Source organism: Aplidium turbinatum, chromosome 1 (genome assembly GCF_918807975.1).
Source record: "Aplidium turbinatum chromosome 1, kaAplTurb1.1, whole genome shotgun sequence".
NCBI classification, from domain to species: Eukaryota; Metazoa; Chordata; class Ascidiacea; order Aplousobranchia; family Polyclinidae; genus Aplidium; species Aplidium turbinatum.
Genome location: NC_137472.1, coordinates 58,844,723 through 58,916,811, shown reverse-complemented (window position 1 = coordinate 58,916,811; position 72,089 = coordinate 58,844,723). Strand labels below are relative to the sequence as shown.

The 72,089-nt window shown below is 37.7% G+C and overlaps 3 protein-coding genes across 4 annotated transcripts; 1 reads left to right on the top strand and 2 right to left on the bottom strand.

Moving 5' to 3' along the window:
• Positions 1-29,095: 29,095 nt before the first annotated feature.
• LOC145784056 (uncharacterized) lies at positions 29,096-44,773 on the top strand. Its single transcript, XM_082595814.1, has 3 exons — positions 29,096-29,987; positions 34,349-34,639; positions 39,649-44,773. Exons 1-3 carry the CDS (start codon positions 29,220-29,222, stop codon positions 40,198-40,200), a joined length of 1,611 nt encoding a protein of 536 aa, XP_082451940.1. The 5' UTR covers positions 29,096-29,219; the 3' UTR covers positions 40,201-44,773.
• Positions 44,774-45,014: 241 nt separating this feature from the next.
• LOC145778030 (3-galactosyl-N-acetylglucosaminide 4-alpha-L-fucosyltransferase FUT3-like) lies at positions 45,015-52,920 on the bottom strand. Of its 2 annotated transcripts, none has more exons than XM_082589423.1 (7): positions 52,447-52,920; positions 49,331-49,447; positions 48,307-48,438; positions 47,884-48,060; positions 46,734-46,922; positions 46,275-46,436; positions 45,015-45,775 (listed from the first exon to the last, which is right to left on the bottom strand). In XM_082589423.1, the coding sequence occupies exons 1-7, from the start codon at positions 52,758-52,760 to the stop codon at positions 45,304-45,306; spliced, it is 1,563 nt and encodes a 520-aa protein (XP_082445549.1). In that variant the 5' UTR covers positions 52,761-52,920; the 3' UTR covers positions 45,015-45,303. The 2 variants fall into 2 exon arrangements, with proteins under 2 accessions (XP_082445549.1, XP_082445558.1); XM_082589432.1 differs by having other exon boundaries at positions 52,430-52,557.
• A 2,250-nt stretch (positions 52,921-55,170) lies between these two features.
• On the bottom strand, positions 55,171-63,247 carry LOC145774105 (uncharacterized). The gene is made up of 6 exons (XM_082585259.1): positions 62,997-63,247; positions 62,168-62,420; positions 59,578-59,756; positions 58,966-59,079; positions 56,732-56,976; positions 55,171-55,969 (listed from the first exon to the last, which is right to left on the bottom strand). The coding sequence occupies exons 1-6, from the start codon at positions 63,205-63,207 to the stop codon at positions 55,880-55,882; spliced, it is 1,092 nt and encodes a 363-aa protein (XP_082441385.1). The 5' UTR covers positions 63,208-63,247; the 3' UTR covers positions 55,171-55,879.
• Between the last annotated feature and the right edge of the window lie 8,842 nt (positions 63,248-72,089).

The window sequence follows — 72,089 nt, the reverse complement described above, 5'->3', positions numbered from 1 at the left end:
AACCTTGACATTTCCCAATCATCCACCAGTAGAGGTAACCCTTATGCAAGGAAGTTTAACAGAAATGTGTATGATGATCATGACTGGCTGTGTGGCTGCAACAGTGAAAATGCTTTCTTTTGCTTTCCCTGTTTACTGTTTGGTGGAGATCAAGAACATTCCTGGACCAAAGTAGGTGTGAAAGACCTGAAACATCTCAGTAGAAAGACAGAGAAGCATAGTAGATCAACTTTCCACATGAACAATACTTTGAGTCTTTCAGTGCTTGGCAGAGTTAATATTGCTACACTTATAGATTCTGGATATCAACTCTCCATTACTAAACATAATGAAGAAGTAACGAAGAACAGAACAGTATTGTCAAAGATTATAGATTGTATAAAATTTTGTGGCAGATTTGAATTGCCATTAAGGGGACATGATGAAAGTCAAGGCTCAAAAAATCCTGGTGTGTTCATGGGGTTAATTGATTTTGCTTCCAATCTTGACTCACGCTTCCAAAATCATTTTAATTCTGCAAAGGTATTCAAAGGTACATCCAAAACTATTCAAAATGAGCTTTTGGAAACGATTCTTGAGCTTTGCAAAAGCAAAATTAAAGAAGAAATATCACAGTCTGAATTTGTAGCAATCATGTGTGATGAAACTACTGACATCTCAGAGAAGACACAGATGGTGATTGTACTACGGTATGAAAGTCATGGGAAGCCTGTTGAAAGATTTTGGGGTTTTTTTAATCCTGCTAACCAGACAGCAGAAGCTCTGTCTTCAATCCTATTTCAGGAACTTAAAGTTTTGCTTGGGAGCAATACATCCAAACTTGTAGCACAAACTTATGATGGTGCTGCTGCTATGAGTGGTGCAAGAAATGGTGTGCAATCAAGAATCAAGCAAGTATATAGCAATGCACACTTTGTCCATTGTTATGCACACCAGCTAAACTTGGTTATACAAAAAGCCACTTCGCAGAATACCAGTGTCAGAGTCTTTTTTAACAGTCTTTCGGGAATCCCAAGTTTTTTCTCCAAATCTCCTCAAAGAATGGCTGCTTTGGACCAAGTTGCTCAAAGGCGTATTCCTCGCCCATCAGCAACACGATGGAATTTTAAAAGCAGGACGGTGAATGCTGTATCGGAGGTAAAAGACGCACTTATAGAATGCTGCTCAACTTTGGAACAAAGCAACTCTTCGGTGACTGGCTTTGCTGCTGCTGGTATAAAACGAATGCTCATAGATCCAAAATTTGTGTTTTGGTTAGATTTCTTTTCGAAAATCATGCCTCATGTTGACATACTGTTTGCTCAGCTGCAGTCTGTGGAGCTTGAGTCATTCAAAGTGCAGTGCTCTCTGGATAATTTTCTGTCAGCAATACAAAGAATAAGGGAAGGCATTGCTGCAGACAATGAGTCACCTTCACCCACACGGAGAATGCCTGAATCCCAAATCATTGATGCTAAAGAAGTATGTGATGTTGTCTTAATGCAGTGTCAAGAAAGGTTCAAGTTCACCAATCATCTTGAAGCAAGCACTTTATTTAATTTGAAAAATGCTTCACAATATGCAAGACAGTTTCCAGAAAAAGCTTTAGAAAAATGTTGTGAAGCATACCCTATGTTAATCAAAGACAAGCTCAAACCGGAGCTGTCTGTTCTCTATTCTAGAAATGACATGCATTCAGTGAGTGGACTTGTGCAGCTGCTTTCGTTGCTAAACCTGGAAGGAATGCAATCAACTTTTTCTGAAGTAATAAAGCTAGCTAAAATTCTACTTACCACTCCAATGTCAACAGCAGAACCAGAACGTTGCTTTTCATCACTGAAAAGGATTAAAACCTTTTCCCGCAGCACCATGTGTACTGAAAGACTTTCTGCATTAGCCATGGTGTCAATAGAAAATCGCTTAATAACTGAAACCAAAGATTTCAACGAGAGGGTAATTGACCATTTTGCCATGGCAAAAAGTCGCCGAATGGAATTCATCTATAAATAAAGGTCCGCTGTCCTTTATATGTGATGCTCAGTAATGTGTAGCAAAGAGTAAATGTGGCACCTATGGCTTGAGCGAGATCAATGGTTATAATTACAATATGTGTGTGTGTATTTGTTTGTTTTTGTAATGTTAGGTTCAGTCGTGTTCTCATTGCTTTAAGAATTGGCGCTCCAATTGTTTCTGGAATGAGGAGGCGACTGATTCTTAACTAATTCATCTACTTGTTTTAAAGTGTCAGGTTTGGTGGCCGTGCTTAACTATATTTATCGATGCATATACCGCAATATTAGATCCTTTCATGCACGTCTTAAACCATTAAGGTTTTGCCACCTTTTCCTTTTGTTGGTTTTGTTACTGTATTTCTTTTTTACAATATCATTTCTTTTGCATTCTGTCAAAGAAAAATAATTTGAATTGAACTGAATTATACTTGCCATCCAGTGGGCATTTATACTTGTGATAGAATTGAGATTTTGTCTTTGTCCTTCTGTATTGTGATACATGCAGGGTTGCTAGCTGGCTTCAGCTGGTAAAAGATAATTTTTGTAGGAAAGAATAAAAAATGTTAACTTCCAAGCATTTTTAGTTCTGGAGCAGTGGGTGCATACATGCAGGGTGCTCCAAAAAAGATGTAGCTACGGTTATACTACATGTATACTGCAATATACTGTGTGTGTGCGAAGATTATGTACTTTGTAATGAGATCGTTTTTAACTGCAAAAAGTCGTTTGCTATGTATTTTCTAACTAATCACTTAAAGTTAAATTTAAATCCAATTTCACGGCTCAACGGAAGTCAAATCAAATCTGTAGATAGCGTCAGATACTTGGGTGTATTTCTTGACACGGCAATGTGTGATGACAAGGATATAAACCGACAAGTACGATCATTATACTGTTTTACCAATAAATTAAAATTTTACAAGAGCTCCAGTGAAGTTAAAAATGTTCTCTTCCGTTCATATTGTACCCCAATGTATGCATGTCACCATGGGAAAATTATCACTAACGTGAATTAATCGCTTGCGTGTTGCATTCAATAATGCATTTAGAATTATTCACCATTTGCCCAAACATTATAGCGTAGGCTACGTGAACATCAAGTCTTGTGTAACATTGTATGTCATATAACATTTGATGCATTACAACGGAAAAGGGCCTTTTTTTTGTTGGGTAATGTGAATCATCGTCAAACTCTATTGTTGATTCCCTGATAAGGTATGACTGCTATCGTAACTCAAACTACCTCCTTCATTATAATACCACTATGTAGGCTATGCCGTTACCTAGCCTTGATGGCTGCTATGGCACAGCAGTGATATCAACATTCATCGATTGATAAAGTTTAAATTTCTTTTTATAGTTGGGTGTTTGAACAGATTAAGTATGATATTTCATTTTGAATATTGATTTTTGTTTCGCATGTTTAATTTGTGTGATATGGATCGCATGATCTGAAATGGACGATTGATTAATAAATTTATTGCTTACTTCAGCGTCATTCCTGTGAATGTACTTCTGTTTGTCTTTTGTTTCTGTGTATTTTTTTGTGTGGATCGTATGTGGACAATCGTGTCCGATGCCGGCGATCGACAATAAATATTTGCAGACAACAAACTGAGCGAACTATTGAGAAAACGACGAAGTGCATAGAACATAGTTTGATTTGTATTTAGCACTGATTTTGAATATAAAAATTTGAAATATTAGTATTTTTCAAGCTCTACAGCAGCATTTTTGACTGTTATTCCACTCCCAAATTTCTTTTGAAAATGCTCTCAAAATGCACCAAATTAAATGTAATTGTAAAAAATTTTCTGGGGGAGGCCCCCCAGACCCCCCGCCGTGGGTGTCGCCCTCGGCGACACGCCCGCAAGGTTCGCCTGATATCGCCCTCCAACAATTCTTGGATATGCTGCCTTGCAGCCCCCCCAATTCAGGAGGCCACCAGCCGCCACTGGGCATGACTATGAAAGCTAGTAGGCTAAAGTACAGTACATGGCGAGGGCCGAGGAGACATCAAAAAACAGCAACAATTATTTCGGCATTATGATGCTTATGCTGTGTACCGTGACGAGCACCGTTCTGACGAGTTAGTCTAGCCGCTCTAGCGAATGTATGCATTGACGTCACTGGGAAAGCAAAACTCACCTGGTCTCACCAAAACACATCTGATTGGCTAAGCAGATGGTGCCGTTTTGCAAAACGAGTGATGATTGGATAAAACGAAGGCGTTTTTTGACATTTTTGAATCTGGGTAAGCAACTTTGATAGTTGCTTACCTAGAGCCTCAGTGATTGTTTCTGACAGAAGCGTTTGCGTTAATTGGCATTTATAGGCAAGACATGCGGTTTGGTGAGGATTTAGACTACTCACAAGCGTTACGAGTAATTCTAGTCACGAATACAGTAATTTTCAAGTTAAAATAGACATGATAAAAATAATAAGAAGTTAAACCTAGAATTCAGTCATTATAGCCTACTTTGCATAGTTTTCGCTCAGGTAAGCACTGCTTTCCTTGCTTTCCCTCACCGATCGTCACTGTTGCAGACATACAATAAACATAATCATTTTGTGCCAGATTGTGAGAAGACTTCCTAGATTCTTTTCAAACATTTGCAGGATTGCAAATTATTTTCTATAATTTTATATTGCCGAAAAATGGCTTCTTGTTTGAAAAAACGTGTCTACAATTCTATAAATAATTCTTAGGCCTACTGCATTGAAGTAATGAAAGGTTTTTTTTTTCTGATGACGTTTTACAACATCCGAAAAGTAAAAAATAATAATGATGAATAATTTCACATAACCATGGTTTGTAAACGCATCACAAAAATTGTTGCATAGACTTTACTGTTAGACGTAAAACGTTTGTAAAAGAAAATTGCGCTGTTATGGAGTTATACACTGCTTTTGTTGTCTACCTTTGTGGTCGCCGGCCAACTTAGAGCAGCATGCAAACTACGCGTTTATGGCATTTGCATCGTGTTATGATTCCCGCAAATTTCCCACAAAGTCTTTGGTTTTATCCTGATATTTTTGTGCTTTTTCTGTCCTAAACTTAAAGTCACTGTGTTCTACAATCCACACCGCTTTTTAGACTCAGTGTTCATTGAAAATCTTTTGTGTGGTGCATCATTTCAAGTAGTATCTTCCCCTGAACTGTTACACAAACCGCCCAGAACCAGGTTGATTATGAATATTATAGCCGTTGAGTGGCCGTTATTGTATGTGTGGATTTATTAGATGTCTGACTAAATTCATGCCAAAGTCGAGCAAATTCTGCTTTCGGGATCCCTGCGGTTATTTACAGTATTTTTTGTTCATAAGTTTAGGCAGCATTTTTCCAAAATAAATGAAGACATCGGTATTGTTCGTCACTTAGATTTAGTTTTCTCAGCATTGTTTATTCATTCTTTGATCCATTAGTTTATCCCACTTTTGATATAATCGGATCGTTTATAAATGGCGGGTCTTCACAATAGCCGGCCTCTTATACATTGGCTCAACGTATTCAGATGTTGAATCAATGATCAAGAAAGCTGATTTGTTGGTTGTCTTATGTGCAGGGGCGTTGACAGGGGGGTCTAGGTGGTACTTTTGGACCAGGGCCCGGAATATTTAAGGGGCCCAGATTTTAAAAATTCCCCGCGACTTCAAACATAATCAAGATCTTAATATAATCAGATCTGAAGGAATTGCCATCAGAGGTTAAAACTGCTATTTCAGCCGTCAGATGGTAAAGTACCGGGCCCCCTTCTGGGTACTAGGCCCACCATCTCAGGGGGCCTACTAGTAATAGACTTTTGCGTGTCAGTGACAACATGTTTTTTAGCTGCTAAAGTTTACTGTGTGTACTTCCATTGAGAAGATAATTTAGGTCCGGTACCAATGAGATGCTGGGCCTGGGCCCTTATATATCTCAAAATATCTCTAAAATCACCACATTATCTTGGTCGTTATTTTGTGATAGAATTTCAGGGGGCCCACAGGTAATTGACTTTTGCGTTTCAGTAACAATCTGTTTTTTAGTTGTTAAAGTTTAGTACTGCGTGTAGCCTACTTGTTCATTGACAAGATAATTGAGGCCCGGTACCAAAGAGATGCTGGGCCCTTATACCAAAACATCTCTAAAAACCACATTATCTTGAAAAGTTAAAATGTGACAACATTAGTAAAATTACCTGTATTTGAAATAAAACAAGTTGGTTGCAATTGAATACTTGAAATCAAGACAGGCCCAATTCCTACAAAGGTGTGTTTAAGATAAATGTGTTTTAATTATTTTGGTTGTTTATTTTTTCGTATTTTGTGGTAAAACTTTGGAATTGGCAACTGTTGAACTGAAACCGCTTTATACACTGGTAGTGGTAGGGTCACCATACTTTGTGTGCTACTGTTATAGGTTAAACCACGAAGTAGACAGCTCATTTTAAAATGTTTGTCATAAATGGGCAAATTATATAAGACATTTGCATAACTTAATTGCAATGCCTTGTCTAAATTTTGCAAAAGCATAGATTGAAACCTTTCTTTAGCATAAGGTGAAAGCGTTCATGTTTTGTACGTAGGTTAGCTTCTCGTTACCATAAACTTTAAGAGTCAGGTACGATTGATTTTGAAGTCTGCCAATAAGTAAACAAGACACATGAAATACTTTTTGTAATACTGGACTAGCTTAAAGTATGGTTGGTCTATTGATAGCCCATTTAACAATAAAATATTTTTTCTACATCTACCGCTATAACTTGCAAGGTAAAAGTATTTTTTGAAGTGTCAGAAGCTGCATTAAGGCTGTTGCACTTTTAGCTTAACGTTTTGGTTTTACAGGGTGTTTTGTTTTCTTAAGCTTTACTTCAAAGTGAATGTTACTGGTTTACAACCGGTAATCTAGTTCTAGAATGGTGTAACCTTGCTATGTACCAAGATTTCATTCAGCATTTCATAAAGAAGATGTCTTGTTTAAACTAGCGACATTCTTGCTTTGAACATTTCAGATAAACAAAACTCTCAAAGAGGAATTCTTTGAAATGGCTGAACATGGAGGTTTGTCAGAACCTAGCAAACTTTGCTTTGCTGTTATTGCAATTGGAATACATTCGTTTACTTGATTAGCAATGGTGCAGACGTGCTGCAAAAGTTTTGCAGATGTTCCAAACAAAGGAATGTTTTTCTCCAAGCTCTTTGCATAGTTTTTTTTTCAAAAGTTATGTTGAGCCAGATGTTAAACCTTGAATGTACCAGAAACCATGAAGCATTTAATGCCATCTTTACCCATGTCTTTAATTGCTGTGGTAAGAACCAGATAAAGTGACCAGCAGGCCACAAGCTTAAGAACGACCACCAAAAGTAAGACAAACAATTCAAAAACTGACCTCAAAGTCAAAGGTCAGCAAGTAATAAGCGAACATTGAGTAGTGTAATAGGTATATAATCAATTTACCTGCCTTTAACTGTAGGCCATAAAAATGTTTGTCTTATTTGTAGCCTATTCCATTTGTGCAGTCATATTTTGTTTATTGCTAAAAAATTGTGAACAGTAAACAAAATAGCATTTCTCAAAGATTAATTAGCATTTCATTTTTAGCATTTACAATCCCGCAATTATAAATATCCCTGACTTTACAGAGGTAGCTATCAGCAAGGGTAACCAGCATATTACATTTAGATACCAGTATAATAAGTATTTTATGACAGTTGCCAGTATTTTGTTTGTGATTTCAAATCGTTGCTGCTTTATGTTTCATTTCTTTCATTCCAAGCAAAGATGAAGCTATAAATTGATAGACCTGTGTTTACTATTAGTTATATTTCTGCTGTGTTCTGTACACTGCTGGGTTGATGATTGTTTATGAAGTTATAAAAGTTTAACTAGGTAGTAGTTAGCCGGTATTGTGCAGTAAGCATTATAACATTTCATTAAGCACCAGTAACCTATGAAGGCTTTCTGAGTACTGCAAAGTTGTCAGTGAGTGATGAAGCTGTTAGACCTTACCTAGAAACCTATTAACTAGTGTTACACTGTAAATATTGCTCCGTTTTGTTAAAGTTCATAGTAATTTTCTTATGTATGCTGTGATTCCTGTGAAGTAGTTGCAACATGTGATGAAGTTATTAAACTTCATCTACATAAGTCAGCACTCATGCACCATTTCAATAACAACTGTTTTTAGCATGACCAATGGTGTTTGCATATGAAAAAATAATTACATGTAGAAAAGTTAATTCAACAGTTAGATTACAGCAACTGCTGCTCATAATAATTGTGCTTCTTAAATTCAGCAACCACGATGTTCCAAAAATAAGGCAATTAATAAAAAAAATGTTTTAGTGAAATATAGCATGATTAACAACAGGTTTCTAATAATAGTGTATCTTGTGTAAGTAGTTAATAAACCATGTACGCCATTCTGTGCTGTTGTGGATTAACACTGTTCTGTTGTGAATTGAAAGTATATCACTAGATTGGTAAACTATTGTTTTTATCGTACTTAAGTTCCTGATTATACACATTTGAGTACACTTGAGTTTTCATGTTAGCATTTTGATTGGGTACTTGTTAGCTTTTTGAAAGTATTGTATAGGTGAGTGGTTTAATCAATCAATCACTGGTTTATTTTTTTTCACAAAATATCACATCAAATGCACTGGTACATTACATAAAAGTGAGATAGGAAAGAAGCGAAAGACCTTATGAGGTCATCAAGTCAGCCTCCACCTCGGCGATCCTATAAGGCAAAACATAATTACCACTTGGTGAAAGTGTTAAAATGTTGTTTGTTAAAGCATTTGTGAATTCACTTTTTTTTTGCACTTCTAAACTGTTTTGCTATGTTATGGCTATACATTTAAAAATAATAGGTTAATGAAGTTTCAAATGCCATCTGTAATTTTTGGAAAAAATTGCTTCCAAATGTAGGTAACCAATTTAAATTTCTCATAATTTTGTCAATTCTTGTCCGATGTAAAAAATTGTATGAACTCAATGTGATAAGCATGTCAAATTTTGATACCAGCTTCTACTGTGTGATATAAGATCTGGGTTGAATGACCCATACGCTTCATGACCGTTGCCAGTATGTTTAGAAATCGTTAACACTTTTGGCTTTCATTGCAAGCAAAGGTGTAGCTATGACTTGATAGACCTGTGTTTGCTCTTATTTACATTTGTATTGTTTTCTCAACTGGTGAGAAAGTCTAGTGAAGTGAACCACCTTTCCATATCAGTGCAGTTAACATATAATACACACTATATTATCATAAGTCTGCTTGCCAATAAGGGGCTCAAAATTATTTTGGCCCCGGGGGCCCACAAAGGGCTTAACACAGCACTGCACTTCAGCTTTCTGGTGGTCAAATAGCCACTTCAGCCACCAAACAATAAGAATTTAGTTTCGTCTAGTATAGTCATTTCCCTAACCATGAATACTACCCGAAACACGAATTTCAACATAAACAGGTTAATATATGTTTAAACTCAAACTGAAATGGCACAGGTGAGAAGATTGCTATCCCTGTTTCTGCACTAAAAATTGCATTGCACTATAAACTGCACAAAACCACTTTTCAGATTGCAGCAATCAGCAAATGTTTGATCGAGGCCCAAACACCTTTCCCAAATCAAATTGAAAAGTTTCTGACTGTCTGCACTACCTTTGCTGTAAATTCTCTTCTGGTGAGCCTAGAATACTCTAGCGCCATGTGACAAATAAAAGTTCAAAAAAGCAACCGCTAGATAGAGATAGTAAGTTTTGCGGTTCAAGAAATTTTAAGATTGCGCAAGATTTGTTAAATGACCATGCTTAAACGACATCAATAAAATTTTGTACACAACCTTTATTTTCATAACATAGTCGATGAAGGCCGAAGGGGGCCCGAAAATAAATTGGTACCGGGCCCGAGAAATCCTGTCAACGGCCCTGCTTATGTGACGCCGAGCATTATGCCTCATCTACATTACAAAATATTTTTGAGTATACAGAATCTCACAATTACTGTTTGCAAAAACGCCATTTCTTCAGCTTCTTCTAAAAGCATTTGCAGTGATACATTTCCTCAATTGCAAGTTTTGTCAATGAGAGCATTTCCATAGAACATTTATTTCGAAACTAGGTTTTTCGTGTCATTACCTAAGGGAAGATTTCTTATTGTAACGTTTTTTATTGTCAATGGATATTTGCTGGTTGAAACAACTGTTTTGAATAGTTTGTGGCCTACATAGCATACTATTTTGATCGTGGATTGCTATTCTTCGTAGAGCTGATAACGCAAAAAACGTGAGCTATTATTGTTTCTAATTAACAACTTTGTGATCATTGGCGTTTCTTTTGTAGCATAAGAAATAACGCGCTTTGTGTTATTGAGGTCAAACCAAACAATGGAAAACAAAAGGATGTTTCTCTCTGCTCGCGCATATCGATGCACGAAGCAATTATGAGCTTATGGCTTGTTATCGCAATGTAATCCATTTCACGCTTTGCTGGAAGTGAGCTAGAAATAGCAAAAATTCACCAAAATCTTGAATTTACAAGAAAACTACACAACTTTCAGCATCAAATTTAATATCATCAGATCCGCTTGGCAATTTTAGGAAAAGTCAAGAATAACCAAGTACATGGCGTTACTGTGCTTCAAGTAATCAAAGGAAATATGAGGGGGAGGGGCCAAATCTGGCCTCCCTTTGAGGAGCAAAGTGTTAAAGCACAGTTTGGTTGTAGAAAGGTAAAATTTGGGGGAAAGGCGGGCACGACTACAGCAATTCATACAAATATAAGCACCTAAAAACGTGCGATATTTACTACTTTTTAACAAATAATATTTATTCTGTGATAACCATATCTTTGATATAAATTTTGCTTTGCCAGATGTTGGCAGGTGATGCACTGCCTCACCTGCCTCCCCTGACTGCACGTCCCTGCAACCTAGTGGCTAACTAGTGGTCACAGCGGAAAATCATAATACGGTATCTCCGTGGAAAGTTGTACGGTAACAAAAAAATTCCGAATCCTTTCGTCTGTATATGCGATAACAACCAGCGAAACACACTTCTGAAAGTCTCTTCGCGAATTGTATTTCAAGAACGACACAGCAACAAGGGCTGTTAAAAATTAGTGCAACACGCTTGCACTACGCAGTAGAAAACTTGTCACCACAATACAGATTTCTGAGCAAAAGACGGAAATTTTGTCTAGTTGGTAAGCACAAGCAAAACAGTTTTAATATTTGACCAACCTTTCCAGCGACAATTCTAAAATGATGAAACTAATGCCAATTTTATGCCTAACTAACTAACCAACTAACTAACTAAACTAACTAACTAACTGCCAATTTTATGATGAAACTAATTGAGATATTTCAAAGGCACATAACTTGCGTCTGTGATGTAACAATCGATATGCATTGTTAAGCAATTTCACAAGTGTTAAAGGATGATGCAATGTTTTACAAGTGTTACAAAAGAATGATGAAATCTCTGCTCAGTTTTTAGCAATATTTCATGACGGAAGACACCAGGTTAAAGTGCCCCTGACAGGTTGGATCCAAGTATAGTAACTTTTTAAACCATTTCCTAGCGCAGAATTACACTTAGCGAACTTTTTAATCTTAACCTCGTAGCTCGACTGGTTAGGGCGTAATTTAATCAAACGACTGCTCCGCAACGCCACCACAGGCGAAACTCCATATTTCACTGCTCTGGGACGACTTTGGTGGTATTACGTCATTGTAAGTCGGCGTTCTTAGCGACGGATGAAACATACGTTTCCTAGATGTAATTGCTGGATCACAGTTTAGTCGGAGTTGGTACAAGCGGTTGCTTTTTTCAAAGATCTGTTGTTTTTTACAGTTTAATAAAACTGTACTGGATACGTTCCTACAAAACCTAAAATATACTTGAAGTGAAAAATGAAGAAATTGTACGAATCATCATTCATATTTAATTCATCATCACTATTCAAAAATAAATAAAAGTTCTCTCTCTCATGATGTGCCCTCAGTACGTACATAGCAGAGTCTATACATGTAAAAGCCTAGTTTACCTGTATAAGGGTACGTTTTTGTAAACGTTGTTGTTTAGAAGTGCTGAAATCATCATCAGCAACTGGTTGCATCTTTGCTTTTGTAGATGGTAGCCTATGGCAGATTTCTTCAAAATGTAAAGTTTGCTCAAGCCCATTTTTACTTGAGTTGAGTGGTATTAACAAAATCATCTTCAGTGAAGTGAAGAGAACATATATGACTAGTTTTGTATGGCCCATCCTACTTTCGAACACTTGAAGAAAACTTCGACCATTTTTTTCTCAGCACCTTGTTTTGTGGGAAAGCGTGAAAAGCACACGGTCTTTGTCACTGACACTGTCACATATTTATTTATTGTTTAATTGCGTCAGACAAAGCTGTCCACATCGAAAACAAAACAACGAAATACTGTAATACAAAAACTGAAAATGCACAAAGATCACAGAGAGCCACCTTGGATGCCGTCGGTTTAAAAGCTCACTAAATAGGCTATCTACTGTTACAAATTTACATACAATGAGCGTTGGAAGAATTGAAAGCATTCAGAACGATAAAAACAATCAGATGACATCATGTCTGATATAAAGCGATTTGAGGAGTGTATGCAATCGGTTAATAAACCAAAACATGTTTTTCCCTCAATAAAGCATCAAACGTAGTTACATTATTCATTACTTGATATTCACGGGCACTGACCTAACGAGGCAAATTGTGCAATATTCTGAAAGAGTCATTGTAAGCAACACGTAATTGTTTTATACTAGAAGATCTAAACTTGTTCCACAACTGGGATAAGTAAAACGACATACAATAAGAACGAAATAAACTGTTTTTTACAGCGGGTGAGCATTTAGAAAAATTGAGATTTTGCATTATTTGCAGCACAATACTGAGAACGTACTTGCCTTGAAATATAATAATACATCACTGCTTATATGCAGTGATGTAGGCGCACAACAAAAAATATTGACGCCGTAAACGCAAACGTTCGAAAAAACATACGCCGTATGTGTCAACGCAACTTGTAAAAACAGTTGACGGCGTCAATGTCAACGCATACACTAGCGTAAACTAATTTTGTTTGCTACCTGCCAAACATTCAGACGGTATATAGGCTACCAATGGAAACAAACAAGTTTTATTTTGAATTTCCACGAAGAAACACAAGCATCTGAAAGTGTTCACCTGACATTTTGTTATGTTTTAGTTCCAATATGTCTTTGCCCATTGAAAACATTCTTTCAACTGCAGCGCTGGAAGGTATTGGCGTGTTGTAGAGAAATAAATACATTAAAAAGTATGCGTTGACGGCTGATGCTATGCGCTAAAAAAACGCGAAAACTTTACGGCGTAGCCTCAAGCGCAAACTATCCAAAAAAATGTGGCCGCAAGCGTTAGCGCAAACAAAAAGTATACGTCGCAAGTATGCGGCGTAGAATTTGCGGCGTATACGTACCTACATCTCTGCTTATATGGTCTTTCTCTACCATTCTGATTGCGCCATAATTTAACCAACAGTTGTAGGCCTGCAATGCATTGTTCTGACCATTACATTTAGGCTACTCTGCTTGTTTGTTAGCCTAATTTCCAGACAACAATAAACGGAAACTTTCTTTTTCAATCTCGAAGACCTGACCTGCATCCGTAGTTCAACATCTTTCCAATCGATCAATAAATGCAAGTCTATGATTTAGCTCTCAAAGAAGCTTAGTCTGTGAATAAAAATTCCTCCAATCAATCTGTATCAGGGAGTCGAACCGAACCCGAACCGGATTTTTGTAAACCGGTTTTGGTGCGATTTTGTCTGAACCTTAACCGGAACTGAACCGAAAATTTGAGTTAGCTTAGTTAAACCCTAACCGAACCCGAACCGGTTGTAAAAAGCGGGTCACTCCAGCATTACGTCATTGTTCGCATTGTGGTAAGTGAAGTTGTACGTAGCATGTTGTTATCGTGGAGGCCACATTGTACGGATGAATTATAGTCTATAACGAAAACATGTGTTATTATTCTAAACCTTGGTAGGCTACCAGTGTTGGATTTCAATAGTAGGCCTAGGCCTAAGTTTATCGGACCCGAATCGGAACTTATAAAACCGGTGTTGAGATTATTTTTGTCGAAACCGAACCGTACCCGAACCACAAATCATTGTTGTTGAACCGGAGCTAAACCGGAACTCTTAAGTTTCTTCGAACCCAAACCGGAACTGAACCAAATTTTGAAACAATCTTTGAACCAGAACCGGACCCGAAACGGAAAAATCAAACGGTTCGACTCCCTGATCTGTATAGCTCCTGCAAGCTTTACCGTCACCTCCAAGATAACAATCTCGAAGGTGACGGCTTCACTTGCATCGTTTTTGCGTTCTGTGACGTCATCATTATTAATTCTGGAATCTGTGTAATTTTCCAGGCCCTTCATAGTTCATTTTTGCGTTTCTCAACATTTCTTTTGCCGTATTTTGGCCGCATTCTTGTTTTACGTTTTTAGTTTTTTTTTTTTTGACTTGCCTATATTTTGAGTAAATTTTGATACTTTGTGCTTGTTTCATCACTTGTGTTGCTTGGACTACTTTTCAGTAGCAATCGGCCTTGGGCTGGTAATTTTAAAAGCTTGGGCGCTTTTACGCCCAATTGGGCTACTTTTTTTAAATATAATACAACTTTTTATGTAAAAATTGTATCATTTTAATATTTTTGCCTAATTCTTAGTTATTTCATTGAGAAGCGTTTTGAAGGCCTCGGTCAGGGAGGGTTACCAAATTGGTATAAACATGCCAATTTTCAAAAATGTGCATGTTTAGCGCTTAGGCTTTAATATCTGTCAATCCTGGCAACTTAAGTGATCCAGGTTTTCATGAAAATCATAGACATCTTATTATAACTAGACCGCGCATCGTCACTTCTCTCGTTTACGATTTTTGAAGAAAGCAGGTTCAGACGTCAGCCATTATTAGTGTACCTATTCCGCGCGTTTGCCAATGCTTTTGTAGGGACCCGTAATGAATTTTCATTGTTTTGAATTCAATTCAATTTATTTTTCCTTGTCAGAATGCAAAAGAAATGATATTGTGAAAAAGAAATACAGGAACAAAACCAACAAAAAGAAAAGGTGGCAAAACTATAATGGTTTAAGACGTGCATGAAAGGATCTAATATTGCGGTATATGAATCGATAAATATACAGTAGTTAAGCACGGCCACCAAACCAACAAGTAGAAGTAGATGAATTAATTAGTTAAGAATCAGTCGCCTCCTCGTTCCTGAAACAACTGGAGCGCCAATTCTTAAAGCAATGAGAACACGACTGAACACAACTTAACTTTCTACAAAATGTAATTCTCCTATAATATTTGCGTTTCTTAAAAAACTCAGTTGTTGTGAACAAATAATTGACAAAACAAATAGTTTTCTATGCAACAACACAACCGCAGCTTTTACCAGGATTCTGTTCAATAGAGATTGATGGCTTTCGATTTTCTCTGTTGTAGCAAAACGTTGCATTATGACGTAAATTCGTGTGATTTCATCAACAATAACTTTCAAAGAAATAGCTTCAGTTTCAAGTTGCTGTAAAATAACAACTAATAAATATCTCCGCAATTCACCTAGTATGACGAAATCTTTATATGATTTCACCTTTGCTGTTCTACAATCGCAAACATATTGTTGGAATTTGTTAATTTTAAATTACGTAATTGCTTTCTTTTTCTTTTATTTTGAAAGTGCTTTATATACCTCCGTACAAACAAGTTTTACATATAATATAGTAAGTAGGCCTATAGTATAGTATGACAATTACGATAATTCTTACGTTTCAAATTCAAAAATCTATTCATTCTAAAAAAACGCTAGTTCAAAAATTAGTGTTTCAAATTCTGGGGTTAATAAAATTTCATAAAAAACCTTAAACCCCTGGACTTTGGATATGGCGTGCTGTGCATATGGATGTAGCAAACGAAGAAAATACAATTCAGATGATAAAAGGAGTAGCAGTGAAGGCAGCGAGGATGAAGAATCAATTGCGAAGAGAACATTTCCGCGTTCATTTTACAGGTATGGAAATATTGTGATACTTTTAGCGAGCTATGAGAAAATAGAAAATACTAGTATTGTGACGATAACACTGGTTGGTTGGTTGGTTTTGAATCTTTATCCTCGGACTGACACTGACTAATTTCTTTTTCGGAGATTTTTGTAATTTTTTTGTTATATTTTGGACAAAAATTGTGGCGCTTTTCTTATAAAAAATCAAAACAAATGTGAAATCGGGCTTTCAATATATAGCCTAGCTACTACATTAGTCTATAACGTATCATGCTATTTTACGTTGCTTAGATTTCCAACCAGGGAGTCGAACCGAACCCGAACCGGATTTTTGTAAACCGGTTTTGGTGCGATTTTGTCTGAACCTTAACCGGAACTGAACCTAAAATTTGAGTTAGCTTAAACCCTAACCGAACCCGAACCGGTTGAAAAAAGCGGTTCACTTCAGCATTACGTCATTGTTCGCATTGTGGTAAGTGAAGTTGTACGTAGCATGTTGTTATCTTGGAGGCCACATTGTACGGATGAATTATAGCCTATTCCGTAACACACAATCCACTATCATCGATGCTTTGGAGAGGAATTTTTTGAGGTAAACAACTTCTGTTCTGTGACATCATCGACAATATAGTTTGATTGTAACTTGTGCAACAAACAACAAAGGCAAGTTAATTGAGCAAAGCAGTGTTGAGATAAGTGTTGCAGTGGCGTATCCTGGTTGGTTGAGCAAGGGAAGCAATAAAACTCGTGGGGGAATAGAGCGTGCCGAAGGCACGTGTTTTCTAGGGGGGTCCGGGGGCATGCTCCCCCGGAAAAATTTTGCAAAATTACACTCAAATAATGAATTATACTGCTTTCTGGAAACACTTTTAGGGTAATTTTTGTATGAAATTTATTAGCAGATAAACAGCTATTAACTTATTAAAGGTAGCTCTTACACACGAACGGGCAAAGGGCAAAAATGCGACTATAATTAGAGAACACCAAAAACTCAGCTACAAAGTCAAGTCTAGCTTAGACCTCACATATCCTGTCTTATTCCAAAGTCCAGCCAGCCAGGATAACAGTGTAAAGCCAACATTTGGCTCAAACTTTTGCTTACAAGGCCGATATTATAACCATAACAGTGCCCTAGATTTTCTCATTACGTAGCTCACTGGCACAACATCCAACAGAGCAGAGTTGCCAGACTATGAAAAAATCTTAAAGCCAAAATAATACAAAAAAAAGGCCAAAACAAGGAAAATATTAGACAAAAAAGGCCAAATGGATATATTTACCTGTTTCTATCAAAAATAATAAAATTTACATATATATTTTATAACTTGTAGTGGATTTTAATAAATTGTAGCAAAAATAAATCTGAAAGTAGCCCAAAAAATAGCAAGTTAGCCTATAAAAGTAGCGGATGAGTTTTGATACGCCACATTACGAGTATTAAACAAGTATAGAACATGTATTGAACAATGGTGAATATGGTTTCTTCTGGTAAGGTTACAATATTAGAGAAATATTGATTATTATGCATTTTGAAAAGTTATTTAAAAAAAAACTAATTCGCGGAATTTGGCTAATCTGGCAACCCCGCGACTGGAAGCAATTTTTAAATCGCTTCCAGCGATTAGTTAAAAGAAACGTAAATTGCGAAAACTTTGCTCTGCTTTTTTCCTTTCTTTCAAACTTGTTTCTTCTTATTGCAAAAACGAGAGCAACGGATGCAATACGAATCTTCGCTTCCGTTGGCTTCCAACTTTTTTTAAATTAAAACCGATTTCAAAATCATACGGGGGGGGGCATGAGTTAAAAACCGTTCTAAATCGCATTTAGGTAAAGAAATTACGAAATTGTTTTACTGAAAAATATCAGCTTCTCTTTTTTCAATTTTGACAAGGGAAGCAATGCTTCCCTTGCTTCCATTGAGGATACGCCCCTGAAGTGTTGCCAACCTTGCGGTTTTCACGCCCAATTGGGCTAGTTAGTAGTTGGGCAATAGTAGGCCTAGGCCTAATTTTATCGGACCTGAACCGGAACTTATAAAACCGGTTTTAAGTTTCTCCGAACCTGAACCGGAATTGAACCTAATTTTGAAACAATCTTTGAACCAGAACCGGACCCGAACCGGAAAAATCAAACGGTTCGACTCCCTGTTTCCAACCAATGAAGAACGAAGAAAATTATGGATTGCGAACATCAAGCGTGCCAATTGGACACCTTCTAAACACACATTTATTTGTTCTGATCATTTCAAGGAAGAGTTCATGTATCGCTGTGGTGAGCGAGTGACTTTACGAGACAACGCTGTCCCCACTCGTTTTAAGGCATTTCCAAAGCATTTGAACAAGGTAATCATTTGAAAAACGTACGAAAAGTTAACTGCCGCAATGGGCTTAAATAAAAACACGACTATTATTATTATGATTATGCGCACTGTTGGCCAATAATAGGCTATTTTTGAATTTAGTTCCAGTTTTCAAATAGCCTATTGCCTACCTTGTATTTTGTATCTGCTTAATGAAGACAGACGCTTAGGCCTATATGCATTGCGACCAGTGACGTGCGGTGAGGTTCCTAGATGGTGAGGCACTACTTTTTTCAAGTCACTTTTACAATAAAATTTTTTAACAACAAAAACGGTGTCATAACTTACTAATCAAAAAAATTAGCGGCATGCTTTCACATTTATTAAAAATAAAATCCATGCGCCTATCCTTTTGGACTAAAACATCTGTGACTTTGTTGTAGAGACCCTTCTTTACTCCAAACATTATCACTAGATATTGAAAATAAGAGACGGGAAAGCAGAAAAGGCAATTTTTGAAGCATAGCCACACAGCCACTTCTTTTTTGAGTACCAATCTCTTTGAAAGTTGCAAGTTATTTATTTTTTGTTCAATCGTCTGATGCAAACCTTATAAATTTGGAACAGGTCTTCCTTTATTTATGACTTCAACTTTGGATTGAAAGTTTAGTTTTTAAAAATCTCTCAGATTTGATACTAAATCTTCCTCCATTTTATTTACATTTTATAAGAAACGATCCTTTACGCTGCAAGAAGTCACATACCACGTAGGCTCGCGGGCACTCCAGCTTGACGAAAAAGGTTTCATAGCTGTGACGTCACATTTGAGGCGCGCCTCAAATCGTAGCTAAATCGTTCATGATGATTTCTGGCGACTTTGCGAAAGAAAAAGGCACGCATAGTGCAGTGTATGGAAGTTTTCTGATCTGAAGTGAGGCAAAGCTGGCGTTGCCTCTCCTTGCGTATTTCAACGATTTTGACCACATGAACGCTCGATAGGAATATCGCCACAGAAACAGAAACAAATTAAAGCACAGTTTGGGTGTAGAAACGTAAAATTTGGGAGAAAGGGGGCACGACTACAGCAATTTACACAAACTAAAGCACCTAAAAACGTGCAATATTTACTACTTTTTAACAAAAAATATTTATTCTGTGATAACCATTTCTTTGATATAACTTTTGCTTTGCCAGATGTTGGCAGGTGAGGCACTGCCTCACCTGCCTCCCCTGACTGCACGTCCCTGATTGCGACTTGTAGGCTATGCAAGACGCATAAACATAACTCCAAATAAATAAAATTATTTGTAGAGTGACATATTGTGACTTTTAATTGGGTATATAGGCTACTATGAGATCGCATAAGCTCTGTCGAGTAGAGGGGTTCAAGCAGACATAATCCTAATCTGCCACCATTGAGACATGGAACATTACGGTGGAGTGAAAAAAGAAAATTTTGATTTTTGCTCTGTAATAGCGATTAAAAGTTGTAGTGTGGCTTGACTATTAAGCTTTGAAAATTTCAGCGTTTTAAAATAAAGTTTTCGTCTGCCGCAAGCAAGTTCAAGATTACAAGGGATGTGCTGATTAAATATCACAATTTGCTTCAGATTTTTTTCCGCAACAAAACCATCGCATGTGACGTCATAGAGGATATTTCTTACGATTCAATTAGTCCATTTAAGCAACATAATCGGAAATATGCAATTCTTAAAGGTGCACTGCAACGAAAATACATAGCTTTTGTATTTGTAGATCTTTCTGAAATAAAACGTTTTTCAACAATTTTTTTATTTTTTGTGTTACCATTAATTAATAAACCTAAAAAACCTTTTTTGAATTGAATGATTCTGATTGGTCAAACTTTTTGATGACGTCATTGGCTGGCAAAGCGGCATCCAAGGTCTATTGTTTTGCGTACAATCACAAGGAACAAATTGCGTAGGCTACCGAAACAGCGAACAATTTTGTGCTAAGGGAGTTTTTACACCCTTTAAATGGTGGCTACTTGTATGGCTCTCGGTTGTACTAACCGGGAAATCGTCAAATCTTTCATCGTTTACCTCTGAATAATGACGACAAGCTGAAGAAATGGATCTCAGCAATGAAACTCAAAAACCCACCTGTAAACAAGCACTACCGTGTGCGCAGCAATCATTTTCTGGCCAGCGATTATTAACGCGATCTACAGGCAGAGCTACAAGGTACCAAGTCCAAACACCTGCTCATCCCTGAAGCTGTTTCTTCTGTCTTTGATTTTTCAAGATATGTGAAAGCCACTGTCAATACAGTACCCACAAAACTCGATCGACCTAGGTACAGGTGAGGTCTGTGAGTACGATCGGGCGTTTGGATCGAATAGCAAAGCGAGAAAAAAACAAGACTTTGAAACAGGTCAGTAAGACAGTAAAACATTGGCAGGGTAGGCAAAGCCATATTAGACAACTCTGAATGCACAGGCTACTTTTAGTTGATATAAACCACTTGGTTCAAGCAAATTATTTTCCTGCATTTTTTTCAATGCAAATTTTCCATCCAACTGCTGTCTGAACTGGTGTTGTCAGAGCACGAATCAGAATGATGTTCTTCGCTGTCAAGTCGCCGTCTTTTTGGTTCAAAGAGAAATCCTTGTCTTGTTTCAGACATCTTGTTTATGCTCAATATGCAATGACCTATGCGACGTTTCTAAGGCAAATGCATGAAGCTGTTTACTTGGTTGCCAGCCGATGACGTCACAAAACACATAGCGCCATCAGGTGGCCGATTTTCATTTAGTTATATCTCCCAAACAAAAAGGCATATCAAAAAATTTTTTCGAAAAATATAATACTTAAACACTAAAGAATCACCAAAAAAATTTTAATTTTTCATTTCAGGTCCCCTTTAAAAGGGCCTGAAAAAGCCATTGCAGCGGTTTGTATGTCTGTTGCATTTTAATGAATTACCACTGAGACACTTGATGCATTATCTTGATGGAGTTACATCTGGTCCACTAAGTTTTTCTGGCTCCATTGGTAAAAAACTTGAAGACTGTGACAGTTTACCAGTCACAGAGTTTGAGGCTGTTGATATTCAACTGCCTTCAATTGACGTGAGCTTAAGCACAGACCAGCAGTAGCCTACTGTACTTGTATGGCATCTGTAAAGCAATTAGCTCAGGGCGTTGTGATGCCAAGCTTGCCTATTGTAATCCAAGAAAGATGAATCACTCCAGATGGCTGACAACAACCAATCGCATTTTGAAGCTTTATGTTTCACGAAACAATCCCTGTAAAATCTGAGAGCGTTGGTCTTCTTCATCGTGTATCACACGGCCGTAGCCCAGAGCATCACGCAGGCTCTTGCTCTATCGTTGAACTCGGCCAAATCCTGTGCAGAGCACCTTGCTTTTAGGTCAGGGCATTCGAGTAGATGTTGCATCGTTTGCTCCTGTCCGCATTTGCAACTTGTGCTCCCCATGGAATACCCCCAGTGTCTCATCAAGGTTTTACACCTGCCAATACCAGTTCTTAAGCGGTTGAGGCATCGCCAATACTTCCACGGTTCACGTTTTCTGGGAGGAAGGCTCTCCATGGGTGTGAGCTCCATATTGGCCAATGTCGGTCCGGCTGCCAGTCTCTCCTGCCATAGTTGAACCCGCACATTGGCGGCGACATCGTCATGACCTAATGGGACAACTGAAGCAAGGAAACTTTTGGTGGAGTAGCCTACATTGCCAAGTTATACGCTCCAACGTGGTTTGCAGTGAAAACGCAACCTTCCTGTACTACTTACTGTAAAGGAGCTAAACACTTTGTTTCACGTAGTTAAAAAGTCGCACTGTCTTAGCGCTGAACTAAAAGCAATAGTTGTCCCTGGTATCAACCGAAATGCCTTTTTTGCTCACCAAGAGAACCTATTGCTGTGGATGTTGGTAGATGAACGTCTGTACAACAGAAAATTAGCACTGAGAAGGATACTTTCCAGAAAACAAGGTCATGGAGATTCCATTCGTCTCTTTAAAGTTCCACTCTTGATCTTTGAAGCAAACGAATACTTTGAACTGATTGATTGGCAGCATACAGAGAGATATGAACTACCGCTAACTCGAGACATAACGGACAGTCAGTTAATGTCCTTCATTCAAGATGCTGCAGCTCCAGAGCTTGAATTTCCTAGCAATCCGTGTCACACGCAAGCCATGGAAGGGGCCGTGCGCCTCGTTACTGAAGCAACATCTGCGGTGTGTGGACAGAAACAACGGGAGGGATTTATTCGAAGTAGACTGCAGTCAAAATTAGAAATGCCTGTATTCAATACAAAACGAGAGTTTTTGGCAAATGGAGTGCTTAATGAGATTTAAACTCATGGGAGTCGGCAGAGAGGGGCACTTGTCCCCCTGGATTTGGGTTTTATAAACGTTTCTTTCCTTATGAAAACGATACTTTCAAAAATGTTTCTTACCTTTGGGCGATAATATCTTTTTCATCCTTAGACATGCTTAGACATGCTTAGACATGATAATATTTTCATAAAAAATCACGATTGGTATGCTTGTAAATTTTATGCTTATAAAATTAAAACGATGTAACTTCAAAATTTTTTTTGAAAAATGAGACTTGGTTTTAATAAACGTTATGCTTATACAACTTTAAAATCAATGCAAGCTACTTTGCTTTAAGCTGCACATGCTGTGGAGTTCCCAGTACGGTAGCCTACCGCTATTTGCTGTTTCCAATAGCTTTTATGTCTGCTTTGTTGTTGCTTTTTTTTCTTGAGAGTTAAATATTGTATTGTTGAGACATGATTACCCTGTAGTTTAGGCAAGCTAAAATATGTCTTTTGTAGGTGACCAAAACAAGACCTTCGCCTTCGAAACGGAGGAAGATTATATTACCTTTAATGGTCCGCGATACTGGAGAAGATCTTCCTAATGCCTATGAGGTTGTCCAGCATGATCACAGATACTTCATACAGGACTCACCACGGCAACTAAAAAAATTAACCAACGAAGCAAACGAGAGATGAAAATGAGCTTCAGAAGAAATTGAAAGTATCAAATCAAAAGACTAAACGACTGCAAGTTAAAGTTTCATCTTTAAAAGAACTTACATCATTGCTTCAACTTCAAGACAAAAACATGATTTCTTTACGTTGTACGGATGCATTGCATCATTCTCTTTCCGGAGTATCTCGTGATATTGTGAAGGGAATGTTTTCAGGGAAAACTGGAAAAGGTTTCAAGTACTCCAGTGAATTGCGATCGTTTGCCTTAACATTACAATTTTATTCTGCTAAGGCATATGAATAGGCTATGTGAGGCAAACATTCAATTTAGTATTACCGCACCAGTCCCAAATCAGGAAATGGTATGGCAAAGTCGCTGCTGAACCTGGATTTGTAAAACCTGCATTTGAGTCTGGCAACCCTACTGGGAACCTCTCCAATTTAGTGATTCAAGCCGCGCCGCGTTCGCGGCCGCTTTTTACTTTTTCGCCGCGTGCCGCACCGCGTAGAAAGTTGAAATGACAAAGCCGCGCCGCTTGTCGCCTAAACTTTCAAGAAATTAAACCTTCGTTAACGTAAACTGTCAACTTTAAAAAAAAAATCAGTTATGAAACTTCAAATTTAAATTGGAAACACGGATCAGTTTTTTTCCCTTCGGAAATCTTAAGTTGGAGAGCTATGCAAAATTGCAAATGGCTTACAGTTGGCAGGTTTTTTGGGCTGGCTTGTCAAAGAAGCTGTACGAGTGTTTTTGGTTAATAGCCTCGCTGATAAGCTCAGCTCAGTTGCGGTGCGGTGTGCGGATAAAAATTTGGGGTTTGCTGCTTCTCTACTCTCCATTGACCTGCAAGCACTGCAGTGACATAAAGAATTATATATTTCTGTACTGTACCATAACTGTACTTTTCTATTTAAAAATTTTTGCATAGCAGCAGATGTCCCTTTTTTCTGTTATTGTCTGCAATACTTCAAAGCAAAGTCAAGAAAGTAAGGTTAAAATAAAAACAGGTGATCGGCTGACAGGCGCGGATCTAGGAGTTTTTTTCGGGGGGGGCCAGAAAATTTGAAAATCAATTAAAAAGAAAGAAAAAGATAAAACACATATAAACAATGATACTACGACATATAGCCCAGATATGATATAAAATAGACATTAATTAAAACAGCTATTTTCATCAATTGTGAATGTTCAAAAAATAAATTTTGCTTCAATAAAAATTGCTAAGCATGCAAAGTAAACTTGAAATCTGGTTTAAAACTCTGCATGTAGTATCCATGACCAATTGGATATATTTTATGTTTGCAAGCATAGCATGCTTGCAAAGCTATAGCATAGCAAGCATAGCATGCTTGCAAGCTATACGGTAATTGATTGAAATTATAATGAAGACTAAAAACTATAAAACAGCCATTCCAGTGGCGTAGCCAGAAATTTTGAAAGGATTTTTTTATGACGTCAGGCGGGCGAAGCTCACCGGCGTGTTCGTCTAAGACGACACCCAGCAGCGGGGGGTCTGGGGGGCCCCCCAGAAAATTTTGAATATTTACTTTGAATTTGGTGCATTCTGAGAGCATTTTCAACAAAAATGTGGGTATGAATATTCCTATAAAATGGTGCTGTCCGGTGGAATAGCAAAAGGATAAGATCATGTTTTCTTCGGCATTTTTCGAAAATAAAGCTAAGTCTCTATGTTTTCTTGTTGCTAATTCCTGGCTGAGATATTTGAATGTTTGGTACGGTATTGGCAAAACTCGCTCTTTTAATGCAGTTTTGTTTAAAGTTAATTAAACTTTGTTTTAGAGACATAAAGATACTGAAAACATCATTTTCAATATCGTGACATCACACGCGTGCCAAAGGGGGGGGGGGGGGGGGTTGAAACCCCCCAACTCCCTTCCTGGCTACGCCACTGAGCCATTCAAGGTTTCAGATTGTTTCAACTGACGCCATTTGGTTCAGCGTTGGTTTCAGCTCCAACAAATGTTGCTATTAAAATGTATTTGAAGTTGTATGAAAGAAAAAATAACGGAGTCTGATCGATGGATAATTTCAACCATAATAACAAAAAAACTATCCCCCCCGGGATAAGTTAAGTCCGCCGTGGGACTAACATCAGCTGTTTAGAAGCATATCAAACCATTTGATGCGGAAACATACTATTTCAACAATTCCTCACAAAATTTCGGGGGGGCCCGGGCCCCCTGGCCCCCCCCCATAAATCCGCGCCTGTCGGCTGATCACACCCAAATGTGTTAGACATGCATCACTTCGCCAAGATCCACCCTTCCAGCTAAACTTCTTTTTAAAAAAAAAACAAGAACAGACAAAAGAAATGGTTACACTTACCGGAATTTGTGTTGTACATAATGTAGCAGAGACTTTAGATAAACAGGAGTCTGGTTACTGTAATTTATGCCAAACTGCTGTAATCATACAACATACCGTATTCTGGGACAATTACTAACAGTGCAGCTTACTGTGTTGTGTAGCACAGTGCTTATGACCTCTCCAAAGTTCATCCAGAATTGTAAATAGTTGTGGGATTGTATCTTACAGTTACAATGTTTGCTTGACATATTGAGACATTAGAGCTTCTGCTGTGTGTGTGATAGAGCAGACTGCCAACCACTTCATCTGTGAATGTTCACTGTGTTCCCCTCCCAAAGGAATAATTGACCTCTGCAGTCCGCACACTTCTCAATTTGACAAGAAATTGGATACAGGCCCTTCCATTCTTCGAATTGCAAAGCACAGACAACTGACAAGTAGGCTACCTAGGCTAGGGTGCATCAAGCCCCCCTCATGAAAAAATTTTCTCATGGCAGTATATTAAAGTTGTGCTACCTCTGGAAAAAATCAATTGTGTAAAATGTTACCAAATTTGGATGAACTCTACCGGGTCCACATCGAGCCTGAAAAAACGAGAAATAGGGTCATTTCACATGAAAACAGGCAATATAAAGATATCTCGAATATGATACCTCTCAGATTTGGTGAAAAGTTGTCATAATATGCCTTAGACTACCAAATGAAAGAATCCCAAGTTTTAGATCAATATCTCAAAGGGTTTGTCCATGGCAGTCATTTAAATTTCGAAAACCACCCTCATTTTTGACTTGTGGGGGTAGCGTATAGCAAATTTTGCTGTTTTCAGTGCATCACAACTTCTATTGCAAAACGTAATTTGGAAAACTAATAATGCTTTGCTAGGTCATTATAAACTATAGGCTACTATACAATTCAACAATAAAAAACAACATTTCTGGATGCATGGGTAGGCCTATTAGGTGGGTCACTAAAATCCTAATATTTTGCCCCGTAAAAGTGTTTTTTTCAATTTTTGAATGCTTCTGACATCCAAACCAATCAGAATATTTTTATAAAACATGATTATTTGTAATACTTGGAAACTTTGTTTCTGTCAAATCAAGTTTGAGGGTTGTGGTGCCATTAACAGAGATCTTTTGAGGATCTGAAAACCCTATCAGGCAGAAATGGCCCTTTTTAGAGCTCTAAATAACCATGTGGGCATTTTATAGTCATATGGTCGTCCAACTGCTTGTTGTAGAGTAACACAAAACTAAAGTATTTTATTCACTGCTGGACGATCATGGACATTTTCATCCTTGTCACCCAACATTACAAGGAACACATCTACATGATGAGCAAGATATGCATTTCTTTGAAGATGCTTAGCCTATTAGAAACCTCCTGAACATTATTTCTTGAAAACCACATCGCTCGTTCAACAATATTAAAAATTTTGTTGATCCATCAATAGACCTAATCTTGTTTGATTTGAAACCAGCTGGAAAACAAACTTTATTGCATATTCTGCTAACGTAAGCAATTCAAAGCAAATGATGGGCTTTCTTGTGACGTATAAAAACAAAGTAGCCCATGGCTAGGTTGGTGGTTGGTTTTGAATCTTTATCCTCGAACTAACAAAGCCCTGATAGGTTATTCCTGGTAGTTTCACATACTTGTAGAGGCTTTTGACGCAGAGCCGGTTACCGAGATTGACAAAGTGAAGTTTCCGATTATTGAAGTGTTGTTGCCGAGAAATAATTCCGGGGCCGGTGCCGCTGAATGGAGAGCAGTTATTAGAATGTGTTGCTCAAGCGCACACCTCGAAGTCGAACCAGCACCGCTTGATCTTGAAGCTTCTTCGTTCACGAAGTTACGCGCTAACCAACTGAGCTATCGGGGCGGATTAAAGCATTTACAGTAGTTGATGCTTGGGTGCCAAATAGGCTAATCTGTTTTTATACGTCACAAGAAAGCCCATCATTTGCTTTGAGTTGCCTACACTACTCACTAGCAGAATATGCAATAAAGTTTGTTTTCCAGCTGGTTTCAAATCAAACAAGATTAGGTCTATTGATGATTCAACGAACTTTTTAATATTGTTGAACGAGTGAAGTGGTTTTCAAGAAATAATGTTCGGGAGGTTGCTATTAGGTTAAGGATCTTCAAAGAAATGCATATCTTGCTCATCATGTAGATGTGCTCCTTGTAATGTTGGGTGGCAAGGATGAAAGTGTCCATGATCGTCCAGAAGTGAATAAAATACTTTAGTCTTGTGTTACTCTACAACAGGCAGTTGGACGACCATACGACTATAAAATGCCCACATGGTTATTTAGAGCTCTAAAAAGGGCCATTTCTGCCTGATAGGGTTTTCAGATCCTCAAAAGATCTCTGTTAATGGCACCACAACCCTCAAACTTGATTTGACAAAAATAAAGTTTCCAAGTATTACAAATAATCATGTTTTATAAAAAATATTCTGATTGGTTTGGATGTCAGAAGCATTCAAAAATTGAAAAAAACACCTTTACGGGGCAAAATATTAGGATTTTAGTGACCCACCTAATAGGCCTACCCATGCATTCAGAAATGTTGTTTTTTATTGTTGAATTGCATAGTAGCCTATAGTTTATAATGACCTAGCATAGCACCATTAGTTTTCCAAATTACGTTTTGCAATAGAAGTTGTGGTGCACTGAAAACAGCAAAATTTGCTATACGCTACCCCCACAAGTCAAAAATGAGGGTGGTTCTCGAAATTTAAATGACCGCCATGGACAAACCCTTTGAGATATTGATCTAAAACTTGGGATTCTTTCATTTGATAGTCTAAGGCATATTATGACAACTTTTCACCAAATCTGAGAGGTATCATATTCGAGATATCTTTATATTGCCTGTTTTCATGTGAAATGACCCTATTTCTCGTTTTTTCAAGCTCGATGTGGACCCGGTAGAGTTCATCCAAATTTGGTAATATTTTACACAATTGATTTTTTCTAGAGGTAGCACAACTTTAATATACTGCCATGAGAAAATTTTTTCATGAGGGGGGCTTGATGCACCCTAGCCTAGGCCTACTATAGTTCAGCTTGAAAAATCAAATGTTACACATACTTTTGTCAAACTTCACAATTATTATATGTTTTGTGATTAGATAGTTATGCTATATTAAAATATCACATACGTGGCCAAGGTAGAAAGAACAGTGCTCAAAATGAGGCTGGTTTTAAATCTTTTTTTGGGCTGGCAATGTGAAAACTAATTTGAGAATGGTATATATCATTATACGTTTTTGTAATTTCAGGTGTCTCTTATCCATTCTTTGTTATCAAAACGTTTCATTTTATATGTGTAATCACATGCAGTTTGTCATTTACTTTCCACACTGTTGCTTAAGAAAAGAAACTGGAGTACTTGTGGGTTATTACCACTCAAAGAAAAACACCTATGTTGTTTCATCAGTATGCCCAGTAGCACCATGTCAGTTTATTTTGAATAAAGAACATTCTGATGTGCCAGGAGAAACACAAGTTCTTGGATACTGGCTTCCAACTGATGATGCATGCTCTATGGAAAAAATATCTGGTTGCATTAAACTTCACAAAAAATGGTTAATTGTGAGACAATTTGCAGGATCATTTCATGTGGCATGTTTAAAATCAAACTTGAGTAGACATCTGTCATCAAATCGAGCTTTTTGTGGACAATTTGTCATTGTTTTGTATAGAGTTAATGATATTGTCACTGGTTATGGCTGTCTAAATCTTCAAAAAGATTATCTTGACCAAATACAATCAGATCAACTTCAACCCAGAATTAATGATTGTTCAAAAATCTCTTGCAATAGAAGTGATCCATTTTTTCTGTTTAGTGAAGGAACTGACTTGGAAATAGTTAAATTCATATTTTGCAAAGTTGTTGATTATTCTCAACAGAATACTGAACCTCAATTAAAAAAGTGCAATGATCCATGTTTCAGATTTTTCTCTCATGTTAATTGGATTTGTCTGGGCATATGGAATTTCTTCCTGTCTTTTTTTACCATTTTTTTAAATTCATGTGAGATCATATTGAACCCTTTAAAATGTCAACTCATACAGAAAGCACTTTCATTTTCAAGTTTGACTTCTCATTTCAATTTTAAAGCAAAGCTGTTATTGAAAATACAACAACCCATATCTTCAACACCTCATTGCAAGAGGGACATAGTTCTGGCACTACTTGTAGACGGAGCAATTGGATTTTTATTTTGTTATTGGATCCTTTCTTTGCACTCATGTGTCTGGTCACATATTTCTAAAGTTTCAATGACTTCAGTGGATTTAATTGGAAAAGAGGTATCACAATTGATGGATGGCCTGGTCAATCTAATGAAATATAAACAGCTCTCAAAATGTAGATAACGATACTAAACTCGTGTTCAGCATTCAGCAAATGTTTGGTTTTTTAATAGCACTGAAAATGAAAATGTTTAGATTTCAAATGTTTGTTGGACACCAGTTTAGTATGTACATTTTGGTTCTTTATTTTTGATAATTATTATATAGTTTATATAAAGTTCATCAGTCTATATTGTGGCAATATAGAGATTTTTTACCCCTGAGCTGCAATGTGTGGCTCACTTACATGTCAATCATCAGCAAAGGGTGTTCAAATTTTGTATATAAATTAAAAACCTTTGGAAGCAGTTGCTTAGATACGGGAGCAAGTCTTTTAGGCGCAGACAGTGAGGCGCCGGTCAAATAGGCGCGCACACTGTGGCATCAGGATATTTAGGTGCGGAGCACTGTGGCGCCCTTTCATTTAGGTGCTATTCCTAGTAAAGTCTGCAGATTGTATCAGCTTGGCAGGTAGGGCAATGCTTTTCACACAAAATGTTATATTGAACAGAAAATATGTTGTTTTGTTAATGCGAGTCCATTTATTTGTTGTTAGTCATGGCTTCAGTGAGTGAAGCTGCTTTATCCGGCAATGCTTTTCACACAAAATGTTGTATTAAACAGAAAAATATGTCATGGCTTCAGTGAGTGAAGCTGCTTTATGTGGCAATGCTTTTCACACAAAATGTTATATTGAACAGAAAAATATATTGTTTTTTTAATGCGCGTGTTCGGCATTTATTTGTTGTTAGTCCAGGTTTGCGTCGGCGAAAGCTTTATCAATTAATTATTCAAGTTTCCGAACATGACTGAGTTCACTTTCAGTTAAGTCAAATAATAACTACACTAAACATCAGTAAAAAATATATCGTAGCCTATATTCAAGCGGGTGGTAGGCTTGAGTGAAGAGTAATGTAGTTTTCTGTCAAAACCCAGACTAGGTTTTGTCAAAGCTGAGCTGCTACAATCTGCAGAATTTAGTAGGAATAGCACCTAAATGAACGGGTGCCACAGTGTGTGCGCCTATTTGACCAGTTCCTAACTGTCTGCGCCTAAAAGACGTGGACCCTTAGATACCGTAGTAAGATACTATAGTTATTAGGGTGTTTCATTTGCTCCCTTTATTTTAATTTTGATCTGTCCCTAAGTTAATTCTGTTCCATTTGGGAAAAAAATAACCTGGAAATAATTTTTAATTTCATGGCCCCCCGTTTACCCCCCCCACCGCGACTCCGAAATTTCTGCCTACTTCAATCGCCGTAACTCAAAAACCACTTTAGATAGACATGGGTTGTTGGGTATCAAAGTTATTGCCATACCCCACTTTAATTCAAAAATGCTGTCAAAATAACAATCTGATCAAAAAAATTTTTTTTTTCAGTTTTGCACAACCTAAGAAAAGCAGTTGGCATGAATATGACATGACACAATATTATCAAAAACCATCTATGAAGTAATAGGACATCACAATAAGTAATAGCACAGCAGGGGCTCACACAACCTCCATTAAGCAGGCAGCAACATGGTGATGGTGTGTTGTGCTTAGCGCATTGGTCTTCCCACCAAAGAGTGTTTACATTAATTTTAGTTACTGAAACCACTGTGTTGCTGTTTTCTTGTGCAAAAAAGGTCAAAATAATTGCCTCCATCCAGTAATAGGTAGTTAAAATAAATTTCAGTCATACTAATGTAAGTCACTGGAAACAGTGTATTGCAGGCAACTCCAAAGCGACTGCTGCAAAAATTGCCTACTGTGTGCTGTGCTTCAATGATGTTTTTCCGTCCTGGAGATAAAAATTCAATGACGACAATACAAGTGGGACATGAATCATGAATAGTAACACAGCAACAGCTAATGCTGATTAAGTAGGACATGGATAGGATACTAAGGCCTGTATTCTAAGATCTAACTTGAGTTCAAACTGAAACTCAAGTTTGGCTTGGTCCATGTATTTGGTACCGTATACCATAACCCAAGTCCAACTTTCTGATGTATTCAGCAGCATGTATCAAGATAGTCTGCAGCATCCCTTGTAGTCTGCCTGTAGACACCATAGTATAGGGGAAGTCACTCTGTTTCGAATTTTTAATGATCTAAAATTTGAAATTACCCAGTCTCCTGATGTTACGCTGTACTGCTCAGTGCTCAGCATAGTTTCCAGAGGGGTGATTAATTAGAGTTCATTGAACTCTGTCGTATTTTCCTGGAAAATTCACTGCAAAATCCAATAACCTTCAAAAACCCAGGAGCTTTGCATAAAGCCAGATGGACGGCAAAGCTGATTTACTCCATTAAGACATATCTTCTGGGAAAGTACATTGGAGAGCTTCCACTTGGCACTGTTACTACCACTCAACAAACCTCAAAGATAAGAGGCTTTGTCAACTTCGTCACTCATGTCATGTGTATTCTCAGTGGTGGTTGACATGTTCATCGCCCACTGATGCTCCATGAAATGATCTAAAGTTTTACAAGATGCTGTTCACTTACAACAACATCAATAAATGTATTGCTCTGAAGGCATTAAAGAGACACCTTTGGTACTTGACAGAGGAAATGATTTCTCTTTCTCTATTCCGAGAACACACCTCTGTTGAAAAAACTTGGTTTATTGCTGATCGAATGCTACAATGCATTGATACACACTCAGCCATCCCAAAACAGCGACATGGATCTGGGTTTGAAAAACCAAAATTTCCACAACACTTTGGGCCATCAACAAGGCTTGGTGATTTAGTTGGACAAGATTCATGCTATTTTATCAACTTGTTAAACCTGAACCATAAATTTTTGCACCTGCCTGTTAATGAATGGCATGACAACAGCATCTTAAAAGAAAACCTGGTAAATGTCCTAGGAAGCAATGTAATTAATGACTGTGCTGAAAGGTATATAAAATTAATCTTAGACTTCTTGGGATCTTCTCACAGCGAAGACTATTACCAAGACACCCTGCAAGTGGCAGAAAAACACAGAAAGTGTCAACCATACCTTCGCAAAAGAAGCACCCACTGTTGATGATGCCCAACTGCCTGTTTGACAATTATATGCATGCATCATCAATCATGATAATATGTCAACCAACTGGCTTGGATACTAATCGTACTTGCAGTTTTTGAAAAAATGTAACTATTTGCAGGATTATAGATAACTTAAGCCCGTATTCCAAGATCCAACTTGAGTTCAAGCTGAAACTCAAGTTTGACTTGGTCCATGCATTTGGTATACCATAACCCAAGTCCAACTTGTGTTCCAGCTTGAACTCAAGTTGGATATTAGAACACGGGCCTTAGTATCCTATTCAATGTATCCATGTCCTACTTAATGAGCGTTAGCTGTTGCTGTGTTACTATTCATGATTCATGTCCGACTTGTGTTGTCGTCATTGAATTTTTATCCTCCAGGACGGAAAAACATCATTGAAGCACAGCACATAGTAGGCAATTTTTGCAGCACTCGCTTTGGAGTTGCCTGTAATACACTGTTTCCAGTGACTTAAATTAGTATGACTGGAATTTATTTTAACTACCCATTACTGGATGGAGGCAATCATTTTGACCTTTCTTGCACAAGAAAACAGCAACACAGTGGTTTCAGTAACTAAAATTAATGTAAACACTCTTTGGTGCGAAGACCAATGCGCTAAGCACAACACACCACGTTGCTGCCTGCTTAATGGAGGTTGTGTGAGCCCCTGCTGTGCTATTACTTATTGTGATGTCCTATTAGATGGTTTTTGATAATATTGTGTCATGTGATTAATTTTGGTGAACTTGTGTCAGTTGCCACTTATGTTTGGTTGTTCACATCCTATGTTTCGCTATTCAATATTCATGCCAACTGCTTTTCTTAGGTTGTGCAAAAATGAAAAAAAAAATTTTTTTGCTCAGATTATTATTTTGGCAGCATTTTTGAATTAAAGTGGGGTATGGCAATAACTTTGATACCCAACAACCCATGTCTATCTAAAGTGGTTTTTGAGTTATGGCGATTGAAGTAGGCAGAAATTTCGGAGTCGCGGTGGGGGGGGTAAACAAGGGGCCATGAAATTAAAAATTATTTCCAGGTTATTTTTTTCCCAAATGGAACAGAATTAACTTAGGGACAGATCAAAATTAAAATAAAGGGAGCAAATGAAACACCCTAATAGTTATGGCCACAATGCCTCATCTGATAATACAACATGTTTGTTTAGACCTGTTTTCATTACTCAACCTCATGTGCATTTTCCTCGAGTTTGAACTGTTTTCACCAGTCCAAGAGTTGATGAGAAAAAATAGGCTTGCAAGAAGTTTATTTCAGTTGATTTTCATTTCAGGTTGCTGCTCTTATTCGTTGGCTAATGGGGATACCTATTGGTTTGAAACTTAACTCTCCATTGAACCAATTTCTTGGAAAGTTTTTTCTTCACCATGTTCGTTTGTGGTTAGAGTACATTCAAACTTTACTCTCAGCATTTGCTCCAGGAAATTCCAGCATCGCTTGGCCTCTGTACCTCTCTTGTTTGGGATTTTCATTTTTTATTGCATTGATCTCTGATCTCGTTTCTATACTGACTTTTCACATTTATTGCTTTTATGTTTATGCCACGAGGCTCTATGGGCTGCAGGTATGTTGTGACCTCTTGCTATTTATCTTAAAATATTTAAAAGTGTTCTTAGTGATATATAAAGTTATATTAGATAATAAATGTGGATTTTGGTTTGAAAACTTTATTAAAGCTTTGTTTTGATACCATCACAGCAGTTAAGTTGGTGCAGTAATTGGCTCAGTTGGTAAACGCCTGACTTTCTGAACGAAAAAGCAGTAAGGTCAATTAGCGCTGGTTCGACTCACGGTGTGTGCGCTTGAGTAATGCATTTCAAGGACAGCTTTCCATTCAGTGGCATCTAGTGGTTGGAATACTTCACAGACCATTCATTAACAACAATAGGAAACTTTGCTATGTCAATTTTGGTGACCGCGCTTTCGTCAGGGGTTTGTTTGTTTGTTGTTTTTCATATCTTTATCCTGCATTGCGGGAAAGCGGACTCGAGCGCTATGCATCGGTGTACGCCTTCCGACGTACACCTGACCCACGCTGCAGCCGACGGCAATGTCTGTTTCCGGTTGTCTACTCTACTTATGACTTAAATATGGTACTACCCATTGCTCGAAATCGATCACTGGGTAGAGGCAATTATCGTAAAGTTTCTTGCCCAGAAAAACAACAAGTGCGGGTGGCTCGAGTCGAACATGCAGGCTCTCGACTGCGAGCCCAACGCGCTAACCACTCAGCCACTGCTCTCAAAACCTCTACAAATGTACGAAACTGTCAGGATTAAGCTCTCAAAAAGCTTTCCAAGTCCAAGTTAACCACAATCTATTAATTCAAATCGCCTATAACCGATGCGTACAGGACTATGCAATTTTTAGTTAAGGTGGTGTCTTATTCTTCTGAAAGCGAAGATTCAATTTCGTATGTAGTGAGTATCATGTAAAACATATGAAAATCCCCGCTTTTGGTTTACACTAGAGATGTACCGATACCAATATTTTGGCCGATACCGATCCCGATATCACTTTTTTAGGCCGATACCGATATTTTTGCCGATACTTTGGTGTTACAAAAAGAAGCAATTTTGGTATTTGCAAGGAAATATATCAAATGCTAAGTTTTACCTTATTTGTATAAAACTATTAAAAAAAGCTTTTATAATCGGCATAATTATTAAAGATTCAAGAATCCAATCTCAACCGCATTGGTGTGTCATAAAAGGCCTTTTAGGTTTTAGTAATGAAAGGCCACCGTAATTGAGGATTGGGGTATAAGGGAAGAAACATTACATCATAATTGGGGTTTCTGAAAAATTAATAAAGTGTTTGCGCAAACTCTCCAAATAGGCTATCATAATTGATAATAAGATGTAAAATATAAACTAAGTGATTTGTGTAGTCGTACAAAAGCTATTCGACAAGTAGTGTGCAAGTGCAACCTAAGGGCGCTTGTCATTTGGTTGAAAAGCTTTTGCTAGGCCAAGACTACCCAGGTAGCAAAAATGCACAATTCTGCATCGCTCCCACCCCACAAAACGCTCAAAAAACCCGTGCAACTCGGCTTCCCCCAGCAAGCCGGCTCCACCAGTCGGCAATTCAACTTCCACCCTTAGCCGCAACAAACTCACCAAGCCCAAACAATGTCACGGCAGAATAAGTAGGCCCAAAACGAAAGCAATGGGGCCACAAATCCTCACCAAACCAATCAAAATGGTCCCGTTGCGCCCAAGATGACAAACTCATTGCGGGGTCATTCCATTATATTTCAGGTCATGAAAAAACCAATACTCTTGGAAATGTTTCATACTTTGGCAGTCAGTTCACAATCATTAACTGAGCACACCAAAAAAAAAATTTTTGAAATTGACCAAGTGGTTTAGAAGTTGTGGGGGTTTGAAATTCATCACTCGACCGGGGCATCGTGCCCCCCCAAAATTCAAATTTTGCTAATATCTCCTAATTTATAGCTAAAAAAACAACCAAAATATGTAGAATACCATTTTTGGGGGCAAGGAATCTGAATTTCCAGTCAAAATTGGTGAAAAGATATCATTTATAGATGAAAACAACGTTTCAAAAATTTTGGGGGTGATAACTTAGGGGGGTGCTTTGGCCATGTAGCCATGACCAAACTCAACATTTTTTTTCCTGAAATTATTTACCTGTTCATGTTATGTAATTATGATGAGTTATTTTAGTTGTTCCATTTGTTTTTTGAAAGGGACTGCAGTTTAAAACTGATACTCAGTTTGGCAAAATTCCTATTTATTTGACATGAAGTTTTGGCATTTTTGAAACAGCAAATTGCAATGTCTGTCGTCTGACAGTGATTTGTTTCAATCCATATGATCAAAAAAGTTAAAAGTATTATTAAATCCCATAGGTACAGTTTAGAAATTATTGAGTGAGCATCAAGTTATAAAAAATACACCAAATTGCACATCAGTCTAGTTAAAAAGTTTTTCAAGTTTGTTCAGTTCTGAGCTAAAAGTGTAACTTCTACCATTGGATGTAGAAGGTGGAGTTAGTTTCAAAAGTGCAGAAGTGGGTGGCATCCAGCATATATGGTCTTTTCCAAACCAAACTGTTTAACAACTCCTTTCTTGCTGAATAATAAAAACATCATAGCCAGGCAGTTTTCTACTTCAATGAAAAGTTAGTTCAGAAATGATAAGGGTGCATGTGCTGGTTTGATAAGAAACGGTAGCAAAATCTTGATCAGACTAGCTGTGTGTTATCAGCTGAATAATATAACATTGGTAGTTTGACACATAAAACAATTCTTATAGAAATGGACCATAATATGGCTGAACTATGCAAATATTGTGACAAAGCATCAGTTATGTTTCAATTATTTTCGTTTTTTTGATATGATTATGTATGGGTTGATATTTTCTAAGTTGAATATTTTGGTTTATGCAAAACTTACATCAATCAAATTTCGTGAAAATATTATACTTAATTGCTTTGTTTGAAAAAGAATTTTTTTTTGCGATCTTTTTCTCAACGCTCCGAAATATTCCCCCAAACTAAGCGTATCAAAAATAAATTAAGAAAAACTTTAAACCTAAATAACTAAATTATCATTTGAAATGTTCATCTTGGCATATTTTTAATTGCAATTTAAATGAATTCCTTGGATCTTAAATTGGTAAAATGCATGTTTTCAGTGCGAAAATCGTTCAAGGTAAAGAGTTATTGTCAAAAAATCAAGGCGCAAAATGAAAAAAATGGCTGTGCTCAGCTTCAAAAATCCTACTAGTGGCCGAAAATTCAAAGTGCTCTATCTCGGCCCCAATTAAGATACTGCAAAAATTTTTTTTGCTATTGTCATCATTTTTTAGTATGTATGTACAATGTCAAAATACGCAAAATTTGTGACTAGTGGTTACAAAATTTGAAAAAATCTGATGATTATAAATGGAATGCCCCACTGTACAATGTTAAAAAGGCATTTAGAATTTGCAAAATTTTATAAAGAATTTTGACCACCAGTCCAGGCAAGGAACAATATGGAACAACAAAATTGGAGTGTGTTTATCAAAATATAAGTCCAACTTAACATCGCCCCCAAAAAAAATGTTTTTTTTTTCTTCGGCTACATGGGCAAATTTCTCCCCAAAATATATACCTCAAAAAATATTTATAATCAAATTACTCCAAAACTATAAGTTTTTCTTATATTCTGTTTGCAAATTTGGATTCCTCATCTCCCAAAATGGTATTCTACATATTTTCATCAACTTCCTAGCTTCAGTATAACAGATATTGGGGCATTTTTACTCTTTGGAGCTGAAATACTGCCACCATGCGGTTAAAATTGAAAATAGTGTAACTTTAAAACCCCTTGACCAATTTTGAAAATTTTTTTTTTGTTGAGCTCAGTGGGTTGCCATCTCTCACATATGTCAAAATCAACCAAATCGGAGAGGGTGGGTGGCATTTCCTCTAATTTTGACCTGAAATATAATGGAATGACCCTGCGAAGAAAGGAGCGCCTCCCTCGGCCCCCAGCACAAGGCTGAGTACTCACCAGCACAGCAAGCTGCCGCGACCCGTCAACCACAACGGTGCAGCTTCCACACTAGCCATTTCAATTCTTGTCGATGTCAATTCTTGCTACAAAACGGCTGCCGAGAAACATATAGTTGATTGGATGGTCTAAATGGCTGGCGTGGAAGCTACACTGTTATGGCCAGCAAATCGCAACAGCCCGCCGCACCAGTGAGCGCCCAGCCCCGTGCCGACAGCAGGGAAGGACACTTCCCCCCCACAATGAGGCCGCCATCCCAGGCGCAACAAGACCACTTATTGATTAGTTCAGTGAGGATTCGCAGTCCCACCGCCCCCATCCCGAGCCCAGCCAATCCGCCATGACATTGTTCAAGTCTGATGAGTCCACCACAACGAAAGGCGGAAAGCAAATCACAAACTGACAGTACCAGCCCACCAAAAACAACCAAGCCACACGGGTCCCTCAAGCGTCCAGCAACGCAAAAACGATGCAAAACTACACATTCCCGCCACCTGGGTAGTCTTGGCCTTGTTTTATACTCTACTGAGAGTAAAAAAGAAACACATAATTATGATAAATATTGGAGAAATTGAGTCTCCTTCACAACTTAAGAATGGAACAACGCAAAACTGCTGAAACAAAACGTTTTGTTTAAGTGAAAGAATCACTGTAAGCAAACAATGCCAAAAGGTGCACCCATGAAGTCATGGGAGTGTGAGGTATCAAAAATTTGAACAGGTTGTTATTTTTCTACTTCAATGTGACGTTAGTTACTACTTTAAAAAATCTATATCTTTGCTTCTGCAGAAAATCCGCAGCAAACGCCTTTTTTTACATGTTTAGTATCGGCCAAGTTTTGCCGATACCGATGCCGATACCGATACTCAAAAAATGGCCGATATCGCCGATACCGATATATCGGTACATCTCTAGTTTACACTGTATATGAGTTTGAATGTAATATATTATGTTGACAAGTTTTTTTGGTTATTGTTAACCTATAACTTTTCAACGCATGTGGAAGTGCAAAATTTCACTGATACTTATCTGGCGTGTTTTGTTTCTAGATTGCCGGTCTAATGTCATTCTGGAGACTGTTTCGAGGCAAAAAATGGAACCCTTTAAGGAACCGCGTGGATACTTTGACTCATCCGCCTGATGTTGCTAACCATCGTTTCTTCACGGGAACATTGCTCTTCACCATTTTGTTGTTTCTATTGCCCACGACAGCTTTGTACTATGCCATTTTTGCACTGCTAAGGAGCGTGACCATCACCTTGCAGTACATTTTGTACACTCTACGTAAATACCTAGCCTGCTTTCCTTGGTACTCATTGGCAGTGAGATATTTCAGGCCATGTGCGTTTGCAACAGCTGCAAGATTTAACAAAACCGCCATGGACAACCAGAACGGACAGGATTGGCATTTAGTGAGTGATCCTTTAGAGGGCGACGACATTGAAGTTGCTACAAGCGTGACAGTGTTGGAAATGGTATTTGATGTGAAAAGATACAGAACTGTGATGAAAGAAAATTTAGAACACGCAAGCCACAACCTCACAGGACCCGCCCCATTGCATTCATTTTTGACAAACTTAATGACTGGAAAACTAATGTGAAACATTGACTAGGCTAGTGCTATGCAGTATATCGTTTTTAACCTACTCCTGCTGCGTAAAGGGTCGGCCTTGTCAGGCGCTGCTAATGCACAGGGTGGGCTGAAAAACACTTTTTTTTTAATTAAAAAAAAAAGTTATTCTAAAAAGCTGCCAAATCGACCTAGAAATCATTTCCCAAAATTTTGGGGGGTGGCCCCCTCTATCGGCCGTGCCACCAGGCCCAAAAGGTCAATTAAAGGTCAAATCGCCATATCTCTAAAACTACTTGGGCTGGAAGGGTGAAACAAAGCTCAAAAGAAGCAGAAACATAAAGTTTCTATCTGTTCCAAGAGAACTTTTTAGTATAGTTGCACTACAAATTGAGATATTTAGAAAAAACACATATTTTACTAAAGCGAGTGGGGTAAGTCTTGGAAAAATTGAAGAAATTTTCACTTTGGTGACGCATTCGGTCTGGAATGTAGCAAAACATATAATATCATTCAAATTGAATCACTAGTAATAGTATCCAAAAAACCTTAACAGCCTGTTCCATCCTATAATGGGATTCAGAAGGTTCTTATTCAAAAAGTATCTGAAGATCCCATCACAGGATGAAACTGGCTGTTACGGTTTTTGGTACTAATGATTTTGTTTGATTATATTTCTCTGCTTGGCCATGTGTTTGGTATTGAGCACACTTTTTGTAGAGTTAATATATAGTTCAGTTTTTGTATATATATATAAATCAAATATAGTTATTACTATCTGAATCCTTAACAGCCTGTTTCACCTTTAACGGATCATCAGAAGGGTCTTTTTGTAATGTATAATATTTTGCAATGCATGCAAAAACAACATAGAATTTAAAGCAGTTATTTTCTCCTGTAGTGTGTTACAAGTACAAAGTCATCAATGCGCCGAACGTCCGCACTGCTTTGCGATATACAATTAATCCAGCATTGCCTTTTCAGTTACATACTTGCAAAGTCGAGTGATTTGACATGATTATTGATCCATATTAATGCTATCAAATTATGAGTAATGGGGAACAACTATATCAAATATAATATATACTTTCTACAACCAGTGAGCAAATTGGACACAAATTAGCAAGAAAACATAGCATAATATACATTTCCGTTTTTCTCTGAAATTGGTAGGTTTATTTATGATAGCCGTCAATAATTTACGGGGCACATTGACTACTTAATTGCATGCATTCCAACTCATAGGCCTATGTATGTTGTGTGAACCGCATTTAACTGCACCTTGCATCAGCACATTTCAATCCTGCATCACATATAATTAAAATTATTCGATCTGTTGTTGGTTCACATGGTGAATTGCTTTTTTGAGTCAAACATTTTCATCAGTTTTCGTGAACGGATTCTTTGTCGTATCATCCCATCCCTTCTTTCAAATGTTGCAACTGAACTGGATGCTTCAGATACAAGTTTGACATGTCTTTCCACAGTTTGGTTATGACAAGGATGTTAAAGTTGCAATGGACTTTGTCTGATTTGTTCAATTTTACTATCACTGAGATGTCTTGTTAGAGGAGGTTCTTGCAGGCCAGGAAAATCCAGGTTCACCATTTTGTGAAATGCCTTTGCTTTCACATTGATTTTCGGAATTAAAAACTTACGAACTGAACTTGTTGCCCTCTGGCTCTGCCTGTCTTGATCTTCTAATTCCAGAAATCCTCCTTCAAAGTTGTGGTTGTCTAATTTGAATTCAGGGATCCTTTCACGCAGGGACAACACTTTGTTTACAGCTTGCCGGCGGATAGTTTCATCCTCGTGTCCAAGCATCCCTAAAATAACTTGTTCAGGATGTGCAAAAAAGCCATTTCTTTGCACGACTTCAAAGGCAATATCAGCAATTTTTTGTTTGGAAATCTTATGATCCTTTGCAGCATATTATAGAAGTTTTCTGATCCATGTGTAATTTTGTGGTTTTGCTTTATTTCAAACCATGATGGAAAATATATCAGCATGCAAAATTTTGCTAGCAACGCCAAATTGGTTGAGGGATTTTTTGTTGCAGTATAAAAACGTAGGATGCGACAAGCCAGAGTTAGCCACCTTGAGTGTACAATTGGACCTACCTCCATCAGCTTCAAGTCTTTGTCAACAGATCCAACCATCACTGCCAAACAAATTTTGTAAGCGTAATTTTGGTCTGCACTGAGATCGTAAATAACATCGTTAGGCAAAAACGAAAAGTTTTGGTTGAGAATAGGAGAAAAACTGACCACAGGCCAATCGGAAACACAAGAGTCAATGGCCTTTCCAATAGGCCCAGTAAAACTATCTGGACTATTGGTAATGCCATCGAGAGCTGCAAAGACATGGCGCAGAGGGAGTTCATTTGCATGTAAAAGGCACACCGACCACTGCAAAGGTCTCTTAAGAAGTACTTGCAGGCATCTTATGTATTCAGAATGGGGTCCAGTCATTGCAGGAGTGCCATCTTTTCCCACCACTGCAAGTTTTGTTTTCAATGCGGTGCCTTCCATAGCTTCATATACACAATTTGCAATAGTTTTTCCATTTTCAGGTGAGAAATGTGTTAAGTAAAACCCGCCTGGTTCGCCAAAACTACATAATGTTCTTCCAAGACAGTGGCTTGATAGTGCTTGCCATTATCTGCTTCAAGAAGTGAGAGTGTGGCATCCTTTCTGCCATCGATGTACACCCCATTAACCAGTTCAAAGAACTTTTCCTCATTATTTCGTATTTCTCCTCTGTATTTTTCACGTTCCCGTCGAAGTTTGTTTTTATCAATTACCGTATGTGTTTCGTATCAGTTGCCGTGACAATTCCAAAATCCTTTAAGGCTGCATTTGCTGTTGCGGCTGCTGCTCTATCTGATATGCGATACCTTTCAGCAATCATCACAAGATTCGGCCAAGATTTTCTGTTCTGTTCAGTAGCTTGTTGTATCATAGAACGTGGTGGTAGAAATTCATCAACTGATGAAGCCGAAGACGTATCTGATGAACTACTATTTGAAGGATGTATATTTGCCGATGTTGAAAGTATAGTTTTGGATATTTTTGCTTTTGGTGAATGAATTGTCCTTGTCTTACTTGTGGTGCTTGTTGAACAGCTAGGACTTGCCTCTTCAATATCCATCTCAGAATCAATGGAAGTAACAGAATCTTCATGAAGATGGAGTTTTCTTTTAAATATTATATCTGATGAAGTCAGAGGTTCAACAACAGCAAGGCACTTCATTTTTCGTGCACCTTTTTGGTCTTCATAAAAGTAATGATTTTTATTGGTCATACGAAGTTCGTATTTCCTCTCAAGTTGCTTTCTTTGGCTGTGGTTGCTGCAATATATGTCAAACAGTTTGTACATATCTTCCATCAAATCACTTTTCTTTTTTTCAAAAGAGTGGTTTTTTATCTTCTTTTTGTCATATCGGACAACTTCACTGAATTTGCTCATTGTATTGTTGATCATGTCTTTTACTGTAACTGCAGCCACTGTATATACATTGTAAGTTGTCCAAAGATTAACCAACTCCACTGCAATCTTTTGGGCAGTAATTTTAGTTCTGAAGTTTTGTTCATATAACATTCTTTTAATTACATCTTCTTTTGTTGGCAGATATCCCTGTGGAAAGTGGTCAGCACTACTGAATGTAGGTCCTCCACCAGGCAGTGTTTTTTCTAGTTTAGGTTTTCTTTTAGGTCTGGGTTCATAAGCATTCAACATTCTCAGAGAATTGGTGTAACTAGTGATATTTATGACAAGAATTTTACCAAGTACCGTATTCTGCAAAAAGAATAATATCTCAAAATCCTTGTAACTAAACTTTAGCATATAAAATGTCCTATTATAGCACCATCCATTCAACAGTCATACAACTAAGTATTTTAATAAACAGAATCAGCACAGGAATCAATTCCGCAGTACTGATATACTTAATAATTTACAATTTGTGTGATTTTGTCCCCTCGAGTTTAGCATAAAAAGCGTTTTTTTGAAATAACATAATTTGTAGTGCAACTATGATAAAAACATCTTTTAGGACAGATAGAAACTTTGTGTTTCTGCTTCATTTGAGCTTTGTTTGACCCTTCCAGCCCAAGTAGTTTTTGAGATATGGCGATTTGACCTTTTGGGCTGGGTGGCACGGCCGATTGAGGGGGCCACCCCCCAAAATTTTGGGAAATGATTTCTAGGTCGATTTGGCAGCTTTTTAGAATAACTTTTTTTTTTAATTCAAAAAAAAAGTGTTTTTCAGCCCACCCTACTTTGGATGCTTCAATGTAACGTATGAAAGAATGCTAAGGTAGAGATTAAATTTTGTTTATATTTTATACTTGTTAGTTTCAACTGATTAGTAATTTAGCTGTTTTCATTTTGCAACACCAACAAAGTCAAATGAACTACTGTAACTGATAAGCATCTGTCAACTTACGCTTGCAAACCTGACTGAACTCTACTTGTCCATTGTATTAAGGATCACACCAGTAATCACTGGTCCAGTATGCATGTGTTCTCGCGATGTTAAATTAACAGCATTTCGCTATTGTAGTGGCGGTAACATATCTAACCAGAACATAATCAATAATAAAACTGGATTAAAAATGAAAAACGTAGAAGTTGTATTAGTTTTTGCAGAGTTTCGCATTTATGATAGGCTGCAAAGAACTCCTTCTAAACTTGTATAGATTCACGATGCAGTAACAACTGTTGCGTGATCAACTGATTGCTCGTTTTTTATTACGTAGACTGTACAGTCGCACGCTTCGCTGCTCAGGCCCATTCTGGTTTTGAAAGCTCTGACAAAAGTACGCGTGGAATGCTGATCAGACCGCAATAGGGCAAAATTTTATTGAAAATCGTTTTATGGTAGCATGGTAAACCCAAAGAATGTGGAAAATCGCCAAGTCAGGTTTTTCCTTTAGTATCCCTTTAAGGTCGCCGCTTTGAAAACTCACTGAACCACTACTTGATAACAGTAACCTTGCTTACATTGTACTTTGACAACGAGGCGTAGCCTAAGCCCACTTTCCACCACGCCACAATAGTTCTTTCATGTCGCATCCATGAACCGACGCGTATAAAATTAGACGGATACCCGGTGTCCATTTTCGCCTAGACCTCAGCAGGATCCACTGTCCTCATCGAACCACTCGAGAGGACTGTGCACTGTAGTACAGATGGGGGGTTCACTAATTTTTTGACACAAGCGACAAAACCCCGCTGCAACTGGAACTGCAAATTGATTCAAAATATTTAGCTTGTCCAAAGTCAGCTTTCCGTTGTTCTGAAAGCTGTTTGAATAGTATTCTCCGTTTTGATCCAAATGCTTCACCCAAGAGCGCCATTCTAAATATTCTGCATATGCGGTCACACTTCTGTCTAAATATTGAAGGTATTCAAACAATTCAATAGGTGATGAGAAGTCCTCTGCATAAATATAAGACTTGGGTGGTAAAACTTTTGCTATGTCTTCTTTGAGGGGCCCAAGAATAATAGGAACAGCACCACTGTACAATGCGTTCAACCACACTTTTTCCGTAAAATAATCTCGACAGTGATAGCTGTTTTCCATCGCCAGGTAAAACTTATATCTAGAAAACATTAGAAACTAGTTAACGTCCAAACACTCGTCTCTGGTGTGAAGTGTCATCTCAAGTAATTGCGTAACCAGACTAAGGTTGAATAAAACTGTGGGGTTTGAGGGATGGAACAGCTTATTTCAGCTTTCAATTCCTCCTACCTATAGCTCAGTTGGGTTAGCGCCTGACTTTACGAACGAAGAACCGTGCGCTTAAGCAATGCATTTCAAGGACTACTCTCCATTTGTACCATTGTTGTCCATTTCGAGACCCAGGCCTGCGTCAGTTGATCAAAACCTCTACAAGTCTGCGGAACTGTTAGGATTAAGCTTTCCCAGTCTGAGGACAAAAATTTCTACAATCAATCAACATTTAATATCTTGTAGCAGCCTGTCCCAATGCTTCTTATATTTTTTCAGTCTTGTTCACCCCAACCATTGACTTCCCCAAGACATTCACCCGAATCATCGATCGTTCGCCTGAAGAAGCCAACGTCGACAGGCTTGCCTACCTGCTTAGGACCTCATAGAAGGCAGGATCCCATCTCGATTCAATCGCAAAAGGCTGACCACATTTTCCGAACATGTCAATTTTCAAGCCAGCGTATTTCAACTCCTGGTAATACTGCATTCTTCTTGTCAATGAACAGTAGCTGACAAGCCAAGCCGCTGCTCTAGAAAATAAATGATAAGTGGGTTTGGTGAATGTCTTTTTCCATCTGGGAGAGGGTGGTTGTGAAGCGAGAGTAAGGTTTGGTTGGGTGAAATTCAGGGAGTGTCGAGAGAGCATTCCAATTTTTCTTCAACATTAAACAGTCTCTTTGAAAGATTAATTATAACAGTTTCGTAAACATATTGAGCCTTTGAGCAATTTTTTACCGATGTGAGTTTATTTTGTGCCTAAATACGATCAAAGTACCACAATCCGCAACAAAACTCCCATCAACTGGAACAATTTGTCTTCTGCCTACCTTGTCTTTTGACGCAAGAGAGTATGAATCTCAGAAGGAATTGTATTAGGTATGTTGAGATAAAGTGAGTTAGTGATAGACTCTGCCGGCAAAGAAGCGACAACAGATTCCAGTTCCTCGTCAGTGGTAAAACGTACCCGTTTATAGGTTCCTACTTTCTTTATAAAGTCATGCTTATTTTCTTTGTTCCTGAAATAGGGTTTGATTACAAACTTCTACTTTATTATTTGATGGTGGTATGGCGCAGCGGGGAAAGCGCTCGTTTTCCCATCATGCAATCCTGGCTCGACTCCCAGCTTATGCTGGTTGTTGAAAAACATCGCTCACCTCTACCAAGGGTGTAAGAAATAGGGTGAGCGTAGTTGCTGAAGCACAGGCGGCCGAGAGAAAGGAACTGGCCACCCTACTCTCGTTAGTGCCGAAGGCTTAGTATAATGAGACAAATTTGTGGGACAATTCCGGTTTTCCTTCAAATCATATTCTTACTCCAGTGATTATTGTTGTCTGTGACACTTCTATGTAGCCGCGGTATGTAGCCTAAACTTTTTGTATTCTAAAGCGTTTCTTCAATCGCATTTGGCCTTTTTCTGTTACCATTTACTTAAAAAAACGTTTTATTTTAGGAACTCCTTCCAGCATGTCATTGCGCATGTCAAAGGTAAGTTCCACACTTGAATCCATGTATCGGGGGATAAGGTTCTGATAATACTAAGCCGGCTCTATCGAGAGTAGGGTGATCAGTTCATTTCTCTTGGCCGCATTTTTTTCAGCAACTTTGCCCATTCAATTTAGGCTTATTACACCATGGGCAGAGGTGTGGGTTGTTTTTCAACAACGATCCAAGATTGCACTATTGGAAAGCGAGCGCATCTGCTGCACCATCTTGCCAAGATGAAGCGCTTAGTCTGGATGAGTATTAAAGTAACAGAAAAAAAAACTTTAGAAAACAATAGAGATAGTTGTGAAGGGAACGTTCTTCCTGGCTATCAGCACAAGACGAAGTACTCACTTAGTAGCCTAGGCTAGGCCTGCAGCGAGCATTTTCGATTAGCTAACCATAACGGTATAGTTTGCTGTTAATTCTTGCAATAATTGGCTGCCGAGAAACAAATGGAGCCTAATTATAGCCCATATGTTCGACTGTTCGTACCAGATCATTTTTAATAGAAATGGAAAGGTGCAGTATGGACTATAGATGTCAGAAGAGTATCGAACAGTCATAGTAGCGTTGTAAAAGTCGTACATATCCCCTCCGAGTTTCCTCACTCCGTGTCTGGTTGCCTGCGGACTTTCCTGCGTCCACCAAACATACAGTTGATTCGGGCGCCTGAAATTATGAAAAACTTTTCATCAAAAGATGTTATTTCCGAAGTGGACGTTATGCTATTGCTTTGTTGCCAATTGCTGCTCAACAGTTTATTTAATGTATGAGGTATAAATAAACGTATGAAGTTGAACGCATCTTTCAAGCACCTATTTTTTGAGACTTAGAAGTACTTTTTTACTCAAGACTTCCTTTATAAACTTTTGAGGCTGTCTAGAGCAACAGCTATAGGCCTACTTGTAAATTTACCTTGTTTCAAACGGTGGAAGGTCCTTTCTATCGGCTTCTGGGGCGTGAAAAACAATCGCATCACTGTTGGGGGCTTCACTACGAAGATGTGTGAAGACACAACGCCCACAGGTAGAGGTGTCTACAATGAAGCTACAAAGCACAACACCATTTACAAAATTATTTTGAGTGTTTTATTTTGGTGTTTTATGAATTGGGATGGAACCGACAACAGCTCAGTCCATGAACACCTACCTTTCTAAACGAATAAAGTAGGCCTACACGTGACGCTTTTTGGTTGTCAGAGCAAACATATGAGTACACAATACACATCAGCGAGCACAATTTTGTGTCTCTTCATTGAAAACACCAAATCGAGCCATATATTACTTTGCTAAAAAGTCTTGAAATTTTCCACTGTAGTATATTTTCCACTATAGTATAGGCTTAATTAGGGATTGTAGATCATAGGGATGCGAAACTTCATCCGCTTTTGGCTTATCCGCAACACTAGAAGGGTTACGTTTTTTTGTAATTTACAAAATTTTTACATTTTATGGGTTATATAAGAAGAGTGAAGTTGGTTTTAAAGTAATTTAAGGTTTTTAGTTGAAAGCAAGCCAGCAGTAAAGCGTAAAAAAATGTCAAATTGGCAATTGACCCTTCTAATGTTGAAGGAACAACGGAGTTGCGCGTGCCGTAATGTACCGTCCCTAGCTTAATTCGTGTAGTATCGTATGGTGAAATTCGTTGACCGCTACAAATTTGTGAATGCCTTATGATGTATCTCAAAAAATAGTTTGTATGCATATAAAAGGAGCTTAGAGTCTGACAGTTCGATGCAGGACTTGGCCATTTAGTAAGATAACTTTGATCCAACTAGCACATAAATTACCAATAAACCTGAAAAGCAAGACATTTGCATGAACTAATAATTCAACAGCTAATAAGAGTCCCAGACAACAAAACCCGTCATTTTTACATTAATTCAACGTCTTCAGACGTTGAATCCTAGTTAATCATATCGGATTGAAAGCAAACTCACGTATCTTTATCTGCAGCAAGGAAATCTTCTAAAATAAACTCCAGCATCAAATTATAACTCTTTTTAGAAACAATCCAAATTAGCACTTTCTTGTGTTCTCTTGCCAGTTGATGTAAACTGAAATAAATCAAGAAGTTACACCATTGCAGGCTTTTTTTCTTTGTAATTTATTCTTTGCTTTCATTCAAGAAGAGGCTGTTTAGTTTTGCTGTGCCAACCGCAGTCCATTGTATCTACCAGTAATTGTGCTGAATTGTCTTCTGGCTGCTTTTGCGCAGTTGCTGTGCAGGCTATGTGCAACTGTAGGCTACGCCATTCATTATTTGTGTATTTCTTGGTTTGTTTATTCCAGGGGTGACGAACCTTTTTGCGGTCGCGGGCCACTTTGTCAATTACACATGAGTTATCGGGCCACACAACTTTTTAATCGTAAACTACTATGAAATGTTTTAGAAGCGACTCAAGATATTATTCATGAATAGTAACAAACGGAAATGAAAGTAATAAAACCCACACAGTTGAAATTATCTTATGCAGAATCGAAACATACAACAGTAAAAATAAAAACAAATCAACTTGTGCAAAAAGGATAGAGCAACAGTACTTGCACTGAAGACAGTTTATTATTCTAAGTTTAATTTTCCAGTTTAAGCGTTTGCTTTCATATGAGTATGATTTCTTCTTTTTTTGGCTCTATCCTTTTTGCTCAAGTTGACGAAATGTTTCGACCATTATACCCTACTCCGAAACAACAAATCAAATTTTCTTTTTCAAACAACAAACAAAAGCCAATGCGAATCATACAGCTGAAGCTATCTAATGCATCATTGAAGCATAAAATATTAAAAAATAACATTGAAGCATTGAATTTTTTGCTGAGTGGGATTTTTGGAAAGATTTTTTTTTTGCTTGACTGAGCGTTCAATATTAGGTCGAACAGACGATGTGGCAACTCTCAAGTGCACACTAAAATTTTCATCTGTCAGCCTCGACCTGTAGCAAAGGAAAGGTGTACCAGTGATAGGCATAAATCAAATAAAGCTGGTCCTAGCCAACCATCCTTCCAATGTCCATCCTGCAGTAAAAGCTTTACCGCACAGATAGGCCTCATCAGCCATCTCCGCACTCATGTAGCCTTCACTGACCAAAGCCCACACTAAAAAAGTTTGATCTTAGTCTCATTGGCCATCTTCGGAAACAAAGGGCGAACATTATCATCAAAACAGCTTTGAGATGTCTTTTGTCTTTAATGCATGAGCGAATGTCAAATTGTTTTGCGGCCGCACAAAATTCTTTGACGGGCCGCAGGTTCGTCACTTCTGGTTTATTCGAATATGGACATTCTTGTCTGACACAAATAAACAATAAGTAAAAATTACTGCATTCAATGGTACCTCCACTTTAAGTTTGTTCTCGGTAACCGGCCATGCCTCAAAAGCCTCCACTATTCCCAACCAATTATACCTATTATTATTTTTTAGTTTATGCTTTTTTGTTTTATTCAAACAATTTTTTTACACAAATATAGGCCTATACGAAGAGTGGTTAAAAATGTTTTTTTTAGTTGCCGTTTTTTTGCTGTTTTTTATACTACCGTATTTTCCAATCGTTTCATAATTTTTTTCAAGTAACAACTGTTTTCATTTATCATAACAAAGCACTGCAAAATAAAGTGTTGAATTACAGCTGCAAAATAACTTATCATAATTTCTTATTGTAAAAGTACAAATTTTGTTCCAACATTTAAATTTTAGACAGATTTTTGGTCTAAAAAAACAATTGTTTTTTTTTATTTTCGCATTTTTTAGCAAAAACATGTTTAAAAAAAAACGAGTCACAACTCTACCTGTAGGCTACGTATGGCCATGAAAATACCTCATTTAGGCTACATAAAATGCTATTGTAGTTGATTGGTTTATTTTGTTGTGCGAAATCAAGACAGCTAGGCTAAACATTAAACGACACAGCACGCGGTAATGATCATACCATATCAATATGGGATAGTATAGTACCCTACATGTAGGCCTACACTGTACAGTGCATCATTCAAGCAAGTTAATGATTCAAGTAAACCATAACAAAAAGCTGCGAAGTGACCCTGATGGTCTTTCAGGCAAGCAGCCACCTGCAGTGAATTAATTTCAATGACACCAAATTTAATCAATTTATGTATTCTAACTATAACGTTTCATCACTTTTTCATGGTTGTGCCTGGCAATCTCACTCGCGGTTGCAGTAGGCCTAATCAAGTTTAGAACTGTAATTTCAAATCATTTAGCCTACTCTGGGCAATAAAATTATATGCCAACATTGTACAGGGGTTAGCTTACTGTTCTACAATGTAGCTGTAGCGTAGTATAGTGATTGGGATATATTTCCAGAAGTAATACCGATAACGTGTTAACACCAGGGCTGTGGAGTCGAAAGGATTTTAGTGTGACCGGTGTCGTTAAAAAGGGGCTGCAAAACGATAAAGTATAACTTTTTTCAACCATAGGCAGATAAAACCAAGCACCCACACGGTATTTAACATAAACATCAGTTATTTCTTTTCAGTGTAGATGTAAAATCAATTATATTTCGTTACTTAAAAAGGGCTAAGATGTGTATGGCCGAAAACGTTCGTAGTTTATGTTCAGTTTAATGTATTATGTTAAATGCCGTGTGGTTGCTTGGTTTTATCTGTCTATGGTCGAAAAAAGTCACCTCTTTACCAAAATTGTGTTATAACTTTTTTGTTTGCAATCTTTTATCATACTTCTGCTTCTTTTTCTATATGTTGCTGTGCACGGTCTTTTTATTCTATAATGCTAATTGCGATCTAACACTTCACCAAAAAATAGTAATGTTCACCGTTTTAATTTCGATCACAATTTCAGTGAAATTAAATTTTAAAAAATGAAAAATGGACAATACATTACCGTTACTTAAAAAAAAACTGGCAAGCCTAAAAAGTCTGGCAACACTGAAGCCGGAGTCGGCCAGTTATAAATCGAACGGAAGTTGCATATTTTTCCACATCTACTCCATCCACAGCCCTGCTTTTAATTCTAAACTCTCTGGCTTATTCGCTTTGCTACCCTGTCTCTGGTTCCATACCTGTTTCAGTTACTTACGACGAAGTTTGAAGCGAATTCTCGGTAGCAATTGAAACATGGTCTTCTGGGAACGCTTTGGAGATGTGTTCTCTCTTCAATGTATCTAAGTTATATGGAGTAGTAGAATTTTGCGCGCTCGTTTTGTTGAAACCTTCTGCGCTATATTTTGCAGCATGCCATATGTTAGAGGTACCAAGTAATGGATGTATTTCCCCATTTACAGTTGATTTGTAGAGGCCAATGTAAATTGCTGAAAGTATGAAAATGGTTATGACAAATAATACTCCAGTTCTTTGAATAAGACTTTTCGTTTGAAACAATTTCTTTCGCATGTTCAAAATATATTTGTTCACAATAAGTTAGGCTAGGCTACTTCGTAATTATTTTAGTTTTCTAAAGCTGTAAAACCTCAATTCTAAATAAAACAAACTTTAATTTCATTCCAACGATTAAAATATAGCCTATATCGGGTGCAGCGGTCTAAAAGGTTACAGGAACTAGCCTACCTTATGCCTATAAACATCTTATCTAAAAATAATTTTATCAGAGTTGCCAGTTTTACGATTTAATGGCGGAACTAAACTATAGTTTTGTTCATAATTTTTAGAACACTTAAATAACTATAGTTACATAGACACAGCTAAAACTTTCACATAGTTCTTCTAAATAGCCTACCTACTCTCAATTGACGTAGTTTCGAGAGTTTGACATTCTAGTTAATCTACCACCAGCCTATAAGCTATTCTTTGGGATTAACGTATGCAGCTTAACAATTTAATGACGATTTTACTAAAGCTTACAAGGCAAGCTGGAGCACCAAATAGCATTCATAAACTACAGCAATGCTTGTTTTAATCAGCAGTTCAGCTTCACGTTTTTTTGCTTTCTTAATTAATAAACTTCATTTTGTGACGATTTTGTCCGCAATTGTTTCAAATAATGAAGTTTGTAATGACTCAATGATGTAATTTTTGACTTCGCTCATCAATCATCATCAGCCTTTATGAATATGGTCATCTTCTTGTTGATATTTTGACACAACACCTTCACTATGCAAAATATTAACTGGCCTTTATTTTTACTAAGGCGACCCATGGGCGACCTATAGCCTATACAGCACACAGTTTTCGGTAAAAATCTCCCCGGAAAATATCAACAATATGAAGAATAGCTGCAAAAAAGAGTTCGAAGCGAATTTATAAAAGAGTAAAAGAAAAGCGGAAGGAGAAAATTTTCTGTTTAGAAATTTTTGTGCATTTTCGGGTTGAATTCTCTTCATTTTGTGTATGTATCCACCATGGCCACCTCAAGATACGGCCTGATTTGTCACATTTTGCAGAAATTTCCAGGTTTTTCTAACTTTGGGCAAACGTTTAAATAACTTTTTCTAAAAATTAGATTTTTACGCTTTCTTTATTCTATTCCCCAGATGACACAATAGGTTTTAACATTCTCACATGTTGAAAAACAAAGAAAATTTGATTTTGTAAATTTTAGTCAGACTGTTAAGTTTTCAATAACAGTCTGATTTTGCGTTTTTCAACTTACTTTTTCTCATTTGCCACTGCTTCCCCAAGGCAACAATTAAGTTTTATGTCATTAGGAAACCGCAAAAAGTAAAAACATCTCAAAAAATGTCAGTCAAGCACTAGCAGTGGCTGTAATCAAAATCTGCAAAATGTGACAAATCAGGCCGCATCTCCAGGTGGCCATGGTATCCACCTATAATTTACAAATACGCCGTAGGCTAGCCTACTCAGTACTCAGCCTATCTATATTTTGTAGGTACAATCAAACCCTTTTTTTCTTTATCCATATTAACTTGTAATTAATTTATGATGGAAAAAACTTTACAAAAATTTAGCTTCATTTGTGACTTTAGTTTTATTTTTACCAACTAATCTTGTCAAAAAGGGTCCACTGATACAGAATATCCAAAACCTCTGACGTCACATCTGGCTATCACATTCAAACCTATCACATTAATTCAGACCTTTTCGCTGATAAGTGCAGACGAATATAGCATGTAAACAGTTTATAAAAAGTCAGGAATTTTCTGAACTATACAATATTGCAATCAACAATCAGACAAACATTAATAAACAAAATCATACTTATCAAGAGAAAAACCAAGCAAGCAAGAGCAGTTTGCAACTGTCCAACGAAGGATGCAATGGAAGACAATTTTCTTTAGGAAATATGATTATGAAATATGGAATATGATTATCTAAACATGAAATAAAATATTTATACACAAAACACGTAGGGTAACCTACATTAGACTACTCTTTAGTTCCTACATTCTATATAGGAATACCGGTTTCTGATTATATAGGCCTACTAAATAAAGGGAGGGGTATTCCTCTCGTGACCACAAAATGCTGTAGGCCTAAGAGTTAAAACTTGTTAATTTTTTCTGCAGTGTAGGACACAAAACAAGCTATGTAGGCTAATATTCAGTCGTGTTTTGGGTGAATATTTTTTCCCTTTGTTGATTTGAAATCAAATTGTTCAACCTCTCCGAATTTTATGCTCGCCAGTTGAATTTTATTGCTCATTTGCTATCGCTCGCCCATTATAATGGCGTCCTTGTATTCAGGTGTTAAGCTATAGGCTTACCGTATAATACGGGTTATATGAACAAGCAAACGGTTTGCTAATTACTTCTAAACTTAAATGGGTGAATATGGAAGTTCTAGATACAAGCCTATTAATAAGCTAGAGTAGGACTACAGAACGAAGCAAGGTTTTACAAAATATGATATTTACAACACATACCGTACCGACATACAACAGTGACTTACAGAATACTATTAATACATATGCATTATGCAATAAATACAATTGCTGACATAATCATTAAAATTGTTTAAAACATGTGTAAGCCTACCGGTAGGCTACATTTTCTAAGAATTCTATCATAGAAAAATAACCTGATCATCTCCAAAATGCTTCAGTTCAGGCTCATACTTAACACTTGATGAAGCTATAAGACCAAACCAAAAAGAGACTCCGTCTCCAGTGTCCTTGATCTCAGGACATCAGGTGAAGTAAGTAAGTAACTAACTATTTTTCAAAGCAGTATTTTCTCAACATTGAGAAAAGTTGCAACAATTGCAAGTAAAGATGACGATAATGGCCCCTTTATATCTTTTAAATGTAAAGCAAAGTAGTCTGGTTGCTGGTAATATAGTAAACTAATTACTTGAAGATCAAATCAAAGTTGACATCTTTCAAGAACTGGCAACTGGTGCCAACTCAATATACCAGGGTTTTACCAATTGCAGTTGACTCGTCGTTTCTGATTGGGCATTATCAACTTTTCTCATTGATGTCAATATACGTTTTCATTTTGTTTAGAAAAACTAAACGTTCAAAAATTAAATTTAAATCGAATGGTTGCGACAGTTTGTGGGGTTCTTCAAACAATTTACTAACACCAACAGCAGTATCAATAACCGCACCATCCAGAAACAATCCGTATGTTATCAATGGCAGTGTCTCCCCTGTAGTTATCGCCTCTCGAAGCGATGATTTCTACCTGCAAAACAAACAATAAATTGTCCTTGTCTCAGCAGAGGCACAGAATATTGATTGAGAGAAACTTTATCCTCTAAGTCTAAAGAGTCTAAACGAAAAAGCTGCTTTCGAAGTTTAATTTTAGTTGTTTCGAAAGTAGCCTATGTCTTGTTGTTTATCACCTATAGTCCACGTGAAAACCTGCAACTTACCATTATGATTAGAAATGTAATATCATTGCATATGTCCCTTTCGAGTGATACTCAATCAAAGAAAGACATTAATATAGACTTTTTGTCAGAGCTCACCACCGTTTGCATTGTGTGACAACAACATGATAAGAGAAACTTATTTTGGCCTAGTGACCTCTTAGCCAATAGTTGAGCGTCGTTGACCTATTCGGTTTTGCTGCTTAATAGCAGCTCGTGAATATGTCGTGTAGGCCTACTTGTTGGCCGGCAAACAAAATCATACATTTTGCATTGATTTGATGTCAGCAAACATCAAATGAATGTAAAAGGATCTGCAGTATATTAGTAGCCTATGTTATATAGACGTATTTAGGCATTAAAAAACGTCAAAATGCACGTAGGCTCGGCGCTCGGGCTACTTCACAGATGAGCCTTCTTTTGATTTGTCCTGTGATCTTCTCTAAATTTTGAAACGACAAACAAAAACAGCAATATATTATTACAAAACTTTCCAAATAAACACGGTACGGTAGTAAACGTGATTTTTTATTCCAAAATAACTTAAACAATAAATCGTTCTCGCAGTTACTTACCGGCAAATAATCTTCTATGTCCACTTGAAGAATCACGTCTTGCCACCTCGGATTTGCCTTTGTGGTTTGGTACAAGATGTCTGAACCAACTTGTACAGAGAACTTATGATGTCTGTTATCATCAACATTGTGGTGATGTTTTAGTTTGATACAAAAACATCCTCTCAGTGGCTTGTATGTTCTTAGAATAGCTTTTAATAGAAGTTGACGATGCAGGCTTGCCTCGTAATGCATGTAAAACCTGCCTGCCAACAAGTAAGCATAAAAAGTTAAAGATTATTATTATTATTTTCTCATCAATTCAATAAATATTTAAATAAATATTAAACAATGAAAACTATTAATACTACAAAAAGTGCTCAATGCCAAGCAAAAAAGCAAAGCAGAGCGAATTAAATCAAATATAGTTATTATTATATAAACCCTTGACAGCCTATTTCACCTAAAGGAGGACCATCAGAAGGTCCTTATTCAAATAGAATATAATATCTTATTCTATTTGAATAAGGACCTTCTGATGAACCTCCTTTAGGTGAAACAGGCTGTCAAGGGTTTAGATCAGGGGTTCTTAAACTGGGTCCATGGACCCCCAAGGGGTACACGGACTAGTTTTAGGGGGTCCATGAAGGCACAATGGAAATCTTAGTGTATAATGTCAAAAATGGAATACATTTTTCACCAGAAAAGAGATTAAGTTCAAACAACGCTGATGATTTCTAGTTTGGTGTTTCCTGATAATTGTTATCGCATTGTAGCCTATTGTTTTTTAGTTGCGTACGTTTACTAGCCTACGTTATTCATTAAAATTGTCTTTCAATTCGAAAAGTATTGGCGATTTTTGGAGTTCATTGATGCAAGCATATCCTCTTTTGGTAAAGAGAGCCATGGCTGCTATAATCCTTTTTGCGACTACATATTTATGTGAGTCAGGATTTTCATCCTTGGTAACTATCAAAACAAAGAGTCGAAACCGGTTGGATGCAAAGGATGACATGCGTGTTGCTGTTGTCCTATCAAAGGCGAAGCCACAATTTCATGTTCTTGTTGAAGACAAACAGCAGCTTCTTTCACATTAATGAAATTAAATCGAAGATATTGAAAAACAATATATCACCACATCCTACAACCCTACATCTGCATTCGCTATTTCTTAAATTTAATAAAACATAAATTTTGTTACCAATTCAATTTAATTTTATTGCCACAAAGGGGGCCCAAGCCAACTAAATTTTTGTTTTAAGGTGTCCGCGTTAAAAAAAGTTTAAGAACCCCTGGTTTAGATAGTAATAACTATATTTGATTGGTTATAGGCAAATTGTTCGTAAACAGTTGTTCGTAAACAATTGTTCGTAAAACAATTCTTCGTAAACAGTTGTTCGTAAAACAATTGTTCGTAAACAGTTGTTGGGAAATAAAATTCGTAAAACAATTCTTCGTAAAGCATTTCTTCGTATACCGTACATCAAATCTCAATTGCATGCACGAAGAAATGCTTTGGAAAGAATTGTTTTACGAAGAATTGTTTACGGAGAACTGTTTAGCCTACGAATAAAACGTCAGACACCCTTTGAATTAAATAATCATCACTCAACTCAAACTCTCGGTCAATTTGTATCACTGAAGATGAAAGGGGTATAGTTTTTGAAACGTTTGCTGGACATGAGTTTGGTTTCTGCTTGATAGGCTTTGAAATTTTTATTCATTTAACCTTGTATTTTTTCCCACAACCATCTTATGCTACTCAAAAGCAGGACCGTAGTGTCGGAGTCGTGGAGTCGGAGGAATATTGGTGTGTCCGCAGTCGGAGTAAGAGTTGCTAAAAAATGCCTAAACTTATTCCTGCTTGATACAAAGCGATAAAGAATAAAATTTTGTTTGCAATACTTTTTTCCAAAATATTGTTTCTTGTTCTCCATTTTGCGCTCTAACACTTTGCCAGAAAATAGCAAAGTTGGTTCTTGTCAGTTATTGTGAAAGTCGCCGTTTCAATTTTAATCACAACTGAATTGAAATTAATTTAAAAAAAATAAAAAGGACAAAGTCCATAAAATTCTGACAACCGTTTTAAGCCGGAGTCGGTGGCGGCAGTTATAAATCGAGGACTTGGAGTCGTATGTTTTTGCTCGACTCCACAGCCCTGCTCAATAGCAGCAATTTATAATCATGAGAATAGAACTTGGGCAGATCACAAAGAAAGTGATTGCTTAGCAATAAACGTTGATATCTTTACTTACGATCGGAGGCCCAGTTGGGTCCTGTGTTCATAGTAAAGGTTTTCCCTTTGTTTCGCACCCACCCGCTATTTACCCAACCGTCCATGTGTCGACTTTCAAAACTAGTGTCAAACTCTGGAATAATGTAAAGTGATACTCATTATGTTAAAAACTCATTTACATGGAAAAAAATGCCAAAGATTTCCATAAATTTTAGTGAATATTTAGACAACTAAACATATTATTGTAACAGACGTTTTGCGTACTGCAAAACCTTCTGTGGATTTCTAAACTAAGCGATCTCCGTCACACAAATATCAATTGAATGAAGCTGGCCATACTTTATTCGACCCAAATTTTTGCTTGCAGAAAGACCATATTTCGGAATAGTGTAGGTCATTGACAAAGTCATAATTCAAATACAGAACAGTAATACAAAAAGAATCCATTTAGCTGTTCAGTCTTATAGTTTAGCCCAAAAAGTAGGCTACTCTTGTCGAACAGACTAAGATGCACGTAAGAGTAGAGTAAGACATGTGAGATCATTTTTAAGTATCTTTTTTTGATGAAACTAAAGTGTGCTAGTGGTAAACTACAGATCCTGTTGTTGGAAACACGTCATTATTTGCTTACCTTGTCCAATGATGTTTGTCAAATTGGTGTAAAGACATTGCCGCGGTTCGTGGACTATTTCTTCAACTTCGTTGGATTCCTCAGCTTCAGATTCAATCAGTGCGTTGTTTGTGTCTTGGCATGTTATAATCTTTTCAATACCAGCTTGCATGGAGTCATATCGTTTCACAACAGTTGCTCTGCATAGACATCACAACCAATAATAATGCTTGCTTTTACTCCTAGCTTTTGCAGTAGCCTATGGCTATATAGCGCTTGTGTCCGTCGCAAAATACTTTGCTCCTCAGCGCTTTACAAAACAGACCTTTGTAATGAATCCATATCTTTGCTGAATGCCAAGCAGGAATAAGATTCAGTACCCTACCACTTTTGAAAAGATCTTTGGAATGACCCGACAGGGCATAGCCTAGAACCAATGACTACCACTTCAGAAGCGGACACACTAAACCAGGTATGGGTTAAGACAAGAAAACACTTTAAGGATAAAGCACAGTCAGCCTTTGTTTATTTGTAGGAGCAAATCAAGAAGAAAAACAGTAATTTCAGTTCTTCTTGGAAGCTTCATACATTCAATTGCCAACGTGTATACAAAAACTGCATTTTATCTGCATAAGGTTACAATGACATCAAGTTTATTCAAAATATTGAAAACAATTAATGCAAGGTCAGTTTCGGTGTACTGACATAAAAACAACGCACCCAATGCCAAGTTACAATATGTTCAATGTAGTCTTTCATTCATCTCAGAAAATTGGTTTCGCCACTTCACTGCTCAGCCGCAAGTTCTTGTGAATTCACAAGCTCGACAAGAACTTTTGCCAACCCCGTATATGTAGCTACACTTCAGATTATCAGCAGTAGGGTGGCTCGTTTTTGAACTTTTTATTTTTTAATTCTCTCTGGGTAGTGGGGAAATGGTGCCAATGAGTGAGAAAACACTCATGACAAAATTTGAGATTCGTAACAAATTGTCTTCAGCCTCCTCATGGGGCTCAAAAATCGAAAAATAGGGTCAACAACGCAATTTTTTCCAAAAATAATTTTAGTTTGGGTAGATACAATATTGTTTAGATATAACTTATCTAACTAACCTAAAAAAAAATTAAAGTCATTTGAACTATTCCTTCAGCTTCCTCACAGCTTCTGAAAATTTCCATTTTACTGAAAGTTTCGCATTTTTGTTTGTGGTTACATAACTACAAACTTCGTCAGTGACGTAAATTCAAATAAAAGACGTCACTTTTTGCTACCAAATTAACCCAATTTCATTAAAAAATGACGCAACAGCTCAGGGCAGGTCTATAAAGAGCATTGCAATGACGTTTTATACTTGGCAAAATGTCTAATTCAATTATGTATTATGTAATAATTACCTACAAAAATGCGAAATTTTTAGCAAAATGGAAATTTTCAGAAGCTGTGAGGAAGCTGAAGGAATAGTTTAAATGACTCCAATTTTTTTTCTTAGGTTAATTAGATGTATCTAAACAATATTGTATCTACCCAAACTAAAATTATTTTTGGAAAAAATTGCGTTTTTAACCTCATTTTTCTATTTTTGAGCCCCATGAGGAAGCTGAAGACAATTTGTCACGAATCTCAAATTTTGTCATGATTTTGTTCTCACTCATTGGCACTATTTCCCCACTACCCCGAGAGAATTAAAAAAAAAGTTCAAAAACGAGCCAACCTATTCAGCAGGCCACAGCCGTAAAAGGGGCCGTAGACATTTCTCTCTAGAGAAACTTACTGTTCTTAATCATGAGAAAAATCAAAGGCTATAGTCGAAGGGGCGCCACACTGCAATCGACGGTACCAGTATGTCTTTAAATTTTTTCCAAAGACGTGCTATTGAGCGCTGTAGCACCAGCGCCCTTTTGAACGTCGAACCAAGGCTCTCACCACTCGGCTATGCAGCCGGAGGTATATCATTAATTTCAAACTATAGCATATAATTATCAACAAACAATCAACTTAGTAACTACTAATTATATCCTGAACTTATAAGCAGGGTCGTTGCGAGAATAAGTTTAGCCGGGTACCAATGAAATTCTCAAGCCCCAAATCATATCATTTTTTGTTGTGATGGTCAAAAATAAAAACAAGTTAAACTGAATTTTCATAAAAACCGCACTGTATTCAAAGAATTGTCCGCCCCGTAAGCTCAGTGGTTACGCTCCCTGCTCAAGATCAAGCGGCGCTGGTTCGACTCTCGGGGTGTGTGCTTGTGCAACGCATTTTCAGGACTTCTCTCCATTCAGCGGCACCTTGTAAATGGAATAATTCCCCGGCAACAAGACTTCAAGAATCGGAAAACTCCACTCTGCCAATCTCGGTAACTGGCCCTGTGTCAAGAGCCTCTACAAGTATGCGAAACTGCAAGGATAACCTATCAAAGCTTTGTCAGTCCGAGGATAAAGATTGAAAACCAAACCAACCATTCGAGGTGGTTTCTTCAAGTTCCTTGGAAAGGTTGCAGGCCCCTAAAACCTTTCAAAGCTAGGGTCCAAACGTACTTTTGGGCCCTCTTTTCAACGCCACTGATGATAACTGACAAGCTACATAAAGTTGTGAAAATATTCAATCTTACTTTATTGTGAACACTGTGCTTTTGCAGCTAGGTGGCGCTAGCCAGTTCAACGTCACAGACTCCTTCAGACGCGGATTGGAATGCATCATCGTGTTGTTTATCTCAGTGTTCGCGATTATTTCGTGACAGTTGTAGACTTGGTAACCAGAGTCTGGTGGTGGGGTTACGAAGCTCCCAGCGATGGGTTTGTGCTTCGTTACAACTTGAACCATGAAACCTCTGAAGCGCTGGTTTGATCGTGAGCTGATTGTTACTAGAACAAAGAACAATTGTTTCACGCACTGCACATTTTTTACGTCAAAATTGTTGCCATTTTTGCATGTAGTCAAAATAGGAGTAGCGGAGTAATCAAAATAACAACAACATAAGCTACGTTTATTACTTTAACAAAACTTCATACATCAAGGAAAATTATCGCTAAAAATGTTTCTTTACAATTGTTGACGTCATATTTTGGTAAATTCAAATATATCATTAATCAACAACTTTTGGTTTCGTTCAGGTGAAAAATAAATCAAAACCAGATTAGATTTCACGTTGTTTGATCCATTTTGTGAAGAGCGATTGACTGTGGAGCTCGACGGTTGGTTAAGTTCCTCATCAGGATTGTTAGTCCAAAGGTCTTTTGTTTGATGACTAATATGATTAAAAGTACAAACACAGCCCAAGTTGAACCTTTTTATGTAATTGCTTGCAAGAATATAATTTAATTGCAATTTTTACTTACAACATCGTCAAAGCAGAGACGTAGCCAAGAGGGAGATTTTGGGAGTAATCGCCCTCCTCCCAAGTTTTATCTTGTTGATATGAACAAGTTGTGTCGACTTACTTGGTATTACTTCTTCTGGCCCAAACCAATCTTTTTCTGTTGTGATTTCATAATCCAACGCAAAATCTGCTGGCGCCACTCGCATGTGCTCCAAAGGTTCCAGTGTGTCGCAAATAACTGGACTTAGTGCTGGCCCCCTTGGCAAAGCACAAGCGAGGAAAAACACGTTGCAGATGACAAAATAATAGTTAAAAAAAGTTAAAACAAACATAGTTAACTTCAAACTATATTAACTGGTGACCTTTGAAAACTTAACTGCAAAGCAAAGCCGTTTGTAAAATATTAAAAGCACTTCCTAAACAAGCATTGGATTAAAGAATAATGGAAGCTAAACATCAGCTTCAATGGTGATGAGCTTTAGCTTGGGTGGAGTAATTAAACTGCTATCTGAAGGTTACCTTACCTACGTCTAACCAGAAGATAAATTTACGAAATTAAAGAAAGTTAAAGTATGGGATATAATAAATGTAAAAGTATTGATTTGCAAACAATGGTGGTAAATTGTATCTAGTAAGAATGCAAAGCAAAAGAATTCAAAAAGAGAAAAATTTATCAGTGAAACAAGAAGGTTTAACCAGCGGTCAAAATGTGTGCACATTGCACAGACGTCAAACGACTTAATTCACCAACAAGCAGTGGCGCGGGAACTATTCTTCTCTAGGGGGGGCTGAAGCTGCCGTAGTGTTGTGAGCTTCTGGGGGGCTTCGCCCCCCAGACCCCCCTTACGTGGGAGAACATTTAAAACTGGTAGTAGGTATTATCGGTCCCCTACAGTGTGTAATAAGACGCCAAAAACACACACATTGTAAGTTGTAAGAAACGAAGAACGGCAACAACAAAAGCAGCGTTCAAGAAATTTAAATTGAAAACGAACAAATTAGAAAGTGATATGAAAACGACAGTTGGTGAAAATGAGTTCTCACACGCTTCCGAAGATCGCTTTTCGCTCAGGATTTTCTCTATGAGCTGTGTCATGAGTTTTTTGACATCGACAGTGTTTAAAATGTTTTGGTGGACATGCATCAACGCAAGACGAGTAGGCCTAAATCTTTTTTGTGTCATTGAGCTTTTCAACCACGTTTTCAGGCGCCATAGAGCAGAAAAAGAACGTTCTGATGATGCAGCTGAAACCGGGAGGCAAAGGCAGAGCTCCTCAACTTTTCCCGTTTCTTTGAAAAGATTTAGTCTTCGAGGGTTTAGTTGCGATAATATCTCAGCAACCTTTTTAACGGAGTTTGCGGTTTTTCCACTTACCATTCGCTGAGCATTGAGCAAGGTAAGTTCCGTTTTTAGGCGATCTTTTCTGATGGCATCGGGTAAGCTGATCTCAGTATCAGATCCTCCCTCACCGTTTGCACAGCTTAGAAGGGCCTTCTCTCTGTTGGCTGCTGTAAGCAGATCCACTTGGTCGAATCTTCGATCAAGCTCAGCTTGAACAAAATCAAGGGCTTCGATGTATTGCCGTTTCCACGCTCCTTCTCCCGCAGACGACAAACCATCCGATTCCTCTGTGTTTCGAAATCTTGCTAGAGTTTTGCTCACTTGGGGATTCTTTGGCGTCTTTAGGTTATTGGCAGACACAAAGAAGTTCGCTGCTTCCACAAGCATGGAAACGGATTAATCTTTTCTGAGATTTTTGATCCGTTTGCGGAAAATGGTGATGATCCAAAGATGAAGCAGAGATCTTCTTGTGTTGGAGCTGTCTTGCGACGGCTTCTGCAAACTGAAAAACTTCACCGCTGCAGGTAATCGCAAAATAAATCCACATCATGCGTGCTTATTTTACCAAGCTGAATATCTTTGCACGTGCGTCTCCTTTCATTGCACTATCTTCTGTCGTGTGGGTCAGACACTGCAACAGCCAAATAGGGTAGGGTAGCATTTAACAACATGAGCAAGGGCAGAAGCACGAACGCACCAACAAGTAGGAAACAAAACCAGCAAATTGCAGGCAACTTCATCGGAACCAAAAAGCGACATAAACAAAGATTTACGTTTAGACGATCGATTCACGAATTACAACTGCAACACCGTGAACGAAGTTTAAGACATCTGCAATAAGCCTCACCTCCTTTACAACGTCTCGCAAAATCAGATCGAAAGCATGATTACTGCAGTGAATGTATAACGATCCAGGGCATAATGCTTTTAGTTTGGCCGCACTCCGTTATAACAACCAGATCTCTTGCTGTTTTATGCTGCAAAGTGGATATTGCAGAATGATGTCCAATAAATGATGGACCGCCGTGTTAGTAAGGAGGGTGGCTGGTACCGCTACTGCGAGGTATTATACCTCCATGCATAGCCGTACGAGACCAAACCATTTTGGGGGGGCAGAACGTAAATTTGCCCAAATGTGCACGCTTTTGTAGAAATTGCCCAAATATAATGCATGCGATGTGTGATAACAGTGAAAAACTAACATAACAAGATCACCAGCAGTGGCGTAGCCAGTAATTTTGAAAGGGAGGGGGTTGACGGTGTGTTTCGCTTATGGCGACACCCAGCAGTGGGGGGTCTGGGGGGCCTCCCCCAGAAAATTTTGAAAAATTACTTTGAATTTGGTGCATTCTGAGAGTATTTTCAACAAAAATGTGGTTATGAATATTCCTGTAAAATGGTGCTGTCCGGTGGCATAGCAAAAGGATAAGATCATGTTTTCTTCGGCATGTTTCGGAAATAAAGCTACAAGTCTCTATGTTTTCTTGTTGCTAATTCCTGGCTGAGATATTTAAATGTTTGGTAATGGCAAAACTCGCTCTTTGCAATACCCCCCCCCCCCCCTGGCTACGCCACTGATCACCAGCTAGCTAGAATTTCTTACCAAAGTAGGCTAATCAAGATACAACAACTGAATTAATCTTTGAAGATACCTTGCTTGTGCATTGCTCGATGCTTCTGCACTTTGGCATAGTAAGTAGGAGTAACAAATATTGTTTTACACACCACAAATAATAAACAATGCCACTTAAATATTCAGTTGTGATGTCATAAAAGACTCAGAAAAATAAACATTGCAGGAAACCGGCTCAGGGTGACCATGCGGATTCAGAAAAAACTACATAACAATAGATAAATTATAATTAAATGTAATAAAACACAGACATACTACTGTACTTCTGTTCAAATAAACTTTGTTCAACCAATTAAAGTAGTTTTGATGATACGAAGTTTAGTACAAAAATAAAAAGGTCTGGCAGCACTACTTCTAAAAATATGGTTAGGCTAGGTAATTTGATGACAAAAATAACTAATATACAGTATTCTAAGTTTGCATACAGACGATGACGTAGGATTCAAAGAACCCAATTAGCCTAACAGTACGTATTTACATTGATTCAATGTCTGAATATTGAATAATATTCAATCATCGGATTTGCAGAAGGCATCGTTGGATTTTCAAAAAATCGCCGAATAGGCAACTCGCCGAAAAAGGCTCTTGCCGAATAGGGAACTCGCCGAATAGTAGCAGAACCTTTTATAAAAGTAAATAAACAAAGCTAAGCAACACCTTAACATTACTTTTAACAGGTGTAACATGTTTTTGTTAAATGTTGTGGTGTTGCTTAGCTATGTCTGTTTATGGTTGAAAAAGTACTGTGACCTCCCCACCCGAATTGTTTTATAAAAGTAGGCTATTCACCAGATTTATATAAATTCATATTTTGTAGTTGCCCAAATCAAGATGATGCATTTATTGATATTATGAAAAAAATTAAAGACTTTGTAAATTTTGATGCCGAGGCAACTGCATCATGCCAATTTGGGCAGTTTTATAAATAGACTAGGCTATGATCAGATATTTTCATATTTTTTTGTTGCCCAAATCTAAACGATACAGTTATGTAAATGGGAAAAATTAATGAATTTGTTCATTTTGGGGAAACTGCCTCACGCTAATTTGGGCAGTTGCATAAACAGACTAATCAGTTTCATCAAATAGCCTAATTTCATGATTTCAGTTGCCCAAATCAACACGATGCATTTGTGAAAATTAATAAAATTAGCTATATTGCAAATTTTGCCATTTGATTTGGGCAGTTTCACAAAACTATTAGAGACGTATTTTGGTGGCTGCCCAAATTGGCATGATGCAGTTGGTTAAATGTATTTCGTACTACAATTTGATCACCATACATCAATACGGGTGTGCCAAATGACAATTTTGCGGCACATTTCTTGTGCAAATAAGATGCTGTACTTAGTTTGATAGGTAAGAGTTACTAAGTTATAGTTTTTCTTATTTCATGCAATTTTGTAGCTTTTTATATAGCAATTTTTGCCCTAATAATTTCAAGATTTTGCCCGAATTCGCGACGTTTTGAAACAGCAGGGGGGGCGGCTGCCCCCCCTGCCCCCCTGGCTCGTACGCCTATGCCTCCATGTGATTGACGACTCTTATTGCGAATGATGAGCGCGACCACACGGAACAGGAACTCGATTCATCGTAGCAATTATTGCTCGAATAATTTTCTGAAAATATGTTATGTACCTTAAATTTTCACAATTTTCTAGGGGGGGCTGAAGCAATTTTGGAAAATTCCAGGGGGGGGGCTGAATTAGCTCTAGGGGGGGCTGAAGCCCCTTGAGCACCCCTACTTCCCGCGCCCTTGCCAACAAGTAGAACCAGCTGTACTGCAATTTGCCACAGGTAGCAAACGTTGGAATTTGTGCTATTTTGTATTCTACATTAGGCTACGTTCTTCTTCTATCTAGTCATTTAAATTTGGTTGATACACCAAAGATCGACCCAATAGCTCAATTGGTTAGCGCGTCACTTCTGGAACGAAGAAGCTTCAAGATCAAGCGGCGCTGGTTCGACTCTCGGGGTGTGCGCTTGAGCAACGCAGGTTAAGGACTGCTCTCCATTCAGCGGCATCTAATGGATGGAATAGTTCCCTGGCAACAAGACTTCAACAATCGGAAACTTCACTCTGTCAATCTCGGTGACCGGGCCTGCGTCAGTGATTCAAAGCCTCTACAAGTATGCGAAACTGCCAGGATTAAGCTCTGCAAGAAGCTTTCCCAGTCCGAGGATAAAGATTCAATCAATCAATCAATCAATCGACACATTCTTGTGCGGCGAAGTTTTCACATGCTGCTCTGGGTGGTAATAACAATAATAATAGTCATGCATTTATTTGCGCCCATTGCGTTAACATGCAGAACACTGCGATCACAGAGGCGATACAACAGACGACAGGAAGCAGCGAAGTGACATATAGTCTTCGAGTTAGCTGCTCCCCTTATTTTGTTAAGAGGAGCAGTTGACTCTGCAGTATTTGTCTTGCCATTAGCCTAAGTGTCTTTGCCGAGACACAGCCGTAGAACCCACGGTCTTTCGAACGTCGCGCAGACGTTCTCACCACTCGGCTACGCAACGGACGAGACACACAAGAAGATGGTCCGCTGTTTGGCCTTTGGTGCCACAAATGCATGTAACTGGGCCGTATTGTAGCCCCACTACTACACTACATTAAGTTGATAAGAAACAAATGCAGGCTACGAAACTATTATACGTATCAACAACAGATAACAAGAAGCCAGACGCATATTCGATTCCCAAAATTGCGAACCGTCTTATCTACAAAGTTCGTCTGTTGATGTTGGACTCGCTAATTCACCATGATAGTGCATTATATATTTAGTCTGATTTTTTTGCCGGATTTACAATTTTCCTTAAACAAAAATAAAACTTTGAAAATGACTTAAACGACAGTATACAGCGATTGTGATATCTTTCGCATGTAGGTGAAAGTTACCAAAACATAACGTTGCTATAGGAAACAGGTTTGTTCCGATGACGCTGTAAGTGCCATCTTGGGATTGTGAAAAACATTGGATACTGCCCTTACAATTTCTAAGATAAAGGTTAGGTCACTGCTTATTTGTCAGAGAAAAAAAAAAACAGTTTCTTTTTGCACCATTCAAAAGAAAAGAAACAACGTTTGTATTAGCCCGGAAGGCATGCATAGAGAGAATGAAGCTTTAATGTAGCATTTCTCAAATTAGACTAATGAGCCTATAGTGCCTTTGAAGTAATCTCTGCCTTGTTAAATTTAAATATAATACGCAAAGAGGAATTGATGTTGATGAGAAAAGGCAAACCAATCTATCTTCGATTGAATAAAACTGTAGCCTACCATAGATAACAGCTGTATCAGTTCTATGATCGTGTTTTTGATAACCAAGCAAAGTGGCCCATGTAAAATTTAAAACTAATAAAGTTGAAAGAAGTTGTCATCTATTGGAAGTTTTCCTTATTGTTGTAGTATTTTGACAAGACAATGTTTTGTACTTTTACTCAAATCGTGAAATTAAATGGCCTCCGCTTCTCATTATCGGTACACAAACAACTTAAAGTCTTGTAATCTGCTGAAAAAAAAATCACGAAACAATCACGTATTACATTCCAAAGAATCTCATCATGTTTTGTAAATGGTCTTAGCCTTTCGAGAAAGTTTTTTTAACAATAGCAAACGCTGTTAGTTAACCTAAGGAAAATCAAATTCAATATCATCCAGAAAGCTTTCTGACTAATATTGGTCGAGAGTTTGCATTCTGACGAAGAAAAATAAGTTGAATTGAATTGAGTAAACACTTCGAAAATAGGAAACTTCATTCTGTCAATCTCAGTAGGCTAACTGAACTTTCCTAGGTGCTTCCATGTCTCTGCTAGTAGGTGAAACTGCCAAGATAATCATTCCCTTGCTTTATCAGTCCGATAGAAACATTCAAACCAACCCCTACATCTATTTACTCAGTTGTTTTAGTAGACTGACCCACATGGCTAGATATTTAGCTAGTTACGACTTACGAGGTTGCTTCATAACTATCATGCTATGTGGTCCTTTCATTACGTAAGATGCAAAATACTCTCATTTGATATGAGAAAGTCTCTATTGAAGCTTTGTTCAACCGGTTTTCGTACTCGCACAACAACTCAAGTAAAAACAGATAACTCAGGTAACTTCCTGGTGTGACTTCAAAGTTAGGCGAATAATATTAATAAGCCTACCAAAGTAACTCCTCAATATTGTAAGGACAGACTTCAGATAGATCTATTTATAGCCTACTCTTTCCGCACTGTCTGACTCCACGACTCCGCTCCAGTAGACTTGTCGCTACATTACAATCGCTACGTTTCATGAATACTGAACAGTTTGGGTGTTAATAAGAACAATTATCGTTTCTGGCACTAGTTGCAACGTTCGTCTGATGCTATCTTCATCTTTCACTTTCATCAGATGAACGTTGCATTTAGTGCTAAAAATGATAAGTTTCATGTTTCCCATTTCACATAAAATAAAGAGGTTGAATGTTAATATCGTTTGCTGTTTTGATTATGAGTTTCCATAAAGTAATTCGGCTCCCAATTGCTGAACTATCTATTCAATTGGAAACATGTATTCAATCTGATGCATTAAGTTAAATCTTAAACTGCTATTTTTTTTCTTGTTTTGGTGTTGTATTACTAAAGTTAGCTAAAAATTTATCAAGCAAAAGAAACGTACTAGACCAGGGGTCACCAACCTTTTTTGCATGCGGGCCACTTTGGCACTAAGGAGAGCTGTGGCGGGCCGCACTAATAAAATGTCACGTAAGTTGACCCTTATGCTAAAAACGCATTTTGTACCCAGTATCCAGCGTTACATGTTGTTTATATTTATGTTAGAATACCGCAGCAACAAAATTAATCGAACAAAGCTACTGCCAGGCCAAGCTCCTTTTACAACACTTGACTTTTTTAACAATGCCTAATAAACGAGGCCACTTGTTTTGCGCCCCACTTATAGCGAGGCGAGCGGTTTTATCAGAATATTCATCGCCAAGCAAGAGTGGCGTTGTCACTTCGCTTTACAAAAGATATCTTGCAATTAACAATTTCAGTAAACAAGGAAATGTTTGACACATCGCAATACAGGCAACAATAGTGACCTGCAAACATATCAGCGAAAAATGGGCTCCAATAACAGGGAGAAAGAAACCAGGCACCATGAAACAAACGCTTGTGGAAATCACCAAAAAAACGTTTCTTTCTTAACTCATGAACAGTGTTCCTTCTAAAAAAGCAATGAGTTGGTTTGATTATAGACAACTGTCACTTTGCGGTGCTTATCAGCATGGCAAGAATTGTTGATTAACAACATTTTGCAGTACTAAGCTAAATATTTTCGTATTATTACAACCAAAAAAAGTCTTTAAATTTATATATAATATTTTGCAAATTTATTATAAATTGAGTTGGCACACCGACCTATTTCGCCAATAAAAACTTGCGACAAGGGAACACTGCTCGTGAAACACAATAACAGTGAATCGCACACTAGTGTTTACAGGACATTTGCAAACTTAAAGTAAACAACCCTATGCTCACAGACATTTTCGAAATTCGAAAACTTTTTAATCGTTTTGGAACGTTTTAATCAACCACGGGGACAATCAGGCCCGGATTTAAGGAGGGGCAGAGGGTGTAGGTGTCCTAGGCCCCCCGACTTTTGAAGGGCCCTCCTACGTAAAAAAATGTGATTTTGTATTATTATTTTTTCTTTCAGCCTTTGAAGTTTCCGCAAAATACTGTGCAGTGCTGGATTAATGCTCCTGTAGACGTAGTGGTGATTTTTCGCGCCGTAGGCGCAAAATTTTTTTTGTACGGGAGGCCTCTTTTCTAAAAGTGCCCCGGGCCCCCCATCAGCTAAATCCGGCCCTGGGAACAATGTGGCTGGACATCGCATTGGAATAACTTTAAGCGACTCTCACCTAGAACTACAATCTGTTTGGTCGGTCGGAGGAATCGTATGCAAAGCGAAAATATGCTTCTTGGAAAGTATTTCTTGCCTTCATGCTTTTTAAGTTCTCTAGAAAAGTACTTTTGGTTATACTTGTACGCTGATACCTTCCGCGGGCCGCACATAACAACGGGGCGGGCCGCATGCGGCCCGCGGGCCGCCAGTTGGTGACCCCTGTACTAGACCAAAGAATTCCTTTCTGCTTGTACGTTGCCTCACGGTATTAATTATAACCAACATAAGTCCTGTAGTGCTCTAAATGAAAATAAATTCTCCACAATACCTATTATACCTCAAACATTAA

Coding starts and splice junctions, on each gene's coding strand:
- LOC145784056 (XM_082595814.1), top strand. CDS start 29,220: ATGGAAAAAATATCTGGTTGCATTAAACTTCACAAAAAATGGTTAATT. Junction 29,988..34,348: donor TGGATTTAATTGGAAAAGAG/GTATCACAATTG, acceptor TTTTCATTTCAG/GTTGCTGCTCTTATTCGTTG. Junction 34,640..39,648: donor CGAGGCTCTATGGGCTGCAG/GTATGTTGTGAC, acceptor TTTTGTTTCTAG/ATTGCCGGTCTAATGTCATT.
- LOC145778030 (XM_082589423.1), bottom strand. CDS start 52,760: ATGCGAAAGAAATTGTTTCAAACGAAAAGTCTTATTCAAAGAACTGGA. Junction 49,448..52,446: donor AATTCGCTTCAAACTTCGTC/GTAAGTAACTGA, acceptor GATTTATTTCAG/TTTACATCAACTGGCAAGAG. Junction 46,437..46,733: donor CTCTTGCGTCAAAAGACAAG/GTAGGCAGAAGA, acceptor TTTATTTTCTAG/AGCAGCGGCTTGGCTTGTCA.
- LOC145774105 (XM_082585259.1), bottom strand. CDS start 63,207: ATGTTTGTTTTAACTTTTTTTAACTATTATTTTGTCATCTGCAACGTG. Junction 59,757..62,167: donor AGCACAGTGTTCACAATAAA/GTAAGATTGAAT, acceptor ATGTCTATGCAG/AGCAACTGTTGTGAAACGAT. Junction 56,977..58,965: donor ACCCAACTGGGCCTCCGATC/GTAAGTAAAGAT, acceptor ACTTGTTGGCAG/GCAGGTTTTACATGCATTAC.